Source organism: Schistocerca gregaria, chromosome 3, assembly GCF_023897955.1.
Source record: "Schistocerca gregaria isolate iqSchGreg1 chromosome 3, iqSchGreg1.2, whole genome shotgun sequence".
NCBI lineage: Eukaryota > Metazoa > Arthropoda > Insecta > Orthoptera > Acrididae > Schistocerca > Schistocerca gregaria.
Window position 1 is genome coordinate 936,569,537 of NC_064922.1, and position 72,089 is coordinate 936,641,625.

General features: G+C 38.1%; 2 protein-coding genes across 2 annotated transcripts; both read right to left on the reverse strand.

Moving 5' to 3' along the window:
• Positions 1–3,031: 3,031 nt before the first annotated feature.
• LOC126355842 (membrane-associated progesterone receptor component 1-like) lies at positions 3,032–47,669 on the reverse strand. The gene is made up of 3 exons (XM_050006303.1): positions 47,209–47,669; positions 27,086–27,235; positions 3,032–4,735 (listed from the first exon to the last, which is right to left on the reverse strand). The coding sequence occupies exons 1-3, from the start codon at positions 47,552–47,554 to the stop codon at positions 4,614–4,616; spliced, it is 618 nt and encodes a 205-aa protein (XP_049862260.1). The 5' UTR covers positions 47,555–47,669; the 3' UTR covers positions 3,032–4,613.
• A 143-nt stretch (positions 47,670–47,812) lies between these two features.
• LOC126355841 (uncharacterized) lies at positions 47,813–49,449 on the reverse strand. The gene has a single exon (XM_050006302.1). It carries the CDS (start codon positions 49,389–49,391, stop codon positions 48,153–48,155), a length of 1,239 nt encoding a protein of 412 aa, XP_049862259.1. The 5' UTR covers positions 49,392–49,449; the 3' UTR covers positions 47,813–48,152.
• Positions 49,450–72,089: the final 22,640 nt, after the last annotated feature.

A 72,089-nucleotide genomic window follows, 5' to 3' on the forward strand; every position in this document is an offset into this window, starting at 1 on the left:
GGGATAGGGGCCCAACTACTTAGGTGTTGCACTAGCACTGTTGATAATTTTTTCATGTAGTGTGTGACATGGCTTCCAGGATGATGTTCCTGAGTGTGTTCTCCAAGTAGGGGTTTGAGAGGTGGAGGACTTTGAAGAGAGATAGGAGCTGTTGGAAGTGGTGGTTACACAAAGTAGTGTAGATATTCAGGACAAGTTGGGTAAGAGCTAAGGATTGAAGGTTCTGGAAGTCCAGGAGAGACTGGTGGAAGGAGGGATTGCACCCAGAGATGGAAACTTTTAAGGCAAGTCCTTTAGGGGTAATTCTGAAGGTTAAGCAGGACCTGAGGAAAAGTATGTAGGATTGCAGTTTGGCTACGGTGAATGCATGTTTCTGGAATGAATAAATAATATGGTATAGGATTAGGGTACATAGTGGGTAACTGGTGGGTAGGGAAATTAAATAAATAAAGTTAAAATAGTAATAAGAAGAAATAAAACAATGAGGGAAGAATGTGAAAGAAAATATGTTGGTAATGTTCAGTACTAAAAGACGACCACTAAATAAGAAAAACACTATATGGAGGGGGGGGGGGGGGGGGGGGAGAGAGAGAGGAAAGTACCAATAAAGGTTGACGAGACCAATCGAGTACGTCCGGATCAGGAGAAACGAACACACGTTGCTCAATTTTCTGCTCTGTTTTGTGTATATCAGCTGTACTAAGCTGAGGTAAGTACTGGCCAGCCCCTCTATCTTTGTTAGTATTTGTTTCACATCTTTATGAGATTTTCCATTAATCATTTAGAATTTCTATCACTTGCATGGCAACTGTAAAGCCACATAAATAGAAGTGTATTGTAAACAGGTCTTGACACAGATCTATGCAACTATTTGCTTTCAGAAATACCAATGTAATAAAGTAAATATTAAGATATTAACAAAAGATAAGCAGGCACTATCTAATGGATGAAGCAGTGTGGTTGCTACATGTCCAAAATTTTACAGTATTGGACAAACGAGAAAAAGTTTTACTGCTTATTGAACTCCTTTATAAATCACAAACAGCTTTAATAATGGGCAATAAAAGTCTCTCTCTGGTGTGGTAGGTATGGACATCACATTCTCAAATTGTGATGGATTATTTGTGATGAATTACACCACAGGTAGCACATGTTATTCAAACTGCTTGCTTCTGTACAATGGATACCTTCTTTTCTTAGCCCAGAAAATTATTGAGAGCAAATATGGAAAATATGTTATGTTTCCAAGACTAGCAATTATATGAAGAGCAAAAGTAGCTTAACTTAAGTTGTCTGAGAACCTCATTAATATGTTTCTTATAGTTTTCATCAGTTTAAGTACTACTAAAAATTTGGATCATTCTACCCTATGTAATGACTCCTGTTCATGTGTTATATCACTTGTTGGTATGACTATTTGTTAAACAAAATTTAATACAGTGTTTTTTCCATATTTTGGGATAGTCCATTTTCAGAGAAGAGCTTAATAATTATTTGGAATTAACTCTTCTGTCACTTTCTCTCTCGTATGATCTATTAATAATACCATCTGAAAAAGGAACTAAATCTGCACATTGAATTTCAAGTGGACGGTCGTTCACATACGTAAGGAACAGGATTGGATCCAAAATCAAATGCTGCCAGACTCCCTCTGTCTTTACTCCCCAGTCATTAAAATTTTCTACCTTTGGAACATTGCTTGATTTATTCAGCACAACTTTCTGCATTCAGTTTGTTAAGAATGATTTGAACCAATTTTAAGAAAGTAATGTGATCTACACAATCAAATGCCTTGAACAGTTCACAAAAATACCAACTTGTGATATTTTATTATTTAAGGCTTGTAACATTTGGCGGGTGAATGTATAAAACAGCATTTTCGGTTGAGAAACCCTTCTGAAATTAGAACTCTGATATGGTAAGCACACTGTTCCTACGTAAATATGAGAATAGCCTTTAGATACTTTTCCCAATATTTTGGAAGAACATGTCAGTCAGAAAATTAGACAGTAGTTTTTTTCAGTCTTTTGTCACTTTTCTTATGAAGAGGTTGAACATGTGAATGATGCTGGTACTACTTCTGACTGCTTAAAGTTTTGTGAAATGATTTTAGTACAGGGTGTACATAAAGTCTGAGAACACACTCATTTATTGCACAAGAACCAAACATTGTACAGATATCATACATATGTCATTTTGAAGAGAAACCCTGAAAGTTTTTTTTTTCTTCATGTACACCACCACACTGTAGTTTGGTAAATTCATGGGCACCTGAAGATGGAGCTGCCACATCGATGGATCGGCCATGCTACAGAAGGGGACAACTGTTTCATGAAATGGCCTCCCTGATCACCAGATCTCACTCCGTGTGACTTTTTTCTGTGGGGACACATTAAAGATCTGATGTATGTACTGCCTCTACCACATTGTGTAGCATAGCTCCAGAAGAGAATACGGGAAGCAACTGCCACAGTCGACAATGCCATGTTGGGACAGGTATGGCAAGAATTTGATTACCATATTTATGTCTGCTGGGTCACTCATGGTTCACATATCGAATGTTGGTGAAAAGAACTTTCAGAGTTTCTCTTCAAAATGCAATATGTATGACATCTGTACAGTGTTTAGTTCTTGTGCAATAAATAATTGAAAGTGTTCCCAGACTTTATGTACACCCTGTATATTCCCCTGCTACTTCAACTGAGCCATTTCAGCCTACTTTAGAAAGTAATTAACTTCTGTTTCCTCCCCATTTGATTTGCCTACCTTCTGTCTCTATTAATGAACTAATGGCATCAAAAACTTCAAATCATTGTACTCTATTATATTAGAATAATACAACTAACTTATTCTACAGCAGCAAAAGTGTGAATCTGTTTCAATATTCCAAAGCTGGCCTGTGTCTGCAGCCTCGATTTCCTCAAGGTGGTCTTCACCGCGAGTTAAAACTGGTAAAAAAATTAATGAAAACTACCTAGCAATCTAAAGCAATTACAAATAAAAAAATAAACGTGCTTTACATTCACAGGACTTCATAAAACATCACATCTGAAATTTATTTGCCTTTGTCAGCCATCTTGCACAGCACAACAACCACCTATTCAGTTAAGAACATGTATGAAAAGTACACACACAAATATATAATTATATGTATATATATATATACAGACATCTTTTTAGAACACATATTTAATTTCTTTATGGGAAAATACAGCTATGATGGAATGAGTATCAGGCCAATCCAATGAAGAAAAACTTACAAAATGCATTCAATGGAAGGCAAAGTAATTAAATTAAATCTGTCAGTAATGTTATTTTATGATTTATATACAGACGACACATCTGTGGTTCCCCACATTGCAATGCAAAAAGAACAAAATCAGACAAGAATTTACAAAATAAGTATACCAACAATTTAACAGCAACTCTCAGTACAGAACATGTGGATGTTCATTAAAGGACATCAAAACTGGAGTAAAAATTGTAACAATGTTTTATCAGCAAGAGAATTAACATTATGTGGAATGAGCCAATGAACACATAACAATATGAATATAATTAAGCCAGACAGGAACAAGTGTTTCTTCTAATTTTCATCAGAATAAAATTCTTTTCCTTTTACATATTTAAAGCAATATAAAAAATTGTAAATGTTTTACTCCCAGAAAGTTTTAATTCAGAGAGCTTTCATTCACTTTGGTAATAAGCATTATATTTCAAATTTACATAATATAAAATTCTCAAAACCAAGTTAGTAAAACAACTTAAAACACCACATGTGTCACACTCACTTCTATCACAAGAATCCAGTCTCATTACAATCTGATTAAGATTAATTATGCCACAGGCGTCGAAATATTACCATTACCTGCAATGGAAACTTAAACTCAAATTTTGATGAAATTTTTACCAAAGATAAAAAAAGAAAGAAAAATAAAACACACATAATTTGACAGTGATATATAATCTGACAAAGCAGAAAATGCAACAGTATCAACAAAGAAGACGAAACTTGGAATCAGTATTCATATTTACAACAGTGCCTGAACAGCCAACTAGTAACTGTATATTAACACAGTCAGCAGTAATAAGCACCTTAAAATGTATGAATTACATGAACTAAAGAGATAGCTTTTCTACATATTTGTAAAAAAAAAATAATAACAACATTCTGCAACAGCTTCTAAAGAAAACTGTCATTAACACTTATTTGAATGGAGTTAATCAGCCTCTTTATCTCTTGACAACAATAAAATTTTAGAATATGTTCTTTTTGGAATAATTAATGAAAATATATTAAATTTTTAATAGATTTACTTTATCAATTTTCCACACTATAGATCACACATTACCATAAACTCAAAAACAACCACTCTAAACAATAAAAATAAGGATATACTAAATCAGTGCTAAATTGGCCTTTCTCCATATATGTAAAGCTGTAAGCTCATAAGAAATATACAAAAGTAAGGCAACCTTAAACGTAAGATAACTGTACTGAAACCCCCTTTCTTCCTGAAAGATCAATGAAGGGGCATGCCCATTCTTGTGGATGTTGAATGACGACAAGACAGTACAGTACAGTACAGAAAGTTGCAGTAGCAAAAGCACATTCATTCATCCTTTGGTTTAGTATCTGTCTGAGCATCATTTGGCACATCTTCTTCCTCCTCCTCTTCGTAGTTGGTTGGTTGCTCTCCAGGCCTCAACAACCGCCCAACATACTCGTATTTTTCTATTAAAAAAATCACAACATGAAATACTGAATTAGATTATGTGATGTCATATCTATAAAATTGCACTTCATTCAACAATAATGCTATATAAAGCAGTGTTTGATAACATCAAAATAATTTTATATCTAAAGGTGGCATAATGTGTCATCTACATCTACATTGTTACTCTGAGATTCACACTTAGTGCCTGGCAGAGGGTTCATCGAACCATTTTTCATACTACTTCTCTACCATTCCACTCTAATTGCATGTGGGAAAAAGAAACACCTAAATCTTTCCGTTCCAGCTCCAATCTCTCTTATTTTATTATGATGATCATTTCTCCCTATGTAGGTGGGTGTCAACAAAATATTTTCACATTTAGAAGAGAAAGTTCGTGATTGAAATTTCGTAAATATATCTCGCTGCAAAGAAAGCCGCCTTTGTTTCATTGACTTCCACCCCAACTCTAGTATCATATCAGTGACACTCTCACCCCTATTGCGCAATAACACGAAAAGAGCTGCCCTTCTTTGCACTTTTTCGATGTCCTCCGTCAATCCTACCTGGTAAGGATCGCACACCATGGAGCAATATTCCAGCAGAGGATGGACAAGTGTAATGTCGGCTGTCTCTTTAGTGGGTTTGTCGCACCTTCTAAGTGTTCTGCCAACAAAGCGCAGTCTTTGTTTTGCCTTCCCCACAATGTTATCTATGTGGTCTTTTCAATTTAAGTTGCTCGTAACTGCAATTCCTACGTATTTATGCGATTTGACAGCCCTTAGATTTGTGCGATTTATTGTATACCCAAGATGCATCGGATTTCTCTTAGTACCCATGTGGATGACCACCTCGCACTTATTTTTAGTGCCAATTGCCACTTTTTGCACCATACAGAAATTCTCTCTAGATCAAGGTATTTGGAATTGATCCTCTGATGATTTCTGCGAGACAGTAAATTACAACATCACCTGCAAACAATATAAGGGAGCTCCTCAGATTATCACCTAGATCATTTATGTAAACCAGGAACAGCAGAGGGCCTGTAACACTACCTTGCGGGGCATCCGTTCTACTTAATGATTTACCCTGTATCACTACGAACTGTGACTTCTCCGAGAGGAAATCACAAATCCAGTCTCACAACTGGGACGATACTCCAATGCACGCAATTTGATGAATAGTCGCTTGTGAGAAACAGTATCAAAAGCCTTCTGGAATCGATCTGAGATCCCTTGTCGACAGCAGTCTTACTTTCTGGCGTTGCACAAGAACGATATTTTCTAAACCCGTGTTGGTTATGTATCAATAAGTCATTTCCTTCAAGGTGATTCATAATGTTCAAATACAGTATATACTCCAAAATCCTACTGCAAATTGAGGTCAGCGATATGGGTCTGTAATTCAATGGGTTGCTCCTATTTCCCTTCTTGAATATTGGTGTGACCTGTGCTACTTTCCAGTCTTTAGGAGCAGATCTTTCGTCAAGTGAGCGGTTGTATATGATTGCTAAGAAAGGCACTATTGTGTCTGCATACTCTGAAAGGAACTTGATTGGTATACCATCTGGACCAGAAGACTTGCCTTTCTTAAGTGTTTTGAGTTGTTTCGCAACACCTAAGATATCTACTTTTATGTCACTCATGCTAACAGCTGTTCTGGTTTCGAATCCTGAAATTTTTAATTTGTCTTCTTTCGGGAAGGAATTTCGAACAACTATATTTAGTACCTCCGCTTTATAGGCACCATCATCGGTAACATTTACATCAGTATCGCGCAGCGACAGTATTGACTGTTTTTTGCCATTGGTGTACTTTACATACGATGAGAATCTCTGAGATTTCGGTAGAGAGACAATGTTTCATTGTGGAAACCATTAAAAGCATCTTGCATTGATGTCCGTACTAAATTTCGAGCTTCCGTGAAACTTAGACAGTTTTGGTGATTTTGCGTTGCTATTAATTTGTCATGCTTTTTGCATTGCTTCTGCAACAGTGTTCTGACATGTTTTGTGTACCATGGTGGATCAGTCCTGTCTCTTATTAACTTAAGTGTTATGAAACTATCATTGCTGTCAACACTGTATCTTTGAATTTGAGCCATATCTGGTCTACACTTACATAATTAGCTTGGAAGGAATGGAGACTCACTCACTCTCAGGGGGGCATCAAGCGATTTTTATCTGCTGTTTCAAACAGATATAATTTGCGTTTATTTTTAGTGGCTTTGGTTGGTATGGTTTTGAGCCTCACTGCAATGACCTTGTGTTCACTAATCCCTGTATCCGTCGTGACGCTCTCTATTAGATCAGAACTATTTGTGGCTAAGAGGTCAAGCGTGTTTTTGCAACCATTTACAATTCATGTGGGCTCATGAACTCATTGTTCAAAGTAATTCTCAGAAAGTATTTAGTACAATTTCAGAAGAGGTTTTCTGTCTACCACCAGCTTTGAACATGTATTTTCGCCAACATATCAAGGGTAGATTGAAGTCTCCACCAATTATAACTGTATGACTGGGGTACTTATTTGTAATGAGATTCAAGTTTTATGATGAGCCAGGTGGTCGGTAGAAAAAGCCAATTATTATTTTGGTACGGCTGTTGAGTATAACCTCTATCCATAGTAATTCGCAGGAACTATCTATTTCAACTTCACTACAAGATAACTACTAGCAACAGACACAAACACACCAACACCTACTTTATTTAATCTATCCTTTCTGAACAGGGTTTGAGCCTCTAAAAATTTCAGCAGAATTTATCTCCGGCTTTAGCCAGCTTTCTATTCCTATCAGGTGGGACAATCAAAATATGAATGGGATTACAATGTGCTACACAGATAGGTACAGTGTAAACCAGCTTCTGTAGCACAAAAATTTTTTGTGCTGACAATGACAAACTAGCACAACTGCCCAGTCAGCCAGTGCATAGTGTGTTCGTATCCTGTAGCAAGTCAAATTGCAATGCAATAACTGAGACAAAACTGTGTGTTTTAACATTCTCCACAATATTAGGTAGGAAAAAGGTCTACGGGGGTATTCAGTGTCCTACAAAAAGTCATGACTTTAAATTTGATTAACTGAGAATATGGTCTACTGCACCACTCACCCTACCAAGATCATCTTACATCTGATGTAACTGCAGTATACCTGTGTAAGAGTGAGTGCCAACTGTATAAAAGTTGGCGGCTGGAGATAAATTTTCATCTTATTTCAGAAATTGGGCTGAAGTTAGAATGAAATACACTTTGTAACACTGCTAAAAATCCACTATCAATATGACTATGGAACTTCAACTGCAGGTATTAATTGTACATCACACACACACTGTGTGTGTATCAGCCAGGCTCAGAGTGGGGGGGGGGGGGGGGGGGGGGGGGGGGGGTGGGGGGGGGGGGTGCATATCAATAAGCTTATGTTCAAACAGACAGATAGTAAAATTAGAACATCAATTATTGCTAAAAGTGTCCAGTTTTAAAAACAGAGGAAAGTCAGCAGAAAAAGGTGTGCTGTTCAAATTCTTCGCAGTTGAAAAATATCTATTGTTGGAAATAACTGGGTCAGTATAAACAACAGAAGTTACTACAGCTATCAAAGGAAAACAACAGCAGCAGAATGTCTAGGTACATGAAACAAGCCAGTTTTCCTAGCAAAGAAAAATGGTTCGTAAACTTCTGAAGAGGATATAGCACAAAAGACATTAACTTTATGTGAATTATGAATGTGTCCTACAATCTCTTGTGGACATTCTGCACACCAAACATGCATGTAATACCAAACTCAACTTTCCTGAAACACGAAATGTGGCTTCCTCACTGAAAACGAACTTGTGTGAAAAACAGTCTTTCTCCAGTAGCTGTTGCAAGTTACTGCAGAAGTCAGAGCAAAAGTCATTTACTCAAGTAGCCAGCACATATAACATCTGCAGCCAGTATGATTTTACTCGCAGATGTTTCTGCTGAATGCACCAAGCAGTTGACAGTGGTACCTGAAGCTCCGCTCGGACATCTAGTTGATTTTTTTTTCAGGTCCTGATGACTGACTGCTCCACCTCTTCTGGTGGCAGTCCCAGCTGCCCACACCACTCCATATAAGCAGCCAGTCTCACTGAAGATATTGTACCACTCAGGGATTGTTTTGTTTGTTAAAGTTTTCACTTAATATTTGGTATGAAATCATCATTGAACTGTCAAAATTGAACCACATTTAGGAAATTCAAAAGATACAGAAACTACACAGTAACTCTAACCTACTATGTATAGACTGGAACGTCTGTGGGTTCAGTGTGGGGAGTATAGACAGACAATCGAGCGAAGGAGTTTTGAATACGTTTTCTGAAAACTGTCTTGAGCAGCTAGTTAGGCAGCCAACATGTAATGGAAATTCCTTACACCATGTGGACTTTATCAACAGAATCAGAACATAGATGGGGTTTATGGGGTTTACTGATTATCATGTCATTGCAACAACTATGATTACAAAAGTTAATAATATACTCAAGCAAGTTAGCATAGCACTTCTGCTAAAATGAGCACTTAGAAAGTGAATTGACATTACATAATTCTATAAAGACCCACCAAGGTTTAACAACAAAATTTGGAAAATGCAGAGGAAGCCAGGACTGCTGTACAGTCTGCTCAAAAGAGAACATGCAAATGACTAGATTCATCCGTTTGAAAAATCTACGTACAAAGCAAACAACAACTACAGTCATACCTTCTGGCCGAGAACACGATAAAAATTCTGGTCCTATGTAAAATCACTATGTGGGTCTAAGGCTTCCATCCAGTCACTTGCTGACGAAGCTGGTGTGGCAGTTGAAGATAGCAAGATGAAAGGTGAAGTTTTAAATTTTGTTTTTATGAAAACGTCCATGCAGAAGCGGCGTACAAACATACTGTCATTTGACCATCAAACAGACTCCCGTATGAAAGACATAAGAATAAGCATCCCTGGCATACAGAAACAACTGAAAGAGTTGATAACAAATAATTTGTGAGGTCCAGATGGAATACCCATTTGGTTTTACGAAGCGTACTCTATTGCACTAGCCCCTTAATTGTCCCGCATTTATTACGAGTCTCTCACCCAGCACTAAATCCCAAGCAACTGGAAAAATGTGTAGGTAATTTCAATATAAAAGAAGGATAAAAGAACAGACCTGGTAAGTTACAGACCAACACCCCCTAACACTGGTTGGTTGGTTAGTTGCAGAATCCTTTAACATATTTTTCAGTTCCAATATTATAAATTTTCTTGAGACCAAGAAGCTCATGTCCACAGATCAGCATGTTTTTAGAAAGCATCAATCATGCAAAACCTGACAACGATGTTTGCGAACTATGGATGAATGGCAGACAGACAGGTTCCATATTTCTAGATATCTGGAAAGCATTTACCATAGTGTTCCATTGCAGGCTATTAATGAAGGTACAAGCATATGGAATAGGTTCCCAAATGTGTGAGTGGCTCTAAGACTTCTTAAGTAATAGGACCAAGAATGTTTACCTCAACAGCAAGTGTTCAGAGACAAGGGTATCACCAGGAGTTCCCCAGGGAAGTGTCACATAACTACTATTATTCTATTTTCTATATACATAAATGATTTGGTGGGCCGGGTGGGCAGCAATCTGTGGTCATTTGCTGATGATGCTGGGGCATAGGGTATCAAAACTGAGTGGCTGTAAGAGGATACAAGATGATTTGGACGATATTTCTAGCTGGTGTGATCAATAGCAGTTAGCTCTAAACGTAGAAAAATTTAAATTAATATGGATGAGTAGGAAAAACAATACTGCAATGTTCAAACTCAACATTAATAGTGTCCCACTTGCAGACATCATTTAAATATCTGGGCATTATGTTGCAAAGTGGTATGAAATGGAACAAGGATGTGAGGATCATGGCAGAGAAGGTGAATGGTTGACTGGTTTATTTGGAGAATTTTGGTAAAGTGTGGTTCATCTGTAAAGGGGGATATGTATAGGACACTAGTGGGACCTATTCTCAATTACTGCTCGACTGTTTGGAACCCGTACCAGCTCAGATTAAAGAAGACATCGAAGCAATTCAAAGGTGGACTGCTAGATTTGTTACCAGTAGGTTTGAACAAAATGCAAGTGTTACAGAGATGCTCTGCAAACTCAAATGAGAAACCCTGGCATTTGAAGCAGACTCCAGAATGATTCTACTGCCACCACAATACATTTGACATAAGGACTACACAGATCAGATAAGAGAAATAGCCCTCATTCGAGGACATATATTCTATATATAGTCTATTTGTGAGTGAAACAGAAGAGGAGATGACTAATAGTGGTACAGGGTACCCACTGCCATGCACTGTACGGTGGTTTGTTGATTATGTATGTAGTGCTTACTGTGAAATGAAACTTGGAGAGATCCTCTATCCATTGATATGTGCCCTTTTTCTGGATGTGTCTTAGTTTGCACATGCAGCCATCTTCTAAAGCCTTTGAGGCACTAAAGAACAGCCACATATTTCAACCTATACTTGAAAAGTTGTTGAAAAATTAGTTAACTGATAATTGTACCAGTGTGTTCACGAAACAAATTCACGCCACTACTATGAAAGGTCTAGACGGAACCAATTCATGCCAATTTTACAAAAGGTCTAAATAATGTAGAATTTTTAACAAAGTACTGAAGTAACAACAATACATGCAATGCACCAGAAAACAGAATTTTTCTGTACCAATGATGGTATTGTTAAACCAACTGTAGTAAAGGTGAAGGTGACAGCAGAGACCTACATTTTTTGGCCAACTGCTACCACCTGTTTTTCAAAATATTCAAGACAGTAATGTACTCTACAGGAGCATCAAATTTAAGTAGGAACCATTTACTCAGTACATCACTCTTTGGTTTCCAATTGGGTACCAGATTGAGAAAGTCCTTAATAATCAGAAGTCTTAAATATATGTATTTGTCTCATTTCCTTTCAGCACTGTTTGAATTACTCAGCATCACACTTTTTGTAGCTCTTCCTCTTGAATAAAGCATCCATTTTTACTGAAAGTGTAATCATTTGTTCTTATATATACAAAAATTAACCTACCAATTTCCATCCCCATTAGATAATGCATTTGTGGTGCGCCATTGTTTTGTCTTGAGTGTGTGTTCTGGGGCTCGGGAAGTTATACCTCAATTACTCAGGAAAAACAATGAATAATCAATGTAAATAATTTCCTAAAACTTATTTAATCCTATTTTTTGTAGCTTTATGAACAACAACAACAACAATGTATTTTTTATGACACTGAACGAAGGTTGATCACTGCAAACAACAATAACTGTAGTTATGGTAATTATGATTTAATGGCTAGCATAAACCTAGATTCCTTCTATACCCCCCCCCCCTTTTTTTAAGCAAAGGATACTGTGTAGATTAGACCATTCTGCAACAGATTTCATGATTAATATGAATATATACACCTAGCAAACAAAAAGAATTTGAAATCCTGAAAAGCTATTAATGTAACATTTATTCTAAAATGTGGTCAGAAGGTACAGTTAATAAAATCATGAGAACTTATTATTCAAACACTATGAAGCAGTGTATTGATAAAATGTGTAACTTCGATAGTGTGATAGTTTCCAAATTCTTCTTCAGATAATATTAAATTGAGACCTCATTAAAGGTAACACAGTAATAAAAACTGAAGTAAATTTTACGCTGTTGTATTTCTGTTATCTACTATTTTTATTAATTGTAAAACTATCTACTATTTTTATTAATTGTAAAACTCTTTCCACATCACAATGAGATAGCAACAATTATGATCCGTGAAACATGCAAATAGCAATATGTTTGGGTGAAGACTATTTTTATCAATAAATAATAGTCACTGGCACGCATGCATGCAGTAAACAACATGATAATCTAATTGTAGTTTTCAGCTTTCCACTGTATTTTTAATAAAGTAATAAATTTTGTTAGCACAGACATAAGTTATTTTTAAATCAAATGCTAGCAATGGGGTTAATTTTATTTAAGGTGTTGGTGACATTCAATGCGCCAAGACAAACAGGGAAACAGTTGTACCTCCAATACAAAAACAATGAAAGGATGAGGTGACGCAGCAAATAGCTACAAGGTCGTTGCAGTGGCAGCAGACAAGACCACTGACAAAAGGGGTTGTCATGTTTTGGCTGTGACAGTAAAAGACTGTTGGGATTTGGATCAAGCAAAAACTTTTCATTGCAAGTGTGCAAGTTCTTGATACAGCAAACTCTACTCAGTGTAGTTGGGTGCAATATTGGCTGTTTGGCATTAATATTCAACATGATAACATAAAAAGCTGCTGTAGCTGACAGTGTTAGGTATATAAATAAATGTGTCAGTTCATTGCAAATAACTTTAGGCGACCATTTAAACCATGTTTATGTTTAGCACACAAGATGAATCTGATAAGAATTTTTTTTCCAAGGAGCTTTTGAAACAACTCAGCTATAACTAACTAAAAGAATGCTTTCCTGAATACTGGAAAGAGAAAACATTTATATCTACAGTTTTGAAAGGCAAAGAAGACGGATCCAAAAGGCATTTCCTCTTCTGGTGTTAACACGTTGGAGCTCTCCACTTTCCACAGTCACATATGGAGGAAAATATTTTGAAGACATGGTGGAATTCTTTTACAGTTATTATCTGCAGGAACTGCCAACACAGCTCTTGGTTACAATAATTCGCTGTCTGGTGGTGATATAAGTTCAATTCTTGTGGAAGCCATGTTTATAAGAACATGTGTGGAGTGCACATGGGTTTTTTTAGGTTAGAGAATTCCCTCCCTAGGCCCGACAAGACGCCTCCTGAGACAAGGCAAGGCAGGAGTAGGCAAAATGCAACAGGGAATAACAAAATGTGCTAATAGTAAACTGCAGGAGCGTCTATACAAAGGTCCTAGAACTGCTCTCATTAATAAACGGTCACAACGCCCATATAGTACTAGGGACAGAAAGTTGGCTGAAACCACATGTAAACAGTAATGAAATCCTAAACTCAGATTGGAATGTATACTGCAGAGACAGGCTAGACAGTGAAGGGGAAGGCGTGTTTATAGTGATAAGAACTGCAATAGTATCGAAGGAAATTGACGGAGATTCGAATTGTGAAATGATTTGGATGAAGGTCATGGTTAAAGCAGGCTCAGACATGGTAATTGGATGTCTCTATAGGCCCCTGGGCTCAGCAGCTGTTGTGACTCAGCACCTGAAGAATAATTTGGAAAATATTTCGAGTAGATTTCCCCACCATGTTATAGTTCTGGGTGGAGATTTTAATTTGCCGGATATAGACTTGGAGACTCAAAACGTTCATAACGGGTGGCAGGGACAAAAAATCCAGTGAAATATTTTTAAGTGCTTCATCTGAAAACTACCTTGAGCAGTTAAACAGAGAACCGACTCGTGGCGATAACATATTAGACCTTCTGGTGACAAACAGACCCGAACTATTTGAATCAGTTAATGCAGAACAGGGAATCAGCGATCATATAGCGGTTAGTGCATTGATGATTTCAGCCGTAAATAGAAATATTAAAAAAGGTAGGAAGACCTTTCTGTTTAGCAAAAGTGACAAAAAGCAGATTACAGAGTACCTGATGGCTCAACACAAAAGTTTTGTCTCAAGTACAGATAGTGTTGAGGATCAGTGGACAAAGTTCAAAACCATCGTACAATATGCGTTAGATGAGTATGTGCCAAGGAAGATCGTAAGAGATGGGGAAGAGCCACCGTGGTACAACAACCGAGTTAGAAAACTGCTGCGGAAGCAAAGGGAACTTACTTCACAGCAAACATAAACATAGCCAAAGCCTTGCAGACAAACAAAAATTACGCGAAGCGAAATGTAGTGTGAGGAGGGCTATGCGAGAGGCTTTCAATGAATTTGAAAGTAAAGTTCTATGTACTGACTTGGCAGAAAATCCTAAGAAATTTTGGTCCTATGTCAAAGCGGTAGGTGGATCAAAACAAAATGTCCAGACACTCTGTGACCAAAATGGTACTGAAACAGAGAATGACAGACTAAAGGCCGAAATACTAAATGTCTTCTTCCAAAGCTGTTTCACAGAGGAAGACTGCACTGTGCTTCCTTCTCTAGATTGTCGCACAGTTGACAAAATGGTAGATATCGAAATAGACAACAGAGGGATAGAGAAACAATTAAAATCGCTCAAAAGAGGAAAAGCCGTTGGTCCTGATGGGATACCAGTTCGATTTTACACAGAGTACGCGAAGGAACTTGCCCCCCTTCTTGCAGCGATGTACCGTAGGTCTCTAGAAGAGCGAAGCGTTCCAAAGGATTGGAAAAGGGCACAGGTCACCCCAGTTTTCAAGAAGGGACGTCTAACAGATATGCAGAACTATAGACCTATATCTCTAACGTCGATCAGTTGTAGAATTTTGGAACACGTATTATGTTCGAGTATAATGTCTTTTCTGGAGAATAGAAATCTACTCTGTAGGAATCAGCATGGGTTTCGAAAAAGATGGTCGTGTGAAACCCAGCTCGCGCTATTCGTCCACGAGAGACAGAGGGCCTTAGACACGGGTTCACAGGTAGATGCCGTGTTTCTTGACTTCAGCAAGGCGTTTGACACAGTTCCCCACAGTCGTTTAATGAACAAAGTAAGAGCATACGGACTATCAGATCAATTGTGTGATTGGATTGAGGAGTTCCTAGATAACAGAACGCAGCATGTCATTCTCAATGGAGAGAAGTCTTCCGAAGTGAGAGTGATTTCAGGTGTGCCATAGGGGAGTGTCATAGGACCGTTGCTATTCCCAATATACATAAATGACCTGGTGGATGACATCGGAAGTTCACCGAGGCTTTTTGCAGATGATGCTGTGGTGTATCGAGATGTTGTAACAATGGAAAATTGTACTGAAATGCAGGAGGATCTGCAGCGAATTGACGCATGGTGCACGGAATGGCAATTGAATCTCAATGTAGACAAGTGTAAAGTGCTGTGGATACATAGAAAGAAAGATCCCTCATCATTTAGCTACAAAATAGCAGGTCAGCAACTGGAAGCAGTTAATTCCATAAATTATCTGGGAGTACGCATTAGGAGTGATTTAAAATGGAATGATCATATAAAGTTGATCGTCGGTAAAGCAGATGCCAGACAGATTCATTGGAAGAATCCTAAGGAAATGCAATCCGACAACAAAGGAAGTAGGTTACAGTACGCTTGTTTGCCCACTACTTGAATACTGCTCAGCACTGCGGGATCCGCACCAGATAGGGTTGATAGAAGAGAGAGAGAAGATCCAACGGAGAGCAGCGCGCTTCGTTACAGGATCATTTAGTAATCGCGAAAGCGTAACGGAGATGATAGATAAACTCCAGTGGAAGACTCTGCAGGAGAGACGCTCAGTAGCTCAGTACGGGCTTTTGTTAAAGTTTCGAGAACATAGCTTCACCGAAGAGTCAAGCAGTATATTGCTCTCTCCTACGTATATCTCGCGAAGAGACCATGAGGATAAAATCAGAGAGATCAGAGCCCACACAGAAGCATATCGACTATCCTTCTTTCCACATACAATACTGGAATAGAAGGGAGAACGGATAGAGGTACTCAGGGTACCCTCCGCCACACACCGTCAGGTGGCTTGCGGAGTATGGATGTAGATGTAGATGTAAAATGATTTGATGAACATTAGTGTGTACTCAAAGAGTCTGCAAATCACCCTACCTCAAATGAATCATGCTCAAAATTAAACATCTGGATAATGGTGTTGCTACTATGGGAGATGAAAATTCTGTGAGGAAACCAGCAAGATCATGAACAAGGTGAAGATGTGTTTCGGTAACTGTTGTTAAACATCGATTAGAATGGACAGGGACTGCGATTGCTGTGTTCGGATGAGAGCTGACTTGGCATCCCTTCGCTCACAGCTGCAATCGGCGCTGACTTCGGTCGCGCAGCTTGAGGCTGTTGCCAATGGGCACCACTGTGGGGAGCCGGACTCGGGTATCACGGGGATGTCAACCTCGTCCCGTCTGTCCCCAGATCGGTCTGCCGCTGTGGTTGCCCCGGTTGCTGCCCGCAGTGGGGCTGAGCCCTCGCCTGTGGTTGATTGGGAGGTCATTCCAAGGCGTGGCAGGCAGCGAAAGGCGTCCCCGGAGGCTGATCAGAAAGCCTCCCCGGTGCGTCTGACAAACCGGTTTCAGGCACTGTCTCTGGCTGAGCCAGATGCAGCTGCCTGCCCTGTTTCAGAGGATCATTCTCAGCCTTCAAGGTCCGGGCAATCGCAGAGGGTGGGCTTACTGGTAGTTGGGAGCTCCAATGTTAGGCGCGTAATGGGGCCCTTTAGGGATACGGCGGCTAAGGAGGGGAAGAAATCCAGTGTGCACTCCGTGTGCATTCCGGGAGGAGTCATTCCTGATGTGGAAAGGGTCCTTCCTGATGCCATGAAGAGCACAGGGTGCAGCCAGCTGCAGGTGGTGGCACGTGTCGGCACTAATGACGTGTGTCGCTTTGGATCTGAGGAAATTCTCTCTGGATTCCAGCGGCTATCTGATTTGGTGAAGGCTGCCGGTCTTGCTTACGAGATGAAGGCAGAGCTCACCATCTGCAGCATCGTTGACAGAACCGACTGCGGACCTTTGGTGCAAAGCCGGGTGGAGGGTCTGAATCAGAGGTTCAGACGGTTTTGCGACCGTATTGGCTGCAGATTCCTAGACTTGCGCCATAGGGTGGTGGGGTTTCGGGTTCCGCTGAATAGGTCAGGAGTTCACTACACTCAGCTGGCGGCTACACAGGTAGCGGAGGCTGTGTGGTGTGGACTGGGCGGTTTTTTAGGTTAGAAGGCCTCGGGAAAGTGCGGGATGGGCTACAATGTCAAAGGGTGCTTGGCAATTACAGGACGTGCTTGGATCAAGGAACAGTCGGAATTTTAGTTGTAAATTATTGTTGTTGCGCTGGAAAAGTCCCTGAGCTTCAAGCGCTAATAGAAAGCACAGAAGCTGATATCGTTATAGGTACAGAAAGCTGGCTAAAGCCTGAAATAAGTTCTGCAGAAATTTTTACGAAGTCTCAGACGGTGTTCAGGAAAGATAGATTAGGCAGAATTGGTGGTGGAGTGTTTGTGTCTGTCAGTAGTGGTTTATCTTGTAGTGAAGTCGAAGTAGATACTCCGTGCGAATTGGTATGGGTGGAGGTTATACTTAACAGCCGAATTAAGTTAATAATTGGCTCCTTCTACCGACCCCCAGACTCCGATGATACAGTTGCGGAACAGTTCAGAGAAAGTTTGAGTCTCGTAACAAATAAATACCCCACTCATACGGTTATAGTTGGTGGGGACTTCAACCTACCCTCGGTATGTTGGCAAAAATACTTGTTCAAAACCGGTGGTAGGCAGAAAACGTCTTCCGAGATTGTCCTAAATGCATTCTCCGAAAATTATTTCGAGCAGTTAGTCCACGAACCCACGCGAATTGTAAATGGTTGCGAAAACACACTTGACCTCTTGGCCACAAACAATCCAGAGCTGATAGAGAGCATCATGACTGATACAGGGATTAGTGATCACAAGGTCATTGTAGCTAGGCTCAATACCATTTCTTCCAAATCCATCAGAAACAAACGCAAAATAATTTTATTTAAAAAAGCGGCTAAAGTGCCACTAGAAGCCTTCCTAAAAGACAATTTCCATTCCTTCCGAACTGACTATCCGAATGTAGACGAGATGTGGCTCAAATTCAAAGATATAGTAGCAACAGCAATTAAGATACTCATACCTCATAAATTGGTAAGAGATGGAATGGATCCCCCGTGGTACACAAAAAAGGTCCGAACGCTGTTGCAGAGGCAACGGAAAAAGCATGCGAAGTTCAGAAGAACGCGAAATCCTGAAGATGGGCTAAAATTTACAGACGCGCGAAATTTGGCACGTACTTCGATGCGAGATGCCTTTAATAGGTTCCACAACGAAACATTGTCTCGAAATTTGGTAGAAAATCCGAAGAAATTCTGGTCGTATGTAAAGTACACAAGCGGCAAGACGCAGTCAATACCTTCGCTGCGCAGTGCCGATGGTACTGTTATCGACGACTGTGCCGCTAAAGCGGAGTTATTGAACGCAGTTTTCTGAAATTCCTTCACCAGGGAAGACGAATGGAATATTCCAGAATTTGAAACACGAACATCTGCTAGCATGAGTTTCTTAGAAGTAGATACCTTAGGGGTTGCGAAGCAACTCAAATCGCTTGATACGGGCAAGTCTTCAGGTCCAGATTGTATACCGATTAGGTTCCTTTCAGATTACACTGATACTATAGCTCCCTACTTAGCACTCATATACAACCGCTCGCTCACCGATAGATCTGTACCTACAGATTGGAAAATTGCGCAGGTCGCACCAGTGTTCAAGAAGGATAGTAGGAGTAATCCATTTAACTACAGACCTATATCATTGACGTCGGTTTGCAGTAGGGTTTTGGAGCATATACTGTATTCAAACATTATGAACCACCTCGAAGGGAACGATCTATTGACACGTAATCAGCATGGCTTCAGAAAACATCGCTCTTGTGCAACGCAGCTAGCTCTTTATTCGCACGAAGTAATGGCCGCTATCGACAGGGGATCTCAGGTTGATTCCGTATTTCTAGATTTCCGGAAAGCTTTTGACACCGTTCCGTACAAGCGACTTCTAATCAAGCTGCGGGCCTATGGGGTATCGTCTCAGTTGTGCGACTGGATTCGTGATTTCCTGTCCGGAAGGTCGCAGTTCGTAGTAATAGACGGCAAATCATCGAGTAAAAACTGAAGTGATATCAGGTGTTCCCCAGGGAAGCGTCCTGGGACCGCTACTGTTCCTGATCTATATAAATGACCTGGGTGACAATCTGAGCAGTTCTCTTAGACTGTTTGCAGATGATGCTGTAATTTACCGTCTAGTAAGGTCATCCGAAGACCAGTATCAGTTGCAAAGCGATTTAGAAAAGATTGCTGTATGGTGTGTCAGGTGGCAGTTGACGCTAAATAACGAAAAGTGTGAGATGATCCACATGAGTTCCAAAAGAAATCCGTTGGAATTCGATTACTCGATAAGTAGTACAATTCTCAAGGCTGTCAATTCAACTAAGTACCTGGGTGTTAAAATTACGAACAACTTCAGTTGGAAGCACCACATAGATAATATTGTCGGGAAGGCGAGCCAAAGGTTGCGTTTCATAGGCTGGACACTTAGAAGATGCAACAAGTCCACTAAAGAGACAGCTTACACTACACTCGTTCGTCCTCTGTTAGAATATTGCTGCGCGGTGTGGGATCCTTACCAGGTGGGATTGACGGAGGACATCGAGAGGGTGCAAAGAAGGGCAGCTCATTTTGTATTATCGCGTTATAGGGGAGAGAGTGTGGCAGATATGATACACGAGTTGGGATGGAAGTCATTACAGCATAGACGTTTTTCGTCGCGGCAAGACCTTTTTACGAAATTTCAGTCACCAACTTTCTCTTCCGAATGCGAAAATATTTTGTTGAGCCCAACCTACATAGGTAGGAATGATCATCAAAATGAAATAAGAGAAATCAGAGCTCGAACAGAAAGGTTTAGGTGTTCGTTTTTCCCGCACGCTGTTAGGGAGTGGAATAGTAGAGAGATAGTATGATTGTGATTCGATGAACCCTCTGCCAAGCACTCAAATGTGAATTGCAGAATAGTCATGTAGATGTAGATGTACTCTTCACGCACAGTTGAGAGAAACACTTTAACCTACCAGATTGCATCTCCAAACAAAGCTGATAATGCTCATGGCTACAAATCCATTAAGTCCCTGTTCTCAGTCCTACGGTTGTGTTTCAACCCTAGGACAGTAATCACAAACTCTTGTTAATGATGAATGGCAAAGAGTCTCATGTATACCTGTGATGGCAGCTCTTAGTAACATGGGCATTCTGAAAGGACACAAATCACTTCAGAATTTAGTAAAAAGCAGCTTTCAGCAGGAACTGTGGACATTGTCAAAACCTGTAGGCAACTAAATTTGACAGCCCACAATTTGCTGCAGCTGCAGTGAATGCAATTTGAATACCATTTTCAAACAGAAACTTGGAGCAGTTATTTTCATAAAATAACGAAGTACTAACAATCTCTCACAAGAGAACTTGGAACAAATAACAATGATTTCACATGAAAAACTGTCTTTGGTGTACAGGTAAGTGTTCAATTTTTCTTTGAGAAAATCAAACAGCTGGACCATTCAGTTGCTAAGCATACTGCATAACACAAAATGCTTCACAGCCTGTTCCATATTGATCCTTCCAGTCAACGCCAGTTTTTCTGAACTGCACAGGTGGAAACACCTCCTGCAATATACCCCACATGCCTGTAAAACCCTTGCCCCAACTTTCCATAGTCTTTGTCCTCCACCTATCTATCTATCTATCCAGTTCTCACTATAGCACTTTGCACCCTTCCATTCCAGCAACACACCCACTACTCTTTTCCACCTTCTCTACTTCTCTCCTTTTCTGATACATACAAGGACCCCCACCTGCAACTCCCAACACCCCAACAGGACCCTTCATGCTCCCAGAAGCAGCACTACACCTTTCCTGACCCCTACCCTGCAATTCCTCCCCCTCCCCTCCTGACCCATGCCTCATCCTTATTCCTAGCACCCAAGCCAGACTGCTGCATCTACCAGTCACAGATGCAGACTACAGTCAGCTCACAGCAACGTGTGTGTGTGTGTGTGTGTGTGTGTGTGTGTGTGTGTGTGTGTGTGTCGTCCTACTTTGGAAGGAGGGCTTTTCACCAAAAGACATGTGTCTGAAGAAAGTCTTAGTTGCAAATTGTTTATTTATTTATTGGCAATGACGAGTTTCACCCTTGTGGGTGGGGTTTAAAATGCCTGGGTTTTGTAAGTCAGGGCAAATGTCTAAGATAAATGCCTGGGCAAATGACCAAAATACATAAAGGTCCATGCATTTATGCATTTTAAAGATTAATTGATACGTGAGGCAGAGAACTACAGCATTTTCTCAAAATGTTAAATTTTTAGTGCCACATTTGCCACACACTGCAGCATTACAAGAACCTCTCATATTACAGCACTCAACAGCCTGAAAATAGAGGGGACTTTGCCGTTCCACTGGACTGATGCCATGATTTCAGCTTTTGAAGCAGGAAATAGCAGCACACCAGATGCAGCACACCCTGAATTAGGCACCCCCTCGCACTCGTAGCTGACGCGAGTCAAACAGTGATGGGGCTGTTCTGCAACAATTATATGAAGATATATGCCAACTTTTGGCCTTCTGCTCCCATAAATTGTCAACATCTCAGCAGATGTGGAGCACATACAATCAGGACCTCCTTGCGATATATGAAGGGATAAAACACTTTCGCCCACAACTGGAAGTATGGGAGTTCGCAATTTTTACGGAGCACAAGACATTAACGTATGCATATTGGCAGATCAACAGTTGCTCACTTCGCCAACACAATCAAATTGTTTTCACAGCACAATTCAGCACAGACATAGTGCACTTACCTGGTAATGACAATGTTGTGGCTGACTGTATCTCACATTTATGGCATTCCAAACAGCTCTAGCACTGGGGATTTTACCCAACTCTGAGGCACAGAAAACTAACCAAAAGCTTTGATGTACTCTCAAGGATCCATCAAGAGAACTGAAGTTGAGATTAGTTGATGCACTCAGTGCCAACACCAAAATATACTGTGACCAAACCAGGCCTTTCTTACCGGTATTGTTTTGCAAGTCCACCTTTGACAACCTGCACATCTTACATCATCCGGGCTTCACGTGAACAGTTCGCCTGCTGTCTCACTGATTTGTGCGGCCGATGATTGGAAAAGAGTGACGGGAATGGACCTGTACGTGTGTCAAATGCCAATGGAGCAAGATCAACCATCACGTACAGGCACCTGTTGAGAACTTCCCATCACTAACACTTTATTTGCACACTTCCATACCAATGTTGTGGGACTATTATCTTCTTCCAATGGACAATGATACCATATTACCATGACCGATTGCTTTATACGCCGACTCGAAGCAATACCAATAGATAACATATCTGCAGAAAATATGGTGTCTGCCTCCACAGCAAGATCGATTTCTTATTTTGGCTGCCTGCTGTACATAACGACAGAGCACTGCTGACAAATCAGACCTGTTCTAACAATGTTCTGCAGCCCAGTGCATTACAAGACCAAGAGTTACCACCCAAGCAGCAACAGTATGACTGAGCACTGGCATCGCTTGCTCAAGGTGGCAGTCATGAGTCAGGATTCAGATTAGATTTCAGCACTGCCAATTATATTTCTGGTCCTCTGGATGATATAAATCTGAATTAGACACTTCATTTGCAGAACTTGTTTATGGTGAAACCTTGCAGCTACCTGGAGAGTTTGTAAAAGCACAAGCATCACTATCACCCAACACCTGTGACTTTGTACTCTGACAGAGAAAATGTCACCAGACATTGCCCCCTCAAGCTTCAAGGCATGGCACCTCCACCACCTAAGTGCATCAAGCCCTACTGACATGCACTTAACGTCATACTCTGCAACCACCGCACACTGGTCCCCACAAGGTACTGCAGCGAGGGGGACACACCTTTGAGATACTGGTGAATGACCAACTTACTACAGTCTCTATAGACAGAGTTAAATCAGTGAATGTTCCACACAATGCGCGACCACCCGATGTCCAACACTGAAACCCATCTGTACTGGCACAAGCACCAACACTGGCACTACCCGTTGCAGAACCACCGCAGACATACACAACAGGATCTGGACAGCGAGTACACTTCCTGACATGCTACCTGGATGACAATCTGCTTTCCCCAAGAGGGCCGATGTAGTAACCAAACCGCACTTCTCTCTCAGTGTAGTGTAGTGTCAGTTGTGTTGCGTGTGCTAATTATTGCTATGATGCAGCTGTCAAATGGCTCTACTCATGACTTCCAGGAGTGCTGACATCAATGACGTATTACACTGAGCTGTCATGGAGTTTATATATAGAAATGTGTATTCTGTTGTGTGTTCTTTCCTAACTACCATTAAATATGATTCTTTAGTTTCTCCCGGCATATATCCTGCTCGAACAGTCCACGGGTTTACTTCCTTCTGCTTTGGTCTCCACAGTAAATTTGATGTTCAGATGTATGGAGTTCAGGTGTGTAAGAAAGTCTAGGAGCTTGTGCCTCCCATGGGGCCAGATCACAAAATATTGTGCCCGTTGGACACAATGGACTGGCAGTACACCCGTGGACTGTTTGAGCAAGAAATACACCAGGAGAAACTGAAGAATCATATCTACAGGGAGGAGATGTATCGTAGCATGAAGAAATTTGAAAAGCTGTGCCACCGAAGGAGCCATTTGCCGAGTGCTCTTGCTTATCTGAAGAGGTGTCGTGCCGATCAGGCCGTGCCAAACTTTGCTAAGATTATGCATCACATCGATTCTGCAGCAGCTAAGAGTATAATGAAGTATGCTACCCTTGTCTTGGTTTGTGAGAGGGTACACTTTACCAGACACAGCCTTGAGTACAACTCTCAAACTACTTAAACTACATCTACAACTAGCCAATCATTTTAATTCCAGGATCTGGGACTGGATTGATGGTGTTACCTGGGTGACAGCCAATACTGCTCATAAGAAGGCTTCGGGACGTCAGATATCTAAATTCTTTCGTCTCTCAGGCAAACCACCACTGAAGGCCACACACAAGATGGTCATCAATCTTACAGACATTGAGCTGACTGGGGATGCAGTTCCTGTTCTGGAGAAGGGACTTAATTTTGCTCCCACACCTAGGTTAACACCAGAAGTGGACATTGTCAGTGCAGTTTAACAGATTGCTGAGCGACTGTCACCTGAAGCAGCTTAAGAAGTACACCAGGAAACCTGCCGTGCTCTGATGAGAACTAAACCGATTAGGTTGAATACTACCAGCAGGTAGAGGGCATCCATTAGAGACCTGAGACAGAGCCCCGAGGTGGTTGTTTTACTGGCTGACTAAGGCCGTAAGGACTACATGGAGAAAATGCAGAGCCTGCTAAATGACAAATCACACAGGAAGATCAATGCTGAGCCCACAAAGAAGGTGGAGGACAAGACTAGTGGTCTTCTCAAGGACGTGGATTTACCAGACGGTCTCGCCAAGGACCTGTACCACCTAAAGCCCACAAAGAAGAGGTGCCATTATGCCCAATTGTCAGCAACATTAGGGCACCTACATATGTGCTGGCCAAATACCTGGCAGAATTACTAAGACCTTATGTGGGCAAATGCCCACACCAGGTTCATAATTCTGTGTATGTCATAAAACGTCTGAACAACTTCAATCTGAAAAACTGATATCCTGGTAGGTTTTGATGTCGTTTCATTACTCACCTGGGTGCTTCTTTGAGAGTCAGTTCAGCTCACTGCACAGATATTTGATGAGAAGATGACCGACCTTTTCAGGCACATTCTGACCACCACGTATTTTCTCTTTAAAGGAGAATACTATGAACAAACACAAGGAGTCGCAATGGGGAGCCCACTCTCACCTGTGGTAGCGAACTTCTCTATGGAGTACCTCGAGGAGGAAGCTTTGACGTCATCCAAATGGAAACCTACTCGTTTTCTCTGTTACGTGGATGACACATTTGTGATCTGGCCCAATGGAAGTGACAAGCTCCTAGATTTCCTTCCACAGCTGAACTCCATACATCTGAACATCACATTCACTATGGAGACTGAAGCAGAAGGAAAGTTACCCTTCCTGGACGACATGCTCAAAAGAAGAGCAGATGGCACCCTGGGCCATGGGGCATACATGACGAAAACGCACACTGACCTGTATTTGCATGCAGATAGTTGCCACCACCCTTTGCAGAGGAACAGGGTGCTAAAAACTTTGGTGCACAGGGTGCACACCATCTCTGATGCAGAGAGTCTGCCCCATGAGCTGGAACACCTCAAAACTGTATTCCAGAAAAATAGGTACTTGGAATGGCAGATCAGATGCGCTCTCCACCCCACCTATACAGTGCAGCATGTGGAGACACAAGCAGTCACGGAGGAAGAGATAGCCACTGCTTATATACCGTATACTGGTGCACTATTGGGGAAAATAGGACGAATATTGAGGAAACACCGAGCAGGAACTGTCTTTTACTCACCCAATAAAACACAAGCATTATTAGTAAGTGTCAAAGATTATCTCAGTTCACGGAAGGCCAGGATATACCAGATGCCGTGTCAGTGTGGGAAGACTTCTATTGGACAGACAGTGCGCACCATCAAAGATCGTTGCCGAGAACAGAGGCACACTCGACTTAGGTACCACAAAAAGTCGACAGTCACAGAGCACTGTTTGTCTGGAAATCAAAAAATGGACTACCAACATACCAAGGTCTAGGCACAGACATCTAAATACTGGGACAGCATTGTTAGAGAGGCTATCAAAATTCGTACCAGGGATGGACTTGTCAACCAAGATTGTGGCTATAACCTCAGCAAGGCATGAGAAACAGCACTGAGTCTAATTAAAAAGATGCTCAGCAAAGAAAATGAACAGGCAACCAGGGCGGACGAGGCAATTACACCGACACCACCACAGACACAGACGCCAGCATCTCAGCCACTGCCAACGCGCAGCCACGGACCGCGGAGAGAATGCCTCCCAGGGAGAGAGGGTTTAAGACAGCCACTCGCCCTCTTGAGCTAAGTTTGTCAGCGCACCTGACAATTGTGACATGTCTGATTGCTGAAATATTGTGCCCGTTGAACACTATGGACCAGCAGTACACCTGTGGACTGTTCGTACCATTAAATAGTTTTCAGTTGCAGGATAAATTTTATCTTTTTAGTAGACTGCATATAGCCAAGATATTTACCAGTTTCTGGCAAGGAATTCCAGTCCTTAAGGAACATACAGAGAAGACAGTTCACACTTGTCAATACTCAGTTCCACGCACCTCATGCTAATTGACATATCTGTTGTTGATTAACTTATTACGAGCACAGAGATATCTGATCCCCCTGCCATCAGCCCTATGTACATCACCTGTTTAAAGTTTATTTAAGATTCTGTCACTGAAAAGCACAGCTGCCCTTCACTCTTCTGCAAATGCTTCTCCTTTCCTACCGTACAACACACACGTCAACATCAACAACAGGGTGTGGGAGACATTTCCAATGGTATGATGCATGGAAAAAGAATGTCAGGACAATCTTAAGGATTCAAAAGAATAGTTGACAGTCTCCTAAAATAAAAATATATGTATATCACATCGAAATGTTATGTTAATGTTAGTGGTAAATACGGCATTCTAAATTTTGCTCTTTTAGGTACTAATTTTACCTTTGAATTGCATTTCCCATTCTCGAACAGATTCCATCTCCATCGTGTTTAGATCACTCAAGTCGTCATATTCATCTTTTGCTGAATCAACAGAAAACGTAGCAAGACCACGGGAAGCATCACGTCCTCCAAATGCTGAGTATGGACCACCTAAAATAAAGAAATAAATCTGTTTGTAATTGACTCATGTGACCTTTGTCACAATAAACACACTTTCTAAATAATATATGTCAACTAAATTCTGTTGCCAGGCAATTGCCAACAGCACACAAAAGATTTGAGGGAGATTAATCTGTTATTGAAACAGAAGCATAGGATCAGAATTTCAGCAACAGCAAGGTAATCAGAACAATCACTAAAATGTACATCTATGCTCCACAACTTATCTTATGCTGCATAGTGGACATTACTTTATGTACAACTATCATTCACCCCCCCCCCCCCCTTTTTCACGTTATGAGTAAGGAACAGAGTGACTGCTGGTAAGCCTCAGTAAGCACTGTAACACGTATAATTTTAGCTTAATCTTTTTCTGAGAAATATAGGTTGGAGGAAACAATGGGTTGACTTTTCTAGGAACACTAGGGTCTTTAGATATAAAGTACAAGCATGCACACTCATACGAGGATGCAATTAGCAATGGCCTGGCATAAGGAAAACACACTGGCGCCATTGAAATGGCTTGGACAAGCTATTGAAAACATATGTAAAGATGCTGGGTGTGGTAACAGTCCAAAATTTCTTATTATGTGCATAGCTTTCGGACTTTTACTAGGAGACATTAGTAAATCTTAGGATGTACCTATACCAACTGGTAAAACTGCATTTATTAAAAAAGCTTAACAATTTATTGAAATAGTTTGTATTTATTGTAAATATATGTATTTTAAACATTGTGCAGTCCAATGTAATTACAATGAGCAATATTCCATGGTAATTAAAAATGTTTTAAAAAGTTATGTTGTGAACAATAATTTTTGTTACAACAAGGCTGACTAGTGCAGCATTTCTAGTTACATAAGATGGAAGACTATTTACAGAAGTATTTTTTAGTTGAACACTTTCAGCAATTGCACTTTCTGAACCCTTATCCTCCAAGAAAAAGATTGATTGGAAACTACTTCCCATAGACCAATTGCTTCTCTTGCTACTGCAAAATATTTCACAATGACTTCAGTTTCACGCTTTGGTACAAAAATGTGTGTGTGTGTGTGTGTGTGTGTGTGTGTGTGTGTGTGTGTGTGTGTGGTGTACACCTGTCCTTTTTTTCCCCTAAGGGAAGTCTTTCCACTCCCGGGATTGGAATGACTCCTTACCCTCTCCCATAAAACCCACATCCTTTCGTCTTTCCCTCTCCTTCCTGAAGAAGCAACCATCGGTTGCTAAAGCTAGTAATTCTGTGTGTGTGTGTGTGTGTGTGTGTGTGTGTGTGTTTTGTTCATTGTGCCTGTCTGCCAGCACTTTCCTGCTTGGTAAGTCTTGGAATCTTTGCTTTTAATATATTTTCCCATGAGGAAGTTTCTATTTTATTTACAAATATTTATCACTATTGCTATTACAGATTCTGCATCAATTTTTGCCCTGTCTACAGCCAGTACTTCAATTCGTACTTTCTGTCCAGCTGACAGTTTTGGAATGTTGTTATGAGGCTGCTTTCATTCTCTTTGCCTGTACTTTAATACCTTCTTTGGCAGCTTCTTGGATCCGTTTCACTTTATTAACACTATTGGAAGCTGTCAGTGTCTCATCACAACCATTAACTGGTGCTGGTGTGTGACTGTTGTCAAATCCTGTGTACCTGGTGCTGCCTCACCTGCTGCAGCTTTACTTTCTGCCTCCATTCCTTCTGTTCCAGATCAATCCCTTGACTGTCATTTCCAATCTCTTGTGAGTCAGTGGAAGTGGTTTTTAACATTGTTTCCAAGTCTCCTTCAATGACTATATTGTTTATTAAATCACGTGGAACAACTGAGGTCATAATGTCCATTTTCCCTGGGACCCCCCACCCCTCCCTTTTGGTGAACATCTAATCCCTTCATGATAAGGCCTATTTTTCATTGCTTGCACAAGCCTCAGCTCTTTAGACTATTTTGAAGTTTAATTTGTTTCCATGCAAGTTGACAACATATTTTTGATATCTTTATTTGCTCTTTCAACTGATCCCTGAGACTGACTGTGCCTCAGCTTCGTGTAGACTACCTTCATATCACTCCACAACCCACATAAACTTTGAATTACTTGGTTACAAAACTCTCTACTATTATCAGAATGAAGGGTATTTGGGGCACCAAAGATAGTAAAAATGTCCAAAAGATGATATGCTATCCATCAGCCCTTTTCAAAGTTAGTGTGGGGAGGATAAATTTTGTCAAATGATCTTGGATACAAGTATGAACTTCGACTTTTTGTCTGGGTTTGCCTGAATGTCGATAACATCAATTTGGCACCATGAATTCATTGCACTGTGTATAGGAGCTTCCATTACAATACCCCTTTTCAATGTTTTTGCTTTTTCCGATACAGTTCCCATAATCTCTAGTAAGTAAGTAACTGATTCAACAGTCACATTCTTGTACTTACAATTCCTCAGTTCCACAATCATCCACGTTCGGCTGCCACGGCCTATAGCAATGTGGGTCTCATGTCATACGTTAAACAGTTCATCAAAACAAATGTAATAACGAATTTCTTCTTTTCTAGCAGACACCGGTACTACGAGTTTCTGTTCACCTCCGCTGTTGAGATCATCATATCACTTCAAACATCTGTAGTGAACAGATTTCTTATTGGAAACGATTTTTGCATTTGCCACTTAACAGAATATTATACTGCTCAGCAGTTACATAAAAATTGTTGTCCCCTCCTTATTAACTGATTCACTTCACTTCAAAGTTTGTAAAATCTTTTACGCATAATGTCACTCATTCTTATGCAAAGCTGAAGAAGAACCACAACTAAAACAAGTTGCAGAGATGGCTGTACAAAAGATGCTTGACACTGAAACTACGTAGCGGTGAGTGGACCGAGGACTCATACTTGCCAACAAAAAACTTATCTGAACACAAAATCAGCAACAATGAAACTTGTCTGAACCAGAGGTGCGAGTCTTCGATACAGCTTTTACCAGTTTGCATTGGTAAACCCTAAAATCTACCAATATCTCTTGGTTAAAGTTCAAAATCTATGCACATAATGAGAAATTTCGGACTTTTACCACGCCACGATGGTAAAGCTTAGATTTCTCCAGTTAATTCTAGGATTTACCAATCCAATTATCTTATTTTTAGTTTTTTTTAAATATAAATGACAGTACCTTGCAACAAATGGATTATGTAACATTATACTGGCAAAGGGTGTTGGCACAACACCCAGAAGCACACCATTATTGGAAAGAAATGTTATATCACAGGAAGGGAGACAAAGCAGAATGGCCTGTGAGAAGAAAACTGAATTTCATAATAGTTGGAATTAAAGTCTCTAGACATTCTTACAAAAATAGAAGATAATATACCAGTGAAAAACAAGGACATCTAAGCAACTGCATTTCACTGTGAAACTGACACTGCATTATTCAGCTTTGGCTCATGATAGTAGACGGTGTAATAAATTCAGCTATGTAAAAGATCTATCCAATTCGCACATATATATGACGACTTCCCAATTTTCCTTTATGTGAGAACACTGATTAGAAATTCTAGATTCTAATATTTTACTATTCGTGTTACTTTCACATAATCTTTCATTGGTTGTGTCAATAATAGGGCGTATTGTGTTATATTGTGAGATTCCGATATCTGCGAGTGCTGCAAAAAATTCACACTATTATCAACTGTAGGCCTAATCTTAAATTGTGATTTCTTAGAAGCTTTTTACAACAGTATCCTCAGCCAGCAACAACTGTTCCTTACTTACATTGTACAATTACATGGCACAGAAGTACGTTTCTGGGACTTTTTGGGCACTTACAAAAGTATGTTTTCGGAAATTTTTATAAGTTACGAGTGTAGTGGATAACTTATTTCACAGTACATCAGAATTTGATATTTACAGTTACTGCCAAATAATATTTCACCCCTAAATTGAGAATTTTTGAAGTTACAATTGTTGTGTAAGCTATTTCAGATAATAAATTGACGTTTGTGATTAAATTACAGTAATACATATCATAACCGACATAACACGTTCCACCTAATGCCTCCACTCCACAACAGTGTATATTGTCAGCATTTACCACAAATTAATGATGGTTTTGAGTTTGTTAATTATAACCTCAAAATGTTAGTAACTTTTATCCCAGGTTTTTCCGTTGCCTTGATAGAAGCTCGTTACGTGTACTAATTGTTGGTGTTTTTGTTGAAGGGAATCAGAATATTTTTAACTTGGCAGATTAAAAGAGAAGCAGTAAGTTTATTCTAAAGTTACTTGTTTACTATCCTGTAAAACATTACAACAGCCACATTGCAGCCTTAATGTGAATACTGTTCTCGAACATGGGACGAGTCAGATGACATGCATAAGCAGCAGGAAACTGGACCGACTACTGTCAAATGATTGGAAGCTGTTACGAATTGGTTTGTTGTGAGAGCTCCCAAGGGTGGTGTACCTCAGATACCAAAGTTAACACAAGTACTACTTACAGGAAGTATGGGATCTATCACTACTCGTTCACTGGACTTGAGCGATATATTGGTGGTGAGGCTAGGAGTCCTGTACAGATGGAACAAGAACCAAGGAGAACACAAGAGTGTTTTCCTAACCACCCTAATCAACAAGTTCGATGTGCTGACTTTCACTGAAACTGGGCCAGTGACACTTTACCTCTTGGGAAAGGTGCTGTATCATATGTGAAGAGACGGCAAATGAAAAAGGGCAGTCTACTAATTATCAACAGGTCAAAGGCGTCATTGGTCGACGAGTTGAACCTACTCTAACAGCCACTCAGTAAACAGGGTGCAATCAATAGCCGATCGTGGAACATTATTAAGGCCTCAAAGAACCAGAAGTTTCCACAACTTAATACCATAACATCGTTGGAAGCCAGTTGCGTAAGTAACAATGTGGAACCTTCTGTAATTTTAAGGAATAAACTGAAATCTCATGTGATAGAAGAAAATGCCAACCCATCTCACTACACAGCTTGTAAATACTGCAATCTATGGTAATTGTCACTGAAATGTATACAACAGAACACAATGTAACTGTTCAATTTATCTATCTTGCAGGTTCATAACCAACACTCCATTGCTCCAAACAATAGGTTATTTGCCCAGTGTCAATACCTCTTATTCTTGGTATCTGAACATTCTAAAGCTGCAAGTGGAAGAAAATTGAATATTCATTCGGAAAAAATATTGCTTTTAATTATTTTCATTTTACAGTGTGCAGTTAAAAACAAAGTTTTGTTACTGCAATTCCGGCCAGTGAAGATAGTTTAATACCTTTAATTACTTAAAATTTCAGTTTTGATAGGCATATGTTCCATGACTGACGACATAGCCCGTTATCTGTTCCTGGGTTTTTAAACAGTATGTCTATTACGCTAAAAAGGATAACTCTTAAACACAAACCAAAAGTGTATTTTTACAAATGTCTGAACAACTGATTTTGTAATATGACTGAATGAAAACTGATTTACAGTTTTTAATACAGCAGGAAAAACACTGTAAAATAACAAAAATCCCAGCACATTTATTTTCCAGTTGGCAGTCTGGGAGGTACCCCTTCCCCTTTATGTGCCATTATCTACCGACTCCTTTTTCTATCTGTTAGATAAATGAAATTGAAAGTATTAGGTAATTTTGTTTATAAGAATGTTATATTACACAACCACATTTCAGTGAAATGTTACATAATGGACCCCACCTTAAATTTTGTTGTTGTTTATAAACCACATATAAACATAATACGCAACAAAATACTCATTGGAGGCTTGTCTATAATAAGTTATCTGGTCAAGTGTGCTAAAATATAGCACGAACATAAACATTAGGCTATGCAACAGGTCAATGCATTACCACAACCTCTATTTGACATTCACATTCATTGGCTCCCCTAATTCACATCCACATTACCACCATGCAGCCCAACCTAGACCTTGGGCTATGCTACAGATCAGAGTCACCGCAACCATGATTTCAATGGGGTAGGTCCAATATCACTATCTAGCTTTTGTTTCATACAAATTAGATGCTAAAAGAAAATATTGTAATTACATTTGAAAATGTCAGCATGTATCATGTCACATTAAAAACAACAAAACTTCCAAATTTGAAATGCTAGAAAATGAAAATGGAGTGAAATAAAACATTAAAATTTGTTATTGTTACTTTTCTCTGTAGTTAAGAAATAAGTGAAGTTTCATCCAAATCTAAGATAATGGGTTAGATGGACACCACGCTGTTTCTTTAATTTTTATTTCTCTTTGTTGGTTATGAGGTTTTCTTCTGAAATATACACACATCCTGGTGTACTAAGCAAGTACATAATGATAAAGGAGATGTCTCATATACATAAAACCAACAAGATTTGACAAAATTACATAACACAGGGCAACAAGTTATTACGATTTCATAACACACACATGCAAAAGCAAACAAAGAACATTACTGCAATATCGATATACCATAGTTACATATGAGGTAGATAATGAACATTTAAGCTCACTTACACATTTTTTGCATGATTGTTCATCTCTTACAAAATTTCTCCTTCATTTGCTGTTGTCATATTTAAGCTAATGCGAAATAAAAAAAAACAAGATAAATGTAAAAATAATGATCAAGAATGAAAATTTTCCGATTCACATAAAACAAAGAATTACTTTAATTTGCGTTGACAATTGTATATTTGAATACCGAGATGAAAAGGTCTATTTTCTACAGTTAGAGGCTTCTTTCGTACAAAGATGGAAACTAATTTTATATCTTTTACTTTGAACACAGACAGAAAATTGTTTCCTGGATGATTCACAGGTCACCCCACCCCTCCTCTACTCAATTTATATTCCCACACTGCAGACACAGATAACAGATGGAGGTAAAATGGACAATGGATGAATATCGGAAGAGAAGAGTGAGTGAGTGGGTGAGGGGCGCATGCCGTGCTGTCACGGTCCTGGTGTAAGAGGAGCGAATGAGCTACGTGGAGAGTCTATCTAGAAACCTGTCAGATTCTATACGGGGAATTACTAAACAGCTCTCAAGAACAGTATAGTGTGGATTGTTCAAACAAATTAAACTGCGCATGATCAGAAGAAAGCACATGCAGCCATCTACAAGAAGGGTAGCAGAAGTGATTGACAACTGCCATCCAGTGTCTGTGACATCTGTTGTAGATACTTAGAACATATTCTGAGATCAAATGTATTTAAGTTTCTCAACCAGCATGGATTCTGAAAATGTTGGCCCTGCAAAACTCGATGCTCATTTTTCTTACATGATGCTATGAAACCCACAGATCGAAGCCATCAGTTGGTTGCGTATCCCCGCCCCCCCCCCCCCCCCCTACGGGGTGGGGGCGAGGGGGTGGGGAGAACTCACAACAGCAACAATATTTATTAATGAAAATATGATCATACGGAGTAACAGACTACATTTGTGAGCAGATTCAGTAGTTCTTGGTAGAGAGAATCCATCATTTTATCTTGAATTCAGAGTCATCAACAGTTAAGTTGGTGTTCAGTCACATTAGTGACCATGTAGGCAAAATTAATAGTAACTTCAAAATTTTTGCAGGTGAAGGAAGTAACTGCAGTGAAATTGCTATCTGAAAGAAACTACATTATTCAGTCAGAATCAGTTCAAATTTCAAATGATTTGCAATTCTGTCTACTTTAAATCTGCAGAAGCAAAAAATGTGCACATGACAAAACACAGAAAATGTATCATATTTCAGATTAATCAGGATCTAAGTATAAATCTCTCTTTTCCAGGATGGGGTGTATTGCAGAACTGTTAGTTCTCACCAGAATATCTATGCCTGTTAGATGAAAGTAGTTGTTCAACACAACTTCAAGCTGAAATTAATCTACTGTCTCAGTTCCACAGAGGAGTACAACTGTCTCTCAATGTACTTTCTAATTTCTTTTTCCTCTTCATTTTTTGATTAGGTTCATCAGTATGTGGATAAGGAAGTAAAACATGTTTTTAAAATATTATACAGTAAACAAACAGGAAATAAAATACAATGGCAAGTTGTAATTTATTGAAGGATGACATTGTGTAAATTTAAGAGGCAGAAAAAAAAGAACACAATGAAACCCAGAGAAGGTGCCACTTACATTTAAACACTTCTAGTGAAAGATGAACTTGGGTGTTTTGGAATAATAAAACGAGCCATTTTTTTCTGTTGCGGCTCTCGATCACTATGATATAAGATGTTTTGACCATGCTATCGACCACCTTTGAACAGTCACTTTCAAGTGCTCATGTACATATGTCCAACCGTAGCAGTAATGAATATTCCACATTACGGGACAAACATAGTTACAAACAAGATGTGGGCATTGATGTAAACAATGTTGCAGACAGACATTCTTTAAATTCAATATAAATGTGGACACACACACACACACACACACACACACACACACACACACACACACACACACACACGTGCTATGGCAAAGGATAAGCTACATAAACTAGTGGAAGCACAGATCCACATTTAAAATTCACTCTAATCACACCAAAAGACAGGTATGTGCACTCACCACAGATAAAGGTGTCCAGAGACACTTAATTGCATCAATAGAACATTTTGATCAAAATTACAGAAACAATAATACAATGAGAAAGAGAGGAGTGAATTAACACTTCATTCATTCATAATACAATGAGAAAGAGAGGAGTGAATTAACACTTCATTCATAATACTGAATCTATTTTTACACTACTATCATGTTAATCTGTATTATGAACATACCATAGACACATCGTAATTTGGTAGGTCATGCAAGGACTGCTGGAATCTAATGTGAAGAAGTCTACCTGTTCCTGGGATACATTCTAGAGTCCAATTTCACCTGTCAGCTTTGAGCAATGAGGTCATACCACAGGCCTGGATGCTACATAGAGGCAATCTTCAAAAACATCAGATGGTATTCATGAACAAAGGAATATAGCCTACAATAAAATTACAATCACAATACACACAATTGTTTTCTTAGCCACAAATTATATCGAAATGAATTGAAGATAACTATAGCAAAAGGGAAGTATATGTGTGAAATAAATTAGTTGTAACTTGTGCGAGTAAAATAAGCACAGAGAACCTTTAAATTTTATCATCATATAGTGATAGAGAATAGAAGCTTTGATGCTACAGAAGAATGCTGAAGATTGGATGGGTAGATCACATAACTAATGAGGAGGTATTGAATAGAATTGGGGAGAAGAGGAGTTTGTGGCACAACTTAACTAGAAGAAGGGATCGGTTGGTAGGACATGTTCTAAGTCACCAAAGAATCACAAATTTAGCATTGGAGGGTAAAAATCGTAGAGGGAGACCAAGAGATGAATACACTAAGAAGATTCATAAGGATGTAGGTTGCAGTAGGTACTGGAAGATGAAGAGGCTTTTACAGGAAAGAGTGGCATGGAGAGCTGCATCAAACCAGTCTCAGGACTGAAGACGACAACAACAACAATGTGCATGGTGAGGTCATAATATTATAAAATAGCATCAGTATTTACTCATTGGGGCCATCTAAGACCATGTCATGTCTTGTTGCACTTAGCACTGAGCCTGGCTTTTTTCTGATCCCATATTTCCCTCATTCATTGTGAGTGTGCCCGTTTGCAAAAAAAATGTCAATAGAATCTTTGGGTTTGGTATGTAGCACCTGGAAGCCTACTTTGATGTTTTTAAACCATGGCATTGTAGTTTTTGGTTTTGAATCAAAAAAGAGAAATATGTTTTTGATTAACCTATTTCAGTCAATCCGTTAGAGATGAACATAAAATCGTCCCAGTCTTCTCTGGATTGTGTCTAACTTTTTATATTTTGCTGTAGACTTCCTAGTTGGATCTGTTTTGATGTATGCCATTTCTGTACTTTGATCCTAATATTTTTCTAATGATTTTGTGCTCTTTCTTCCAGTTCCTTGAGGAGTCTTTATCAGTGTTTAGGGATAAGGTTTTGGCTGCATACAAAACTACTGGCTTCAAAACTGGTTCATAGTGACGTATCTTAGTGTTCTGGTAAAGGCATTTCTTGCCGTAGATGCTGTTTCTAGTTTGTGTATCCATCCCCTAAGCGCTTTCTTGTCCAGTCCATTTCATGATGATCTCACCCAGGTACTTGAATTTGTCTACCCGGGCAATGACTCCATATTTCGTACAGAGTTTTCGTGGGGCATTTTTAATGTTAGTCATGACTTCTGTTTTCTCAAATGATATATGGATACCAGTTTGCTCAGAGATTTCTTTTAACAGCTCGATTTGAATTCTAGTGGTGTCCACATTGACATTTTGGCAATGTCATTGGCAAAAGCCAAGCAGTCTACCCCAATCCCCTTCAATTTGGTTACAATCCACAATGGGCTATTGTTGGTTTCCATTAATCTTTTGCCCCAGGTCCCGATGATATTTTCAAAAACACAGTTGAAAAGCATTAGTTTATAATAATATAAAGTGTTAATTTATAATAATAATTACTGAATATATCAAGACAATCATGGGAAAGTAGTGGCTTTGGGCAAGGAGAAACTAAAATGTAACAACAATGGGGAAATGAAGCAACAACATATAAAAAACAGTAGCATAAAATGTGGAATAACCGAGACAAATCCAGCACACAAAGAATAAAAATTCATAAAAAAGTAATTAATATTGTAATCAGTAACTGAAATTGACCTATATATGTTACTTCTAGTACCCGATTCCAATATTAGGTTGTGTGGTGGTTTTTTTAACAGCAGTTCAGAGAGCAATAGCAATTACAGAAATCCTATTACTTATACATTTCAGTGTCACACACATGCTGCAAAAATGATCTAAATATTGGGCCATGCAATGGCTGGAAATGATAACCATAATTGGCCTCTTAAATAGCTTAATTCTAGTCACTGATTCCAATATTTGTCATTTTTTCACAGTGTTTTGGAGAGCAAAATAGAAATGCAAATCGTACTACTTTTCAGCTCACACACCTGCCTGAAAAATGATCTTAATAATGAACCATGGAATTGTTTAGAGTCAGAACTAGACTTGACTTGTACTCTAGGTCAATTCCAGTCACCAATTCCGGTCATTCAATGGTTCTTAATTTCGGATTTTTTTTTCTTTTTCTCAGTTGTGAAGAGAATAATACCAAACGTAGATATCGTATAACACTGGGACACTTGTTGCTAAAATGGTCTAAGTAACGAATAGCGGAATCTGCGAATCTATATAGCTTGATGCTAGTTATGGATTCCAATATTTGTTACTTTTTTTGCAGAGCTCAAAGACCAATAACAGATGTAGAAATCCTATTACATCTCAGTGCACACCTGCTGGATAAACGATCTACGTAATGAGCCACAGAATGGTTGGAATCAAATCAAAACTGTCCTGCATATCTTAATTCTATTTTCGTTTCTCCCAACCAAAACCACCACTTTCCCACAATAGTCCCTTTAGATTCTATAATCATTACTAAAAACTAATGCTATTTCATAATATTACAACTTCACCATGCGCTAGGCTATAATGGATTTAAAAACTGTGATTTTGTCACTTTTATGATGAGAATTTCAGATGTGTACATTTCTCTTTTTCTATTATTTATTTTTGTTGCCTTCAGTTCTTTCCTATACAATTTGTGGCTAAGTAGTAGTAGTAGTAGTAGTAGTAGTAATTTTATCTTATGTTACATTCAACTGTCTAAGAATGTGATCAGTAGCCTTAGATTGGTTGGTTTGTGGGATTAAAGGGACCAGACTGCGACAGTCATCGGTCCCTTTTTCCAAAACCTAATACCAACCAAAGAGGTGAGGGGCGGGGGGAAAAACTAAAAAAAAAAAAACGAACAGGAAAGATGGCAGACGACACAGGACAAGAAATACTCAGACAGAGGTGAGACAAAACAAATTAAAATCACACAGTGTGATGGTGGTTGGCCGACCATAGAGACAAAAAGGAAAAGCCAACCACCTAAAAGCGGACGAGTTAATAAAATGTGCACCACCGTCAAAACCGCCCCGCAGCGACAGAGAGGTGGGTCCTCACGACGCAATAAATAACTGTGCGTCAGTCGGGTGTGGCCAATGCGGAGCCGACAAATAACTGAATCTCTGCGAGTGGCTCGCATGGATGACTGCCACACACGTGTCGTCGCCTTGAGAGAATGGAGTTTGTTTGGCATGGGCAGACTGCGCCATTCAGTGTCCCAAAACAAGAGACCTTTGCGGCGTAAGACTGCCAGCAAATCACTCTCCGGGAGGCCAATGTCCAGGTTGGGTTCACTGGTGGCCTGTTTGGCCAGGCGGTCAACATGTTCATTGCCGGGGATACAGACATGACCGGTGGTCCACACAAAGACCACAGAGTGGCCGCAAAGGGCAAGATGCTGCACTGCACAGATTTAACAGCAATGAAAAGTGCTGAGACACACTATGTCCTAGTACCATATTCTTCAGCTGACCTATATAGCTCAACTGAAGAATGGGATACTGATGCAAAAAGGAAAGAATAAAACGAAGGGACAGAATTAATGTTACCATGGTTTTGCATTACAGGACACAAATTTAATAGTGTCAATTTTTTTCACCTTCGCTACCACTAGTATCCTATTCTTCAGCTGACCTATGTAGGCAAACTGAAGTATGGGATAGAAAGTTTACAATTGTTGCTTTTTCTGCCTCTGCTACTATTAGAATCCTAGTCTTCAGCTCATACTAGTATTAGCAAAGGCAAAAAGACCGACATACGTAAAATTTATAGGCTACACCATCACTTCAGTTGACCTATGTACGTCAATTAATACTAGTGAAGACAAAACAATCTATCAACGTAACATTGGCATCGTGCACCTGAGTTGAACTACACAAAGGTAATAATAATAAATATTTTTTACAAATCCAATACTTTTGTTGGCATATGTAGGTCAACTGAGGAATAGGTTACCGGTGCTGCAGAAGGCGAAAACTTGACATGTGGGTCATTCCATCTCAAATCGACTAACAGTCTGAACCTTGATATCTCAGATTTGGACAATTCCCCTCCCCCCGCCCCCTTTCAGGTAATGTACCCACTAAAGTTTAAATTTGAAATTTCAAATTTTTCTAACCTTTAGTTTTGGATTTCAAGAGTTTAAATAATAAAAAAAAAAAACGCTGTTCTTTATCAGTCGACTGTTTAATGCTGTAGCTCAAAAACTATACAACCTAGAGAGCTCAAACTTGCACCCTTGATTTCCTCTAAAAATGCCCTTCAATTTGCGATGTAACATGACTATGCTACCAAAATCTGAAAATTTAAAACTATTCCAAAAACATTTTTTGAAATTTCCAAAATACGTAAACTGATTTTTTTTAAATAAAAATTTAATGCATGCAAAATTTCAAAATGGGATCTCAATGGGTTCTTGTATAAAATAATATTTTACTACCACAATACACACTAGTGAGGTGAACAGCAGACTATTTCTAGGCTATGAATACTAAGGTAGGCCTATGTAATTCTAACATACTTAAATTATTATATTTAACCTTTTTATGCAACATTACCCTCTTCTTGTTTGTTAATTCATTAAATGATAATTTAATGCAAGAATAAAATATATATAAAAAAACTTAAGAATCTTATGATTTTATATGACATTCACTTTTTATTATTAAAAACATGAAACTTTCATATAGGGTCAATGCTTTAGTTTCGGCCAGTACCCCACTTATGACCACCTTGATGTAACGGGTGCAATTTTAAGTTCCTCTGGAATACCAGGCAGTCCTACCATAGATTATAATAAGCAATATGAAATGGGCTATTCAATTGTCTGCAGAAACATTTCTTTGTTTGGTCTTGTTTGAAGTCACAATTTAATGAAAAGATCTGTGTTGCAGAAGTTGAGTTATGTAGTGTTTTTCTTTACGCAACAAGTTTTTTTTGTGTTCTACATGTTGTACAAAGCATCAGAATAAACTTAACTTATTGAGAGGTAAGATTATGTATTATATTTTCATTTCCTACAAGTCAAACATGATAAAGCCTAAAAACATGTCAATGTGGTCGTAAGTGGTGCCTCGACCCTATGTTAAAATGTGTGTGAAATAATCATAGAAAAATAACTTATGAGTGCTCTATATTGTACTGTGTTTTAGTGTTAAGTTGTCCAAGTGATCTAGTATAGAGTGGTGTAGTCTTAGTGAATGCCGTGCTATGCATGTGGTAATATATAAAACATCATAAAATATCATTTACTGTATATTTTTTTCTAGAATGTTCCAAATAATAGAAATGTAGTTATTTAAGTTTACACATTACTTTTTGATAGTAGAATTTACCGTACAGAAATGGCATCTCAGGAGAATTGGGCGATTATTGCTGCTAAATGTTCTGACGCTTTTAAAGTAGAACAACATAAGAAAGTCTGTGTACAATCACTAAGAAATTTAACAGACTGGATGTGCTCTCTAGACTTAGCAAACATTAATGGCATGAAAATATGTGATGTATGTAGGAAGAAGGTTAGTGAGAAACAAAAAACAGAAGTAGTTCTACCTTGCAGTAGCGAAAATGTAAATGATTCTTTTATTGATCCTCCATCTTCTGTAGACTATTTGAACTCATTGGTGAGCCACTAAAGAAGAAAAAGTTTGCTGTGCCTACCTATACAAAGAAAAAACTTGTAAAATAAAGTCTAGCTTACAAAAAAAACTTACTTCCAGAATCGAGCCCTGAAGAAGTTATTACTGAACATTCCGAAGATGAATCAGATTATTCAACAGTTAAAAGAAAAGTTTGCTCAAACAACAACAAAAAAGTGAAAACATGATGATTTTGTCTATCTCACCTATGAGTTGGAACTGTCAGAAAATATAAGTAGTATTTGGAGTGACAAAGTACATGGTTCATGTTGGGGGGAGGGGGGGAAGAAAAGGAGAGAGAAAGGAATTTTGTCAAATCCTAAACCTGGAAGAACTCTAAATGAGAATATTGTTGACTGTGTAAAAGACTTCTACAATTCTGATGACATTAGTAGAAAAAAAGATTGTGTGACCATAAGAAATAAAGATGGAAAGATCCAGGTTCGAAAGAGGCTAGTGTTGGCAAATTTTCAAGAAATATATCAATTATTTAAGGAAAAGATCCCTGCAAACGAAATTGGGTTTTCCAAGTTTTGCAAATTAAAAACCAGGAACTGTATCCTGGCTGGAAGAAGTGGCGCGCAAACTGTTTCTGTGTGTACCTTACACCAAAACATTAAGCTAATGATGAATGGTGCTAAGATGCAAAATATTATTTTGGATGCAGATAAAACTGCTTTGAAATCTATCATTCCTGCATAGTCAAGATGATGTGCAATCCACTATCACAACAATGTTTAATGGAGATTTGTAAAGAATGTCCTGGTGTGTCTAGACTTAAAGATCTATTGAATGCAAAGTTCACTAACGATATGATTGATGAAATTACCTACAAAAAGTGGGTAACTGTAGATAGGTGTTTGATGGAAACTGTAGTAAAAAGTACTGATGACTTTATGGATGTTTTCGGTCACTCTAACGAAGGTGAAAACTCATTCATTTATAGCTAGTCAGCAGAAAGACTACTACAGTGAAATGAAGTCCAATTTAACTGAAGGCCATGTAGTAGTCAACTGTGATTTTGAAGAAAACTACTCTTTCGTAGTACAAGATGAAATACAATCATTCCACTGGACTACCACCCAAACTACACTGCATCCTTTCATCATGTATTACAAATGGGAGGGAAAACCAATATCTGCAGTATGCCTTCATATTAGATTGCCTGAAACATAATACAGTCTCTTTCTATGTATTCCAGAAAAAACTGCTAGAAATCATAAAGCAAACCTTGCCTTTTGCACTTAAAAAGATTACTTACTTTTTTATGGCAGTGCTGCACAATATAAAAATCAGAAAAAATTCCTTAATTTGTGTTTGCATAAAACTGATTTTGAAGTTGAGGCAGAGTGGAAGTTCTTTGCAAGAGTGCATGCGATGGCCTTGGCAGAACTGTTAAGCGGCTAGCTGCTAAAGCCAGCTTACAAAGGCCATATGACCAACAAATCTTAACACCCAAATCACTATGTATTTGCCATGGAAAACATAAAAAACAATGACTTTGAATATTGCACAACAGGACTATGAATTGACCAAAGAATACTTACTTCCTCGGTTTAGTGAATCAAAAACAATTATGGGAACAAAAGTTTCTCATATAAACCCTGGGAAATATGGAAGCGTCCGATCCCGTCCGTCTGTTTTGACCCATGACATCACAAATATGGCGTAAATGACCATAAACCAAGATTCCAATATGGCGCATATAAAGTCATTACGTACGCAGTATGAGGACAAAAATACATAGAAAAACACACACACATTCCACAAGAAGCCTAATGACACTAACGGGACAAGTGCGGGAAATAGAGGGTTTTTGGGTGGGGACAAACGAAATATAAACAAATTTAGACACCAACCCCCATACAAAACCACGCAAAACAACATCAAAAAACTCCCCAAATACAAGACAATATCATCTTAAATCGGACACTTCCCTTGACCTATATAGCTCAACAGCAGCTCCCGGATCCCATAAATTAGGTCCTAACACTTCCCTTGACCTATATAGCTCAAAAACCTCTCCCGATACCAAAACCAACATTCACAGCCACACACTGGGATCAAACACTTCCCTTGACCTGTTATCCTTACAACATTTCCACATACAGCCGTCCCGGGTCTGAGACGACGGAACATTAAGTAAGCCTCATTTCTTCACAGCATACTGAACACTTCACGACTTCATCCAAAAATCCGAATAGTTGAAGAAACGCACTGTCCCCCATCATAGCCGACAACCGAAAACTGTTGACCCTGTCCGTCATATCCATACCTACCAATGACATAAAAAAAGCAATTTACCAAAGTTAACACACTACGTCACACTCACAAACTAAACCAAATACATAAACTAACACCACCAGAGAGCACCACCGATTGCATCAAAACGACACCTACAAACACACCACTCTCACAAACTAAATTCCACGCTATCGTGACATCACACACCACAACAGCCTTACGGGTGGCATTTGACGCTTCGGTCGACCCAAACCCTGCAAAGAGTCAAATTACTGTCAAGCCTTATTTTAGTCTGGATGAGTCTCCTGAATACGTGACAACACTGAACAACACTGTCACATGTGGAAAATATTGCTGCTGGTTTTGTTACAGTAGCATATGATGACTCTTGGTGGATGGAATGCACTGAAGAAAAATACAATGACATGTATTGAATAATTTTTTTTACACCCAAAGGGTCCAGCCCAGTCTTTTTACTATTAACAACCGAGATATGTCCCAGGAAAAACTCTTTTACAAACAACGAATCCAACAATAGCTAGGGGAAGAATCAACACTTTAAGCACTTAAGAAATGAAGTTGTCTTCTCTTGCTTTGGAAAAATATCCTAAAAGATCATAAAAGAAGCACATTTAAATTATGTTACACCTACCCTCACTAAACACTAAGCTGTATAAATACCATGTGTATTAGCTTTGTAAATACCAATTAGTATTACAAATACAGTTCTATCCATGCAAATATCAACAAGTTGATCTTTTTCCCAAGTGAAATTACTTATATGCCCATTTCAAATATAATGAACTTCTTGTAAATGATTTCAAACAACACTGGAAAACCGAGAAAAAGAATTTCTGACATTTACAACTAAGGATGAAGGTGAATGGCTTTATTCAAAATTTTAACTTCTAGCACGTATATTATCAATTAAAATGTGTTCACTTCCTTCTGATGCATACCGTAGTTAGAAGACACATGCACATTAAATTAAAACAACACTATCATTTAATGAATTAAACAATAAGAGGTCAATGTTGCATAAAAAGGCTAACATTATAATTTAAGTTGGTTAGAATTACATAGGCCTAGCTTAGTATTCGTAGCCTACAAATAGTCTGCTTTTCACCTCACTAGTGTGTATTGTGGCAGTAAAATATTTTATACAAGAACCCACTGAGATCCCATTTTGAAATTTTGCATGCATGTAGTCTGTTAGACTGGACAACACACACAATTTTTATAAATAAAATCCGAGGGTACATATTTTGGGAATTTCAAAAAAGGGTTTTTTGGAATAGTTTAAAATTTTCAGATTTGGGTAGCATAGTCATGTTACATATAAAATAGAAGGGAATTTTTACAGGAAAACAATGGTGCAAGTTTGAGCGCTCTAGGTTGTATAGTTTTTGAGCTACAGCTTACTAAAACAATCATCGACTGATCAAAAACTGATTTCAGCCCTTGAAACTCCAAAACTAAAGGTCGGAAAAATTTGAAATTTCAAAATTAAACTAGTGTTAGTGGGTACATTACCTGGAGGGGGGCGGGGGGGGGGGGGGGGGGGCATAGGTCATGGTTCAAATCATGTAGTACAATTGGTTGATTTGACACTGAATGACCCCTGTGTAAAATTCGTATCCCATACTGCAGTTGACTTGCAAAGGTCAACTGAAGAACACAATACTACTGCTAGTGAAGATGAAAAAAAACCAACATATGTGACAATGGCATCCTGCACTCAGTTGAACTGTGAAGGTAGTGTACTGTTATTCAGTTGAGCTATATAAGCTGGCACCAAGATTCTAGTGAAGGAGAAAAATAGTGACATTCATAACTCCTATATAGGTCAACTGAAGAACATGTTACTACCTTCGTAGTTCAACTGAGGTACAGGATACTGCTGTTACATATGTCACTTTTTTTCTTGGCTCGCACTAATGTCGTATTCTTCAGTGGACCTATATACCTCACCTGAGGTATAAGATAATTTTTAAAATGTCTTTTCACCTGCGATAATACTAGTACCAACTGAAAAAATGCAAACAAAAAAATTTATATACCTTACTGCAGTTAATATAGATAAATCCAAACTACATACGAAGATAAAGTAAAAATTGTCTAGAATGAAAAGCAGTTCTTTCCCAAATATCTCACTAAGAATGAAAATAAGTATCGAATGAACTGCAATGAACATATGATGTAAATTAATACAAGTAACAAAAATCTTACTTGAAAATAAAGACAATACAGGCCTATATGAGTAAACTATGACATCGCTGGTCAAAACCTACAGATTGTATCCTATTCTTCAGTTGACCCCATTTCATGAAAGTAAATGCCAAAACATATTTACTTGTATAAATAATCTGAATGATTTTCTCATTAGCCTAAAGTAAAAATATCTTATTTTGAAGTACATTCAACTTCTTTTAGGCCTATAGGCCCATATATAGTGGTGCATCTACTGTACAGATTTTATGTTACTGAAATAAGGATAGATTAGCTTGCTACTCCTCTAGCTATACAGAAAGCTAAGGAACTCAAAGCATGTTTTCTACATGGAGAAGATTAGATATGGTGTGAGCATACCACTTTTGCATAACTCACAATCATACTACATTTCATTAAGCATTCAGTACTATCAAATAAATATGGTAAGTAACTGGCACAATAACTATGTGAATGATAGCCATAGTACAAAATTGATTGCAAAAATAATTTATCAACTTCCTTAAATGAATAATTTTCCCATTCTCTTAATGGTTGAAATCATAATCCCGTACTGAACAGTCACTCAAAGTTACTTATGACTCCTTGAAAGTGGCAATTATTTAGCTTCAATGGAAAATGTTTTAATTCAAAAGGTGTGAACATGAGAAAAACTACGGTGTTTATAGTAAACTAGCTAAGACTTACTCTGATAGCACTAAGGCGAGAATTTGTCATTCGATGCATGCTATTATACTATATACTGTGCGAAGACGTAAAAGTAGATATAGATACATTAAAGACTTAAGAAGCCTGTCCATCACTTGGGATGCAACCTGGAACCTTCAGAATATACTACGGTTCAACAAGAATTACTACACACCTGGTCCATAAAAACGTTTCCCTTTCGTGACATCGTAGACGTTTCCATTCACAGCAACAAGAATTCTTCCATCTGGGCCAGTTCCATCATACTTTCGTAACTCTTCTACTGTAAAATCTCTTCTTAACTTCGGTAATTCTGGTTCAATGTGCACAGGTTCATGTACCTTTTGCCTGCTTTTTATTATTTTATATACAAGATAACTGATTATTCCCACCAAAGCAATGTTAATTGGACTTTTAAGAATTTCCCATATTAAACTTGAAAGAAACCCGCTCTCTTCCACCACATCCAAGGTATCCGCCATCTTGACAACTTTTACGTTGTCATGCCGGTCACGCCACATTCATAGGGGTGACTTGCAAGGTGCAGTATCTTTGAGGATAAGGACGATGCACATACCTCTTTGGACAATGATATATATATTCAGGACGTCACGACAGATAATGAACTGTGTAAATAACGAGATGAAAGCTGGCCTAATCGTACCTACGACTGTTTATTATATTTAATATGCTTAAATACTGAAGTAGTAAACAGCACTTGTAATCAAATCCCATTACCAAATGTTGTGGTGGTTGATAAATGACAGAACAAAACTATAAAAGTTGCTACTAATTAATTTATTGAAAATTAAAGAGTTGACAGTGATATCAAAGTATAAAACATAATGGCATATTTACGCACATAAAAAATTAACAGTAGTTACAATATCAAACTTTCCTTCAATGACGACACAAAAAATTTGCAGTAGAACACATTACTTCACAGCAAAATTTACAAGTACTCTATAAAAGAAATTGTGACTGGTTTTCTGGAATACAAATTATGCAAGCCGCAGAAAGAATTGCAGCCGTTAAATTACTTCACGAAACTCCCACGCACTAAACGCATTTTGTTAAAATTTAGTACCTTTCCATAAACGATGAGCATTTGACAGTTGTTCAGTAAGTAATACCTCTGTAAGTCCCATAGTATCCTATTTCAGCAGAAGTTTGTGGTTTAAGATATTTACTCGCACTTGATTCGTACTGTTTAGAATATTGCCTTGCCCCATCGTCAATACCATAGTCACTTAAACTGTCGCTTGGTCTTTTCCGTAGCGCGTAAGTTCGGCCATCAGCTGGATAATAATTACGTTTTTCACTCGAGAAACTGTTTCTATGTTCGGGTTCATCAAGTGTGGAATGAAATTTAGGCTTCAAAACTCCACCATAAAGCTGCTCATGGTTTATATTTGCCCCATGATAGATTTCTGAATCACCATTCCGTCCAGTAAACAAAGCACGCTCACTGTTTTTAGCTTGCTCCTCTTCAGCATAACCGGCAGCATTATCGAAGTAACGACCCTGACCATAGTTTTGTTTATGACCATTAACAGCATCATACACATTAGAAAGACCAAAGTTGCTTTGCCGTCCATTAACTTGGTCTTTGAAACCACCATGGTTATAGTTACCTCCGTACAGTTCATCCGCTTGATTCCTATATGAACCGTCTTGGGAGCCTAAGAAGAAATGTCCACCAAAATCTGCAGAATCATCGTAGAAAGTTGTATTGTTTCCTGATTCATCTTTATGATAAGAATTATGAAAACCTGATGAGTGGTGTCCTTTACGGTGTGAACCATTAGATCCAACTGCAGCAGCTGCCAGCCCGTTTTGTTTTAATTCATGACCACCATTGTACAGACCTCCAAACCGTCTATCAGCATGTGCTCCAGAAATACCATTGTAAAAGTTTCTGCCAGATGAATCATGATGAACTCTTCTCTGAAGGCCATCATAAGCATGTTCAGACATATGCCCAGATGCACCCTGTTTTGCAGAACTTCCAAAAAATCCAAGACGTCCTGTGGCTCTAGCAGCATCATTTTCATTGTAGAAACCACGTGAATCACTAGAAATACCATGACTTTGTTTTCCTGAAGCATCTTCTTGTAAATGTGTGTAATCTAAATCAATACTTGGCCCCAATAATTCTGAACTTGATGGTGTTTGGTCTAGTAGAGTTCCATGAAAATTCAAATACCTTTGAAAATTATGAGCATCTTCAGATACTAAATCCTTAAGTGACTGATGTTTGTTTTCAATAAATTCTATCCCATTAGATGCACTGCACATAAAACTATCCAGCACACTTAATAAAATGCACACAAAATAAAAGTAATTGTTTGCTTTCATTGTCGCTCACTCTCACAGAGAAAAGTATAAAGTCTTACTGCCGAGGGCTCTATGCCAGTCCTCCTTATATAAAGGTTCTCCCACCTCGGAGAAAAGGAAGTAAAAGAAACAGGATATTGGATGGCCTTGGATTTGACCATGCACTGCATAATAAAGGACTTCCTTGCAGGGTCATGTGTGAAAATTTGTAATAGTGTTCAGAATGACTGACAGTAATAACAATGTTGACAATACCCCTTTTAACCATATAATACTGAGCTCTGCCTCCGTATTTTGTAATTACTGAAAATTAGTTAGAAGTATAAATTGCTGGAAGTTCATTCTTTAATACTGACACAATACAGAAAACCAATTTCTTTCTCTTCTTTTTAAACGTTATCATAATAGATATTCACAGAAATCTTTTTGATAAAGTTGTTATATTGTGTAATGTAGTACTGGAGTTGAGGAAACCAAATTTGTCACACCAGTTTCTTAACATCAGGTTAGTGACACTGCAGACAATAATGATTCAGTTGAGTAGACACGGAGTGCGTCTCCTTTGTGCCTTCAAGGTCTCCTCCATTTCCTGTAGAGCTGGTGCTCTGGTCTGCTATTAAACCGACAGTTGAATATTATGACCAATGGAAGATTTGAATTTTTAATAATTATTCAAAGAATTTCTTGTGTCTGGGAATGTTTTGTACGTATCTTTATTTATTTATTTTTAAGAATGTCACTAAGAATTAATTTCATGCATAGCATAAAACAGTATTCTTCTAGTAAGGCAGTTGATGAAAATTATGAATGAAAATCACAGTCCTTCAAGTTACACAAGAAGAGACAGAATATTTGAGAGCTAAGTTCACACAGCACAGATATGTGAATTTATTTGTCTTGTTTCCCCTATGTGACATATTTTAAATAGTAGTTGACTCTGAAATCTATTAAATTTTATTATGTAACTTATGCATGTGCACTTCTTTCAGTTAACTGCTAAACTGATTAATATGTGATACATAAAGTGAACTCAATGTGTAGCACAAAATTGCTACATTCACTACAAATCAGAAACATGATGAACATAATAACGTGGAACAATTCATAATGTTAAGAATGCTACAAGAAACTCCTAGATTAAAACGAGTATTTTCCTGTTCACAGTTGTTCAACAGTTTGTATTGTTCTTTCATATAGTATATCATATTTATTTGCATAAAACTTTTAGTATTATAAGTCTTGCTGCATTGTACAAGGAATAAAATAAACTTAGCCTATGACTATGTTAAAAAGTAATTCTTGCATAAATTGATGAATTATTCCTGTTCATATTAAGTAAAATGAGATATTAACTTACTACGGTACTTTTATAAAGAAACAGAAGGCATGTTCACAGAAAAAATATTTTTATTTTGATTTTGGGCACACAATAGTCATCAAGACTCTGTTCCACTCTGCAAGACAGATGGGGTGCAGCCAATAAAAATACATTTACTTTGAAAAATACCACTCTAATCTAACAAATTTTAAGCTACTTATAGCAGATAAACAGTGACTACATATTAAAACAGATGAAGCACCACCTTTTTTCAAAGTAACAGTTTTCATTTTAACTTACTTTACTAAATTTAGACAGCTTAAGTGTGAATAGCACTAAGTAGTATAATGATAGTTTGTAGTTAATACAGTATCCTATACAAATCAAGCTTTTATGACAGTTTTTTTTCTTTTGTAAAAGTATACCTTTGTGTGTACTACATCTCTGCAGGTTCTTCTTGTTGATGGGTTTCATGAAAAAATGAGAGAGTGAAAATGTTGCAAATGACACATTTTGTTTGAAACATGAGTGCAGTCACTTGCTGCAAATACTATCAGGGTTTATATATTCTGACATATGGTTTTTAATATGCTAAATTTTTCTAACAGGTTCATACAGTATTTCAATAATGTAATACACTGGTTGTTATTTCATTTTTCTATACATATTATAAAGTCCTTTGCCATGTTTTTCTGTCTATATGTGAAAGTTAATCTCAGGAATTACTGATACAGTTTTCATTAATACATAGACTAATTCATGAGGAAGGTTTGTGTATATAATTTATAAGTATTATCACCATGCCATACAAGTTGTGTAGCCATAGACACTTAGAGCTGTAGGTGCAAAGCCAAGGTGTGTGACTAGTGTATTGTTGTTGTCTTCAGTCTGAAGAGTGGTTTCATGCAGCTCTCCATGCTACTCAGTCCCTTGCAAACCTATCTGTTTGTGGATACATACTGCAAGCCTCTCTATCTGTGGATAAATACTGCAAGCCACACCCATATGAACCTGCTAACTGTACTCATATCTTGGTTTTCCTCAGCAATGTTTACGCATTCCCCCCCCCCCTTCTCCCCCCCTTCCCCCCCCCCCCCCCCCCCCCCCCACACACACACACTTCCCTCAATTCCCTCCAGTACTAAACTGATGATTCCCTGATATCTTGAAATGTGGTATAAACTGAGTCAAGTTAGGCCACAAATGTCTTTCTTCCCCACTTCTGTTCAGCATTTCCTCATTAGTTATGTGATTTACTCATCTAATCTTCAGCATTCTTCAGTAGCACCACCTTTCAAAACCTCAATTAACTTTTTGTCTGATCTGCTTATCATTCATGTTTCACTTCCATAAAAGGCTACACTCCAGACTGCCCTCAGAAAAAAACTTGCGAACACTTATATTTGATGTTAACAAATTTATCTCCCTCAGAAACACTTTTCTTGCATTGGCATTCCACATTTAATATCCTTTCTAGTTTGGCTATCATATGGTATTTTACTATCAAAATAGCAAATTCATCTACTTTTAGTGTCTCATTTTCTAATCTAATTCCCTTAGCATCACCCTGCTTGTATGACTACAGTCTGTTATCCTTATTTTGTTTTCGTCAATGTTCATATTACACCCTCCTCTCAAGATATTGTTCTCTTCGACTGTTCTTAGTCCTTCACTGTCTGTGACAGGATTGAGGTCACATTGGCAAACTGTAAAAGTCTACTTCTTCTCCTGAACTTTAATTCATTCTCCAAATTTCTCCTCGCTTTTCTTCACAGCTTACTCAATGTACAGATTGAATAACTTTGGGAATACACTACAACCCTGCCTCACACTCTTCACAACCATTCCTCTTTTTTTATGTCCTTCAACCTATAACTGCAGTGTGGTTTCTGTACAAACTGTAAATAACTTATTGCTCCCTGCATCTTGCCCCTGTTAGCTTCAGAAATTTAAAGAGAGGAACACTGTCAGAAACTTTCTCTAAGTCTACAAATGCTATAAACATAGGTCTGCCTTAATTTAACCTATCTTCTAAGATAAGTCATAGGGTTAGTATTGCCTCGTGTGTTACAACATTTGTTCAGAACCTAAACTGATCTTCCCTGAGGTCAGCTTGTACCAGTTTTTCCCTAATTCTGTACATAATTTGTGCCACTATTTTGCAGCTGTGACTTATTAAACTGTTAGTTGAGTAATATTAACACACATCAGGATGTGCTTCCTTTAGAATTGGAATTAGTACATCCTTTTTGAAGTGTGAAGGTATTTCCCCTGTCTCATATGTTGCACAGCAGATGGAATGGAATAGTTTGGTCATGGTTGGCTCTCCCAAGGATCTCAGCAGTTCTGAGGGAACTTTGTGTTCACCATGGGCCTTGTTTTGACATAGATCTTTCAGTGCTCTGTCAAATTCTTCTCACAGTATCATATGTCATATTTCACCTTTATCTGTTTCCTCTTCCCTACCTGTAACATTGCCTGCAAGTTTATTTCCCTTGTGCATTCCCTCTATATAATCCTTCCACCATTCAGCTTTCCTTTCTTTGCTTAGTACAGGTTTTCCATCTGAGCACTTGATTTTCATACAATTGCTTCTCTTTCCACTAAACACCTCTTTAATTTTCTTATAGGCACTATCTATCTTTCCCCTCATTATAAATGCTTCTGTAGATGTATATTCATCTTCTAACCACTTCTGCTTAGCCCTTTCGCTCTTCCTGTCAGTCTCATTTCTTAGATTATCTAGTCTCCTTCGCCTGCTTCATTTGTAACATTATTATATTTTCTGCTTTCATCAATTAAACTGAGTATCTCTCGCCATATCCAAGATTTCTATTACTGGTATACTTTGTCTTTTTGCCTGTGTGATCCTCTGCTGCCTTCTCTATTTCATCTCTCAAAGCTACCCGTTCATCTTCTACTGTATTCCTGTCTCCCGTTTCAGTAAATGTAGTGTAATGTTACCTTTGAAACTGTCAATAACTTCTTGTTATTTCAGCATATTTGAGTTCCATCTCCTTACTTTCCTACCTTTTTTTGCAGTTTTTTCAGTTTTAATATACAATTCATAACAAAGAAATTATAGTCTGAGTCCACACCTGCCCCTGGAAATGTTTTACAGTGTAAAATCCTGTTTTGAAATCTCTTTTTCTACCATTATATAATCAACATGAAACCTCCCAGTGTCCCCATGTCTCTTCCATATGGTCTTCTTTTGTGATTCTTAAATCAAGTGTTAGCAATGATCAAATTATCCTCTGCCCCAAATTCTATGAGGCAGTTTCCTCTTTCATTTCTTTCCTCCAGTCCATATTTGCATACTATTTTTCTTTCTCTTCTTCTTTCTACTACCAAATTCTGTCACCCACCACAATTAAGTTTTCCTCTGTCTTAACTATCTAAATAATTTCCTTTATCTCAACATATATTCTTTCAATCTCTGTGAGTAAAGAAATGGCCACCTTTACAGTAATATCTCTGGACCAGGGAAACCTGTAAAGTCTGCTGGTCTGTCTGGCAAAATATTAACAGATATGCTCCAGCAGGATCAAAATAATCTTCAAACCATTCACTCTGAGCCCAGGAAACTAGATGTATCTGAACGTTGTCAAAATGGGGCCTGGCTACCAGCAGTAGACTTACAAACAACTCAAGATATCAGCTATATACAAGTGCCCTTAAGAAGACAATCTGAACCCTCATCTTTACTGCCCAGGGTTAGCAAAAATAGTCTTCTGTTCTTACATATTAATATACAGTCTTTAAGAAAGAAGTTGGAAGAATTGCAGTACTGGTTAGAAACTTCCAACTGCGATGTACTTAGTGTAAATGAGCACTGGCTAGATTCATCAGAAATTGACCTCAATATTGCATTTGGTTACTCCTTAGCTAGTAGTTACTGCAGATCAACAACTGGACATGGGGGTGTTGCAATATATATTAAGGATGGACTAAATCAACAATACTTTACTATTGATGTCACAGACCTGTGTATAGACACCACATTTGAGGCTGCAGTTGTACATATACCTAAACATAATATTATTGTTGCATCTGTATATCGCACACCATCTTCTAGTGAATATGAATTTATAGTAAATTAAAAAAAACTATTAGTCTTACTAACTAAGCCTAAATATGAATACCAAAGAATCTTACTTTTTGGTGATATTAATATGGATATCAGGGTACAGAGTCATATCATATTGGAATTCTTGGATAGCCTAAGAGCTTTTGATTGCTATTGTCTAAATGATAAGCCTACAAGATATAATGCATGCTTAGACAATATAATAAGTAATATCCATGAAAATAATGTTGAAATTGGAGTAGTCAAGTTAGGCCTAGCTGACCATGATGGCCTATGGATTGCAGTTCCAATCAGCATTCCAGATGAACAACACAAAACTGTTAGACCTATGAATGAATGCAACATAATAGAGTTTAGAACTAGATTAAGGTCAGTTAACTGGAATGACATCTTATACAAAGATATGTGTGTGAATAACACAAGCAAATTATTTATAGAGGAAATTGCAACAATATTTGATGAGTGTTGTGCCAGATTAGTAAAAAGACAGAATAATAACCAAGCTCATAAACCACAGAGACTAAATAATTGGTTTACACCATACCTCAACAGCATCAGGATTATGCTTCTTATGTTTAAGGACAGATCTCATAACAGCAGCGAGTACAAAGAGATGTACATTAAAATAAGAAAAAAGTATAGATCTGAAATAAGTTTGGCAAAATGTAGGGCGAATGATAACTGTATTCTTAAATCCAGAAACAGCTGTAAAGCTGTCTGGGAAGTAAGTAAAAGTGAAATAAATAGACCAACAACTCAACTAGCTATACCCATAGCCCCAGATATCTTAAACTCACACTTTGTTAACTTCAGTTTACAACAAGAATTGTTGAAATGTTTGATGCTAAAACTCTTTTAGGTTCAAATAAGTATGTAGTCCATAAATTCTGCTAGGCAACAGTAACGGAAAATGATGTTAGCAAAGCAATAGGCAAACTACGTAGTTCCAGAGCAGAAGATTTCTATGGTATGTCAAACTTTGTCATAAAGAAGATATCAAGCGATCTACTGTCCCCTCTAACCACTCTCATTAACCATATATTACAGCAACGGATTTTTCCCAACTGTTTGAAAATAGCTGTAACTATTCCCATATTTAAGAAAGGAGATAAATCAAATCCAAGTAACTATCGCCCTATCTCATTAATCCCAATAATATCTAAAATAATCGAAGACTGTGTTCACCAACAAATGAATCACTATTTTGAGAGGAATAACTTGTTAAGTAACTCACTGTATGGATTCAGGTCTAAACTATCCACAGTTAAAGCAGTTGAAAATATTGTTAGTGATATATATGATGGCTTTGAAAATAAATTAATCTCCTGTGCTACTCTCCTAGACCTGAGTAAAGCATTTGACACTGTATCTCGTAGTACATCTACATCTACATCTACATGACTACTCTGCAATTCACATTTAAGTGCTTGGCAGAGGGTTCATCGAACCACAATCATACTATCTCTCTACTATTCCACTCCCGAACAGCAAGTGGGAAAAACGAACACCTAAACCTTTCTGTTCGAGCGCTGATTTCTCTTATTTTATTTTGATGATCATTCCTACCTATGTAGGTTGGGCTCAACAAAATATTTTCGCATTCGGAAGAGAAAGTTGGTGACTGAAATTTCGTAAAAAGGTCTCGCCGCGACGAAAAACATCTATGCTGTAATGACTTCCATCCCAACTCGTGTATCATGAAATTAAGACACTACAGCACGGAAGAGGACACCCTGAAATTATTATAATCCTACTTAAGCAACAGAGTATAATTTGTTAGTGTAAATGGGCAGCTGTCAAACCCACAAACAATAAAAAGAGGTGTGCCACAGGGCTCCATACGTGGGCCCTTCCTGTTTGTAGTGTATGTTAATGATATGCCACAGTATTTACCCTGTAAAACAGTCCTCTATGCGGACGATACAACTTTTATCAATTCAGGACAGACTCTTGAATCTGAACGAGAAAACATAATAAAATATTTTGAAAAATCAGTTCATTGGTTTAGTGCACTCTCCCTATTCATAAATGAAACAAAAACTGATGATATAGAATGAGATTTTCACTCTGCAGCGGAGTGTGCGCTGATATGAAACTTCCTGGCAGATTAAAACTGTGTGCCCGACCGAGACTCGAACTCGGGACCTTTGCCTTTCGCGGGCAAGCGCTCTACCATCTGAGCTACCGAAGCACGACTCACGCCCGGTACCCACAGCTTTGCTTCTGCCAGTATCCATCTCCTACCTTCCAAACTTTACAGAAGCTCTCCTGCGAAACTTGCAGAACTAGCACTCCTGAAAGAAAGGATATTGCGGAGACATGGCTTAGCCACAGCCTGGGGGATGTTTCCAGAATGGGATTTTCACTCTGCAGCGGAGTGTGCGCTGATATGAAACTTCCTGGCAGATTAAAACTGTGTGCCTGACCGAGACTCGAACTCGGGACCTTTGCCTTTCGCGGGCAAGCGCTCTACCATCTGAGCTACCGAAGCACGACTCACGCCCGGTACCCACAGCTTTGCTTCTGCCAGTATCCGTCTCCTACCTTCCAAACTTTACAGAAGCTCTCCTGCGAAACTTGCAGAACTAGCACTCCTGAAAGAAAGGATATTGCGGAGACATGGCTTAGCCACAGCCTGGGGGATGTTTCCAGAATGAGATTTTCACTCTGCAGCAGAGTGTGCGCTGATATGAAACTTCCTGGCAGATTAAAACTGTGTGCCCGACCGAGACTCGAACTCGGGACCTTTACCTTTCGCGGGCAAGCGCTCTACCATCTGAGCTACCGAAGCACGACTCACGCCCAGTACCCACAGCTTTACTTCTGCCAGTATCCGTCTCCTACCTTCCAAACTTTACAGAAGCTCTCCTGCGAAACTTGCAGAACTAGCACTCCTGAAAGAAAGGATATTGCGGAGACATGGCTTAGCCACAGCCTGGGGGATGTTTCCAGAATGAGATTTTCACTCTGCAGCGGAGTGTGTGCTGATATGAAACTTCCTGGCAGATTAAAACTGTGTGCCCGACCGAGACTCGAACTTGGGACCTTTGCCTTTCGCGCTCAAGCGCTCTACCATCTGAGCTACCAAAGCACGACTCACGCCCGGTACCCACAGCTTTACTTCTGCCAGTATCCGTCTCCTACCTTCCAAACTTTACAGAAGCTCTCCTGCGAAACTTGCAGAACTAGCACTCCTGAAAGAAAGGATATTGCGGAGACATGGCTTAGCCACAGCCTGCAGCGGAATGTGCGCAAGGTCCCGAGTTCGAGTCTCGGTCGGGCACACAGTTTTAATCTGCCAGGAAGTTTCATACCAGCGCACACTCCGCTGCAGAGTGAAAATCTCATTCTGGAAACATCCCCCAGGCTGTGGCTAAGCCATGCCATGTCTCCACAATATCCTTTCTTTCAGGAGTGCTAGTTCTGCAAGTTTCGCAGGAGAGCTTCTGTAAAGTTTGGAAGGTAGGAGACGGATACTGGCAGAAGTAAAGCTGTGGGTACCGGGCGTGAGTCGTGCTTCGGTAGCTCAGATGGTAGAGCGCTTGCCCACGAAAGGCAAAGGTCCCGAGTTCAAGTCTCGGTCGGGCACACAGTTTTAATCTGCCAGGAAGTTTCAACTGATGATATATTCTTTAATTTGACGGTATCAAACAAAGAAAATAAGTCTGTGAAACTGTTAGGAATGGTGATTGATCAGAAACTTAGCTGGGATAAACATATCACATACGTCTGTTCTAAACTTTAACGTGCTATGATCCTACTTTATAAGCTTAGGAGTAATGTCAGCCAAAACTTGCTGCTGCATTCATATTTTGCTTATATCCACCCCCCATCTTTCATATGTTAGTCTGCTCTGGGGAAATTCTCTCAAATCAATATCAATTTTCAGATGGCAAAAAAAAAAAACTCTTCGATGTATAGTGGGTTTATCTCCTAGGGATACACGCAGGGAACATTTCAAAAAAACTGAACATCATGACAGTTTCCTGTTTGTACATCTATTATTGCTTATTACATGTAAAAGAGAACATAGATCAATATCCCCTTAGGTCATCTGTCCACAACCACAATACAAGATGAAACCACACAATTGATCTGCCATACTCTAGACTGTCCAAGATACATAATAGTTATAAATATGTAGGCCTCAAACTGTTTAATATGCTACCTAAAATTGCACAAACTGTATCTAAAAGTAAATTTAAGACAAAACTGGGTCAATGGCTCAAAGGTAAAACATTTTACTCAGTTGATGAATATAAAGATTGTAATATGGCAGATTTGCTGTTTTAACATAGAGAAAGGTACCTCTGCCTATAGTAGGAACTAAATTTGGAAAAACAATATCTAGGCATATGTAGGCATAATAGACCTACTTTGAGTGCTCTATATTTGTATCAATAGCTTAGGATAATGACATAGTATTATCAACATGTATATGATAATGATATAGTGTCATCAACATGAATTATCCCCGCTTAATATGAATCTGTATAATGTTTTCTTTTTTATTGTAAAATTAACAATACATAAAATTCCAAATGTGTGCTATTGTACTACACTAACATTCATATGATTTATATATAAATTGTTATGAGAATATAACCATCTTTATACTGTAATTGAACTTATTGACGTAGCCCATTGTATAAGAAAATACTGAATGGCTAATAAAGATTCTTATTGTTATTCTTCATCATCACTGCCATTAGTTGGTACCTCACAGTGGTTTGCAGGGAGTAGATGTAGATGTAGATATAATTGTTTTTACATCATTGAGCATTAATTTATTTTGCTTTGCAGACTTGTAGTTGAAAGTCCTTTGATCTTGTTTATCTAGTTATATTTAATTCAGTAACTTAAAAAAAGTTGTGCATTATACAGAATCACTACATGATTATAAGCATTAATTGTAAGACTATAGTACGTCCAAATTTGATGTTGGCTTCTTACAGGGAGCTAGACCGTAATTCACAACTTTGTAATGACAAAATGTAAAACTTTTGTCTGTATATTGTTCTGTAATACAGAAGGAAGTCAAAATATGCAAAATGTGATAATTATTCTATGTACTCATCAGGATAATTGTAACAAATATCTGAGTAAAACATACTAAACTTCATTTCCTGAGGCATAAAGCAATATGCTAATTTATTAACTGAATATCAGTTTAGATGTCTAAGACATTTACATGCAGTTTCTTTGCTTTTCTACCTTTTAATATCAATTCTAGGAAACTAGAAGCTACTATTCACTTTCCAAAACCATGTAAGACGTTTTTGAAGTCCTTATGGTAACATATTTGCTGGAAACTATTAAATTATTGTTTGCTTGTGTTCTGTGATAATGAGTTGCCTTTCATTAGGATGCTTTTACCCTCACCAAAAAAGTGCTTTTGCCTATTTACTTATTGGCAATAACAAATAATTTTTGCAAACCTCAAAAAGTACAAGCTGTGTGGTTTGCTGAGAATGCATCCAGTCAGTGACTTGTCAGTGCTGAACACCATCTTAAACAGTGTCTGAAAAATTTTACACATAATAATGTCATAAGTATAAATATTCCACAATACCATAATCTTCTGAAATGAATACGGGCAAAGCAGGAAGGAGTATCCTGCACAATAATCAGTTTATCAGAATCTGTAGATATTTCAAAACTGTGAAATTTGTTGATACAAGCACTATAGGATGTAGGTTTCTGGTGAATTTGACAATAAAATAAATCAAAATCACCAAAATAGTTTCAATACTAAGCTTTTCATAGTAACTTTGCCATCAATCCCCACAGGAAGAACAACAACACTACTAAGAGAGGTCAAGCCAGCAGCACTGCCATCAGTGCCAACAAACACGTGTTAGTAGCAAAAACTGCAAAAGGGTGACTAATCAAGAGACAGAATTGGGGATAATGAATTGAATAGGAAGAAAACTGTATCTTGTCATCATACAAATGATTTTTTAATCAAAGACAAGAAAAAACAAGAAGTCTCCAAACAAAACAATATTACCACATTCAGCACAAGCAGTAGCACCACAGAGGCAGTACCAGTACCAACAGCTAAAACATCAAAACATCACAGCAGAAGCAGTGGCTCCACCAACAGAAGCAGTTCCATGAAAACCATTAGATGCTACACAATCAGCAGGAACAGGAATAAAGTTAACTAGAAGCAGAATACCCACAACACTTCCAAATGTTTGGTATCCTGCCTTAACAAGAGCCCAATTTTATCAAAAGTATAATGCAAACTAATCTCTCTTCCAACTATTTAAAATTGATCAGTCACTCATTCCTTATTAAAAGTGATCACAGGCAGGAGAAACATCAATTAAAAGTAGTGCAGCCATACAAAGGAATCATAATTCTAAGGTTGCTTCCAAAATCTGAAAAGCATGAGAAACAAAAGATTGGCTTACAATTAATATTCTTGGGAAGCCACTTAGAAACCATAGATTTGCTTTGTGTTGCTGAGAATTGTCTTAAAGATGATGAAGTTGCCTGCTTTGCTCTTTCAGGCTACCACTGTGTAACTTATTTCTGAAAACTGACAAAAGGAGATGGCTTACTAATTTTTGCCAGAGACAGTGAAGAGTGTAATCCCATAATTTAAGCCAAATGACTGACCTATAAAAAAGTTTTGAATATGTAGTGGTAGGGAGTACGTCCTTGATGCTTTTAATTATATTCTTCTATTGAGCATCTGATGGTACAATACCTCTCTTTTAAATGATGAAAAGTGTGAAGTTAATAACTACAAACCTATCTCGATATTATCAAGCATATACAAGGTTCACGGAAAGCAACTGTTTACTGAGGTTTTATCAGGGAGGCCAATAACTGGGGTCCTAAATTCATTTCTAAATGACACAAAAACAAATAACAGGAGTGTTCCTTGCTCTCATAAAGGCTTGCGATTTATTGACCATGAATTATTTCTGGGTAAACTGTTACATATTAGAATTAAGGGAAAATGATAAGATAAGAATCATTTAGATCATATCTCTCAGAAAGATTACAAAAAGTTGTAATCACCTCAAAAAATGCTGGAGTCATACCATTAAAGGAGCAAGCTAGGTTCCACACTTGGTCCACTTCTGCTTATTATACGTATATTTAGTCTGTGTAGCAGTATCTATATTTTCTTATTTTCCAGCATAGGGAAATATCTTTCTTGATAATGGGCAATTTTTTTTCACAATATAAGGCGAATTTGTGGTTGGATTCTGCTCAAATTATCAGTTCATCTTCCATGAACTCTTCTAATGAGTAATAACATTTGTGTATAAGAATTTCATGTAACTTATTTTTTAGTATCCTTAGTTCCATGTTTAGAATGTTTTTGCCTTTAGGTTTGTTGTAGACTTTCATGCCCATATATTGTGGGGACTGAGTATATAATCTCAGTCGATGGGCAGGAAGCATAAAATTATATTTATTCCTTGTAGTGTAAGGATGATCAAATTGGTTTCTAATGAACAATTCCGGTTTGTTGTGTAAAAATATCATTAGCTCATTCCTATATGTATAGGGAGGGGCAGTCAATATTTTTAGTTTCTGTAATAATGGATGACATGGTTCTCTTTGCTGTGCAGTGCACATATTTCTGATAATTTTCTTCTGGACCTTCAGTATACGAGATATATTATTGGAGCTCTCCCAGAAAATAATGCCATATCTTATCAGTGATTCAAAGTAACTTAGGTATGCTACTTTGTGAGTGGACATGTTAGTAGCACTTGATAATATATGCATGGCATATGCAAAGCTACCCAATTTGCTGCACAGGTACTCAATATATGTGTTGCAGTTTAAATTCTTATCGAGGTGTAGACCTAGAAATTTGGCAGAATGCACTTCTGTTAATTCTTCACTTTTATGATTTGTACTAGTACCTGGTCTCTTGACTGTTTAGTTCTGAATTCAATCAAGTTTGTTTTTGATATGTTAAGCTTCAGAATATTTAACTGGAACCATGACTCTAGTAGCCTGTCTAATGTACCAATGACTCTATCAGGAATTGTTTCTGTTTCTTCACTTTCTATCAAGACAGACGTGTCATCAGCAAACATGGTAAGTCATTGACATACAATAGAAAGAGAAATGGACTGAGGATCAAACTTTGTGGGACACCCTGTGTTACTGTTTTCCAGTCTGATTGGTAGTTTACACCATTTGAAGAGATGACTCTTCTTTATTTTCTATTAGAAAAGTAAGAAGTAAGCCATTGAAGTACTGCACCCTTAATCCCATATTTTTCTAGTTTGTGGATTAGCAAGGAATGATTTACGGAATTGAAAGCCTTTGTCAGGTCGCAGAAAATTCCAGCTAATTTACTTTTTTTGTCTAGAGCTGTGTTAATTTTTTCTATGAAATTATTTATGGCATCTGTTGTATTTTTCTCTTGCTGGAAGCCAAAGTGATTGCACAAAATAATCCCCTGTGATACAGTAAAGTTTTGGATTTGGATAGTAGCTACTTACTTGAACATTATTGACAGCACTGGAAGGAGGGAGATGGGACGATAATTCCCATATATTCTCTTGACCCTTTCTTAAAAAGTGATTTTATTTCCACATATTTTAATGATTCTGGAAAACAATCTTTTTCAAATGATTTGTTGATTAATTCAACTAGTGAAGGACTTACTATTTTGAACACTGATTTAATTACTTTTGCAGGTATCCCATCCCAACCTGCCGAATTTTTATTTTTTAGTGGTAATATAATGTCTTATATTTCTTTCATTGCAATATTTCTAAATTTCATGGGAGATATATTTTTCGGATGAAGCCCATATGGACATACATTTTTATTGTAATTTGTAACATTGACGTTTGATTTTGTCACACTGATAAAGAATTTGATATATGACCAGGATATACAGTGGTGGTGTTTTCATGCTTTTTTTTTATAAATTTCATGGCTACCAACTTTAATGCCCAATTCTGATTTTACAACAGACCACACTGCTTTTGATTTATTCTTATGATTTGAGATTAGTTCGCTGTTAGACATTTGTTTTGTTGCCTTTACAACATTTTTGAAAACATTTTTATAATGCTTCACATATTCAATAAAAGCCAGATCTTTGTTATATTTCAGCTCTTTGTGCAGCTTCCGTTTCCTAGCACTAGAAATTTTTATTCCTTCTGTTATCCAAGTTCGTTTACTTCTCACTTTGGTGTTGGCACACTTAGGTAGAAAGGATACACAGGAAATTAAATGTCCCTCCATGGAAGATTATATGTTCAATAGAGTTGAAAGATTCACCTCCATCTTCAGGGATCATTGCTTCTGTTTCAAGTGGTAATAGTTCTGTTTCCAAAAAGAGAGGAAGACCCAGGAAAGTAATACAGACTTTTGAATCTGAAGACTCAGGAAACCGATGCTGATAACTTCAGTGTTCAAGATTCATCATCAGAATTGGTGTTCTCTGAAGATGAGCTCAGTGAGTAGCAAGAGCTTACTGCTGTAAGACTACTTCAGAATCAGGACCTATCTGAATGTGGGTTATTTTGTAACTGTTATATACAATAAACAGGTGTACCCTTAAGTAATTGTAAGGATGTACTCAGTGGAAGGCCCCACAGTAGATTGTGTGGAGAAATGTTAAAAAAAAAATGCTGCAAATGGGCTCAGAAAAGAGGTGTAATGTCATACCTGTGGCCATCTGTTGGAAGAAAAATATCTATACCGAAACTACTTTCCTAGAGGAGATATTTTCAAGTGGCAGAGTTAGATAGTTTTGTGTAATGTAGAGGCTAGAGCATTCCTGTCATTTGCTTAAGTATCTTAATTCAGTTTCTTAATCTGTAAGAATCTTCTCTGTTGTATGCACAATGAACTTTGGCCGCCTCTGTACGAATTTGTTCAGTTTAGTGTGTTCTTATAAAAAAAAACACAAATACCTAAATGTATTCCTATATTTTGTTGCTATGGCACCATAATTCCTCAGAGGTATTTTAGTCCAAAACAATTAAAAAAGCCGTTGCGTGAAAAAAATTGTGGAACAATGTAACACTGCTTTCGTACAATGTTGGCCCACATTCTGAAAAGGTGAAATTACGCATCCAAAAGTGTTGCAACAGCTCCTTATGTACTGAAATGCTGAGAAAAGACCTATTAACTAGGAAACAGCATTTTTGGAATCATTATGGCAGTTTTATTTGAAACAATTAAAAATAGAAGTTACACTGACAGAAAAAAAAGTCGTAACACCGAGGAGTTGAGCGACATAAACAAAAGTTTGTAGGTATGTTTCTACATCTGAAAGATGATGCCTACTCACATTTCAGCCCAGAATGGCACTAGTAGTGCCACTATGAGGATGCAAATCAGGTTTGCCTTAGAATGCATGCTGTAACGGCCGTGAACATCTGTTACCTCTGAGACTGGACGTGGGCGAGTTGATGTTAGTCAAGAATACCTTTAAGGTGACAAAGATGCCATTATCAACACCTCATTGGGTTCGAATGGGGTTATGTATTAGGGCTACAAGAAGCTGGATGTTCCTTCTGCGGTATTCCAGAAAGACTTGACAGGCATGTAGCCACTGTACATGACAGCCGAAAGCGGTGGTCACGAGAATGTATTGCCGTAACAAGACCAGGCTCGAAAGGCCACGTGGCGCCACCAACAGGGAACAGCCCCATGTTCGCCATACGGCTCGGGTGCATCATACTGCATCTACACCAGCAATTTGAACAACAGTTGACATAAAAGTGACACAATGAACTTTTACAGATCAGTTACTTCAAGGACCCTCTTCTAGTGAATATGAATTTTTGGTAAAATTAAAAAAAAACTGTTAGTCTTACTAACCAAGCCTAAATATAAATACCAAAGAATCTTTACTTTCGGTGATATTAATATGGATATCAGGGTACAGAGTCATAACATATTGTAATTCTTGGATAGCCTAAGAGTTTTTGATTGCTATTGTCTAAATGATAAGCCTACAAGATATAATGCATGCTTAGACAATATAATAAGTAATATCCATGAAAATAATGTTGAAATTGGAGTAGTCAAGTTAGGCCTAGCTGACCATGATGGCCTATGGATTGCAGTTCCAGTCAGCATTCCAGATGAACAACACAAAACTGTTAGACCTATGAATGAATGCAACGTAAGAGAGTTTAAAACTAGATTAAGGTCAGTTAAATGGAATGACATCTTATACAAAGATATGTGTGTGAATAACACAAGCAAATTATTAATGGAGGAAATTGTAACAATATTTGATGAGTGTTGTGCCAGATTAGTAAAAAGACAGAATAATAACCAAGCTCATAAACCACAGGGACTAAATAATTGGTTTACACCATACCCCAACAGCATCAGGATTATGCTTCTTATGTTTAAGGACAGATCTCATAACAGCAGCGAGTACAAAGAGATGTACATTAGAATAAGAAAAATTTATAGATCTGAAATAAGTTTGGCAAAATATAGGGCGAATGATAACTGTATTCTTAAATCCAGAAACAGCTGTAAAGCTGTCTGGGCAGTAACTAAAAGTGAAATAAATAGACCAACAACTCAACTAGCTATACCCATAGCCCCAGATATCTTAAACTCACACTTTGTTAACTTCAGTTTACAACAAGATTTGTCTCCCCTCAACACCATGCTTGATGCTAAAACTCTTTTAGGTTCAAATAAGTATGTAGTCCATAAATTCTGCTAGGCAACAGTAATGGAAAATGATGTTAGCAAAGCAATAGGCAAACTACGTAGTTCCAGAGCAGAAGATTTCTATGGTCTGTCAAACTTTGTGATAATTACTAACAAAGAGATAGAGGGGCTGGCCAGTACTTACCTCAGCTCAGTACAGCCGATAGAAACACAAAAAACAACCGAAAATTTAAGCTCCTAGCTTTCGGAATAAATGTTCCTTCATCAGGGAGGAGAGAGGGGAAAGAAAGGGAAGAAGGGAAAGTGGATTTAGTTACTCACAACCCAGGTTATGAAGCAACAGGGAAAGGAAAACAGGGAAGATAGCAAGGATGGAGGCATGCCTGAGCTGAGCTGAGGTAAGTACTGGCCAGCCCCTCTATCTCTTTGTTAGTAATTGTTTCAAAACTTTGTCATAAAGAAGATATCAAGCGATCTACTGTCCCCTCTAACCACTCTCATTAACCATATATTACAGCAAGGGATTTTCCCCAACTGTTTGAAAATTGCTGTAACTATTCCCATATTTAAGAAAGGAGATAAATCAAATCCAAGTAACTATCGCCCTATCTCATTAATCCCAATAATATCTAAAATAATCGAAGACTGTGTTCACCAACAAATGAATCACTATTTTGAGAGGAATAACTTGTTAAGTAACTCACTGTATGGATTCAGGTCTAAACTATCCACAGTTAAAGCAGTTGAAAATATTGTTAGTGATATATATGATGGCTTTGAAAATAAATTAATCTCCTGTGCTACTCTCCTAGACCTGAGTAAAGCATTTGACACTGTATCTCGTAGTACTTTGATCATGAAATTAAGACACTACAGCACAGAAGAGGACACCCTGAAATTATTATAATCCTACTTAAGCAACAGAGTACAATTTGTTAGTGTAAATGGGCAGCTGTCAGCCCACAAACAATAAAAAGAGGTGTGCCACAGGGCTCCATACTTGGGCCCTTCCTGTTTGTAGTGTATGTTAATGATATGCCACAGTATTTACCCTGTAAAACAGTCCTCTATGTGGACGATACAACTTTTATCAATTCAGTACAGACTCTTGAATCTGTACGAGAAAAAAATAATATAATATTTGAAAAATCATTTAATTGGTTTAGTGCAAACTCCCAATTCATAAATGAAACAGAAACTGAGGAAATATTCTTTAATTTGAAAGTATCAAACAGAAAATAAGTCCGTTAAACTGCTAGGAATGATGATTAACCAGAAACTTAGCTGGCATAAAGATATCACAAAAGTCTGTTCTAAACTTGTACATGCTGTGTTCCTACTTTATAAGCTTAGGAGTAATGTTAGCCAAAACTTACTGCTGCATTCATATTTTGCTTATATCCACCCCCATCTTTCACATGGTATTCTGCTCTGGGGAAATTCTCCCAATTCAATATCAATTTTCAGATGGCAAAGAAAAGCTCTTCGATGTATAGTGGGTTTATTTCCTAGGGACACATGCAGGGAATATTTCAAAAAACTTAACATCATGACAGTTCCTTGTTTGTATATCTATTATTGCTTACTACATGTAAAAGAAATCATAGCTCAGTATCCCCTTAGGTCATCTGTCCACACCCACAATACAAGACAAAACTACACAATTGATCTGCCATACTCTAGACTGTCTTAGATACATAATAGTTATAAATATGTAGGCCATGAACAGTCTATTATGCTCCCTAAAATTGTACAAACAGTATCTAAAAGTAAATTTAAGACAACATTGGGTCAGTGGCTCAAAGGTAAAGCATTTTACTCAGTTGATGAATATAAAGATTGTAATATGGCAGATTTGTGGTTTTAACATAGAGAAAGGTACCTCTGCCTGTAGTAGGACCTAAATTTATGTCAATAGCTTAGCATAATGACGTAGTGTTATCAACATGTATATGGTAATGACGTAGTGTAATCAACATGAATACTCCCTGCTTAATATAAATCTGTATAATGTTTTCCTTTTTATTGTAAAATTAACAATATATAAAATTCCAAATGTGTCCTATTGTACTACACTAACATTCATATGATTTATGTATACATTGTTATGAGAATGTAACCATCTTTATACTGTAATTGAACTTATTGACAAAGCCCATTGTATAAGAAAATACTAAATGTCTAATAAAGATTGTCATTCTTATCCTTATCAGCCAGATGCCCTGTAACTTGCATTCCATTGACCCAGAACCACCACCATTTGTGGTTTTAGTGTTATCAAGTGAGAGCTCACTGGAGAGCAGGTGGGTGTCTGTTGTATTTTCTGATGGAAACTGGTTGTGCCTTGGTTCCAGTGTTGGCTGTGTGTTGGTTAGGAGGAGGGCAGTTGAGGGCCTGGATCACCCTGTCTGTATGCTCACAGGACCTACACATGGAGTTGTGGTTTAGATTAGATTAGATTAGTTTTCGTTCCATAGATCCGTGTTGAGGAGATCCTTGTGGATGTGGAACATGTCACCTTTTTTTTTTATTTTTTATTTTTTTAAGCTGAAATAACAATACTAACAGTGTAAATATATACAACACATCATTTGTTTCTATTAAAAAATTCATCAATGCAGTAGAAGGAGTTGGCTACTAGTAAGTCTTTCAGGCTCATTTTAAACTGATCTCTATTTGTAACTAAATTTTTTATGTTTGCTGGCAAATTATTGAAGATGAGTGTTCCTGAGTAGTGGACCCCTTTTTGAACTAAAGTAAGTGCTTTTAAGTCCTTGTGCAGATCATTTTTGTTGGTATTGTATGTATGAACTGAGCTGTTTCTTGGAAAAAGAGATATATTATTTAGGACAAATTTCATTAAGGAGTAAATATACTGAGAGGCAGTAGTTAGTATACCCAGTTCTTTGAAGAGGTTTCTACAAGAAGTCCATGAGTTTACTCCACAAATAATACGTATTACACGCTTTTAGACTCTGAAAACTTTTGTTTGACTTGAAGAGTTACCCCAAAATATTATACCATATGACATTATGGAATGAAAGTAGGCAAAATATGCAAGCTTTTTCACTTTGATGTCGCCTATGTCTGCTAACACTCAAATTGCAATTACAGATTTGTTAAGGTGTTACTGCAGTTCTGTGGTGTGCTCCTCCCAACTGAATTTATTATCAAGTTGTAATCCCAGGAATTTAAGACTGTCGACCTCTTCTATCTGCTCTTCTTCGTACTTTATGCATATGCTGGGTGGAAAGCTCTTACAGGTTCTGAATTGCATATAGTGAGTCTTTTCGAAGTTTAATGTCAGTGAGTTGGCTTTAAACCATTTATTAATATCCATGAAAATATCATTAACAGATCTTTCTAGAACTACACTTGACATACTATTATTGCAATACTCGTTTCATCTGCAAACAAAACGAACTCTGCTTCTGGCAGTGTAACTGATGAGAGATCATTAATGTACACAAGAAAAAGCAATGGCCCTAAGATGGATCCTTGTGGGACACCACATGTAATTTCTTCCCATTCTGATGATGACTGATGACTTAATTCATTAGTCCCTTGCACTGACACCCTTTGTTTCCCGTTAGCGAGGTATGACTTGAACCATTTTGCAGCACCATAGAATTCTAATTTATTTAAAAGTATGTTGTGGTTCACACAATCGAATGCCCTTGACAAATCACAGAAAATACCTGGTGCTTGTAACTTGTTATTTAATGAATTGAGTACATTTTCACTGTAGGTGTAAATAGCCTTTTCAATATCAGAACCCTTCAGAAATCCAAACTGTGTTCTTGATAATATGTTATTTGTGGTCAGATGGTTGAGAAGCTGCCTGTAGATTACTTTTTCTAAAATTTTTGAGAATGCTGGCAAAGTGAAATCGGTCTGTAGTTTGATGGCATCTCTTTATCCCCTTTCTTGAATAGAGGCTTAACATCTTCATATTTCAGCCAGTCAGGAAGTGTCCCAGTTATAATTGACTGGTTACACAAGTAACTTAGAATTGTACTAAACTCACAAGAACATGCCTTAATTAACTTTGTTGATATTTCATCGTAACCACTAGAATGCTTTGTTTTTAAAGATTTTATTATGGAAGTTATTTCTTTTGGTGATGTGAGTGACATATTCATGTTCCTAAAGCTATTTGTAAAGGCTAGTTTCAGATATTCAAGGGCATTATTTACTGATCCTGACAATCCCATTCTATCAGTAATGTGATTCGATCTGTTGTGCTGCCATTCATGAACAGCATTCCAGGGGGTGTCTTCTTAGAGGATAACGCTCACCCACATATTGCTGCTGTAACCCAACATGCATTACAGAGCGTCAACATGTTGCATGCATTACATGAGTGTCAACATCTCAGTCACCAGATTTGTCTCTAATCAAGGACGTATGGGACATTAGCAGACAACAATTCCAGTGACATTCACAAACAGCATTAACTGTCCCTCTATTGACCAACTAAGTGCAACAGGCACAGAATTTCATTCCACAAACTGACATCCAACACCTGTACAACACAATGCATGCACGTTTGAACGCAAAATTCTGGCGGTTAAGCTAGTTATTAACGTAACAGCATTTCACATTTGTAATGGCTTATCTTGTGCTTGCAGTAACCTGTGATCTTGCAGTGTTAATGACTTAAATATGTTACCAAGACCAATCTATTCCTAAAATTTCATTACCCACCATTAATTATTTTTTGTTGTTGCAGTTTATTCTGTAAATGTAAAAATGTAAAGAAATGGTTTAAAGAAGCCCTAGTTGATGATAGGCTTTTTTGTTTTCAGTTCATAGGAAGAAAAGATGAACATCAACAAAAGCAAAATGAGGATAATGGAATGTAGTCGAATTAAGTCGGGTGATGCTGAGAGAATTAGATTAGGAAATGATATGCTTAGAGTAGTAAAGGAGTTTTGCTATTTGGGGAACAAAATAACTGATGTTGGTCAAAGTAGAGAGGATATAAAATATAAGCTGGCAATGGCAAGGAAAGTGTTTCTGAAGAAGAAAAATTTGTTAACATCGAGTATAGATTTAAGTGTCAGGAAGTCATTTCTGAAAGTATTTGTATGGAGTGTAGCCATGTATGGGAGAGAAACATGGACGATAACTAGTTTGGACAAGAAGAGAATAGAAGCTTTTGAAATGTGGTGCTACAGAAGAATGCTGAAGATTAGATGGGTAGATCATATAACTAATGAGGAGGTATTGAATAGGATTGGGGAGCAGAGAAGTTTGTGGCACAATTTGACTAGAAGAAGGGATCGGTTGGTAGGACATGTTCTAAGGCATCAAGGGATCACCAATTTAGTATTGGAGGGCAGCGTGGAGGGAAAAAATCGTAGAGGGAGACCAAGAGATAAATACACTAAACAGATACAGAAAGATGTAGGTTGCAGTAGGTACTGGGAGATGAAGAAGCTTGCACAGGATAGAGAAGCATGGAGAGCTGCATCAAACCAGTCTCAGGACTGAAGACTACAACAACAGGAAGAAAAATTGAATCTAGAATTATGCAGTCATCATGGTTTCAACGAATAGTTCCCATTATAATATCAATGAAAGTCAAAACAAGCGCTTCCTGTTATCACCAACTGTCCATACGTAAGTTACTCCCATCCTCAAAAGTAAGCTATAGTGACACAGCAAG

Coding starts and splice junctions, on each gene's coding strand:
- LOC126355842 (XM_050006303.1), bottom strand. CDS start 47,554: ATGTGGCGTGACCGGCATGACAACGTAAAAGTTGTCAAGATGGCGGAT. Junction 27,236..47,208: donor GAAACGTTTTTATGGACCAG/GTGTGTAGTAAT, acceptor TCTTTATTTTAG/GTGGTCCATACTCAGCATTT. Junction 4,736..27,085: donor ATGGGAAATGCAATTCAAAG/GTAAAATTAGTA, acceptor TTTTTTTAATAG/AAAAATACGAGTATGTTGGG.
- LOC126355841 (XM_050006302.1), bottom strand. CDS start 49,391: ATGAAAGCAAACAATTACTTTTATTTTGTGTGCATTTTATTAAGTGTG.